This window comes from Nipponia nippon, unplaced genomic scaffold (assembly GCF_047370975.1).
Source record: "Nipponia nippon isolate SJK-2023a ecotype South Korea unplaced genomic scaffold, ASM4737097v1 scaffold_86, whole genome shotgun sequence".
In the NCBI taxonomy this organism is placed as follows: Eukaryota; Metazoa; Chordata; class Aves; order Pelecaniformes; family Threskiornithidae; genus Nipponia; species Nipponia nippon.
Window position 1 is genome coordinate 25,555 of NW_028262409.1, and position 69,813 is coordinate 95,367.

General features: G+C 52.5%; 4 protein-coding genes and 2 pseudogenes across 4 annotated transcripts; 2 read left to right on the forward strand and 4 right to left on the reverse strand.

Moving 5' to 3' along the window:
• The first annotated feature begins 7,881 nt into the window (after positions 1-7,881).
• On the forward strand, positions 7,882-8,497 carry LOC148050384 (olfactory receptor 14J1-like; annotated as a pseudogene).
• A 3,331-nt stretch (positions 8,498-11,828) lies between these two features.
• LOC148050385 (olfactory receptor 14A16-like) lies at positions 11,829-12,819 on the reverse strand (annotated as a pseudogene).
• A 13,188-nt stretch (positions 12,820-26,007) lies between these two features.
• On the forward strand, positions 26,008-26,592 carry LOC148050386 (olfactory receptor 14J1-like). Its single transcript, XM_087742855.1, has one exon. It carries the CDS (start codon positions 26,008-26,010, stop codon positions 26,590-26,592), a length of 585 nt encoding a protein of 194 aa, XP_087598981.1.
• Positions 26,593-33,188: 6,596 nt separating this feature from the next.
• Positions 33,189-34,229, reverse strand: LOC148050387 (olfactory receptor 14C36-like). Its single transcript, XM_087742851.1, has one exon. It carries the CDS (start codon positions 34,227-34,229, stop codon positions 33,189-33,191), a length of 1,041 nt encoding a protein of 346 aa, XP_087598977.1.
• Positions 34,230-37,938: 3,709 nt separating this feature from the next.
• Positions 37,939-38,895, reverse strand: LOC148050388 (olfactory receptor 14C36-like). The gene has a single exon (XM_087742852.1). The coding sequence runs from the start codon at positions 38,893-38,895 to the stop codon at positions 37,939-37,941; it is 957 nt and encodes a 318-aa protein (XP_087598978.1).
• Positions 38,896-48,957: 10,062 nt separating this feature from the next.
• LOC148050389 (olfactory receptor 14J1-like) lies at positions 48,958-49,887 on the reverse strand. Its single transcript, XM_087742856.1, has one exon. It carries the CDS (start codon positions 49,885-49,887, stop codon positions 48,958-48,960), a length of 930 nt encoding a protein of 309 aa, XP_087598982.1.
• Between the last annotated feature and the right edge of the window lie 19,926 nt (positions 49,888-69,813).

Consider the following 69,813-nt stretch of genomic DNA (forward strand, 5'->3'; position numbering starts at 1 on the left):
CTGATTTTGCTTTGGTTTTACCTATTCAGGTGTCCTCTTCTTGATCCATGAGTTCCTCACTTTGCCATTCTGATTCTCTCCCCATCCCTCAGGAGAGGAGAGTGAGCAAGCGCCTGGGTGGGGTCTTAGCAGCCATGTTATGGACTTATTTCTCTTTAAATTAAAAGCAGTAACAGTACCTTGCTCTAAAATTTCTTCTTCTTCTTGATTATATATTTAATTTCTTTAAATTTATTCCTCTCATTCCTTCTTAATTGACAAGACAGTTGTAACATAAGAGTATTTAGATTTTGGCATGAAGTTTTTAGAACTGTGCTTTTTCTCTCATTGCTAACCCTTTCTTACCATTTCACAGTACCACCTCTCAGACAATGTTGCCCCTAATTCATTTCTGCTATCTACCTTTCATTCTTATTTCAAGTGTGTGTGTGTGTCTGTGCGAGGAGTTCATTGTTTTACAAAAAATTGTCACGGGACAGATCCTAAACTGGTGAAAAGCACAAGGCGGGCCACATTTTTATGTGATGGACACTGACACAACACCATTACCTCCATTTTGCATCTCTGAAGACCTAACCCTTCCACAGAGTGCCTGGAAGGTCTGACGTCCCTCCATCTTCCCTGTACATCAGCATTGAAGGTGAAATTACTCCAGTCAGAGGTGCTGTTTGGATTCTCCTCAGAGGCTAAACCACCACATGGGTCAGGAGATATTCCAGGATTTCTCAAGGGGCATCATATTCCTCTGGACCAAAAAGTGGAATCTCAGGGGTCAGGGCATACCAATACTTGTGTTCAGGGATCTGCTCAAATGACCCCTCTCCATTTCTGTAATGGTGCTTGAGTTTGCTCAAGGAGTCCTTGAGTCAATCCCCATCCACTGCTGGTTGTTGTCCTCCACAGGAGGAGAACACCAGGGGCATCCCCTCAACACAGGGGACATCCCCTCAACACAGGGGGCATCCCCCAGACTCATCCTCTCTGCCTGTCTCTACAGTAGAGCCTGGTTTTTTCCATTGCAGAACCCCATGTGAGCAAGCTGTCCCACCACATCTCATTTCATCCCAAACCATCACAGCTGTGTGACAAGCCACGGGGGTCCAGCTCCTCCTGCCTGCGACCCACCTCCTCCTGGCTGTGCACGGTTTGGCCGCAGCTGCTCAGCTGTGGCACCAGGGTGGAGCGCAGACTTCTCCCAGGGAAACCTGAGCAGTGATCCTGACCAGAAGACCACGGTACAGCCAGCGGTGCTGCGCTGCACGTACAGCCTGGCCTTCACGCCTGTGCTGTGCTGCACAGATCCCTTGGCCGCAGGACAACCTCAGCAGCTCATGTCCCAAGGGGCCTGCAGGCAGCTCCCACTCAGTACCAGCCCTTACGCCTCCTGCGTGGCCTTGTCTGTACCTAACAGTGCAGCAAGGAGTTCTCATGAGAACATCCTTTCTCTTTGACTGTAGAGATGAGGAAAAGAGGTGGTTTCATGTAAGAAAATCTACGAGGAGCTTGGATGACCAAACCAGGAGACTGTCTTCTATGGGCGGGGTCTGCATGGCATGCTGTGTGGGGGTCAGAGGCCTCTTCAATGCTACACCACTTGGGGTTCCCACCATCTAAAGGCACCTAAGATGATCTGCATGATTCTCTCATAGAATCATAGAATCGTTGAGGTTGGAAAAGACCCTTAAGGTCATTGAATCCAACCATTAACCTATGAGTGCCAAGTCAACCACTAAACCATGTCCTCAAGCACCACGTCTACCCATCATTTAAGTACCTCCAGGGATGGAGACTGAACCACTTCCCTGGGCAGCCTGTTCCAGTGCCTGACTACTCTTTCAGTGAAGAAGTTTTTCCTAATATCCAACCTAAACTTCCCCTGCCGCAGCTTGAGGCCATTTTTTCTCATCCTATCACTTGTTACTTGGGAGAAGAGACTGACCCCCACCTCGCTACAACCTCCTTTCAGGTAGTTGTAGAGAGCAATAAGGCCTCCTCTCAGTCTCCTCTTCTCCAAACTAAACAACCCTAGCTCCCTCAGCCGCTCCTCATAAGACTTGTGCTCCAGACCCTTCACCAGCTTCGTTGCCTTTCTTTGGACACACTCCAGCAGCTCGATGTCCTTCTTGTAGTGAGGGGCCCAAAGCTGAGCACAGTACTCAAGGTGCGGCCTCACCAGTGCTGAATACAGGGGCACTGTACACTCTCCTTACAGCGTTAATGCTAATGAACAGCATTTTACAAGATCCCTCACAGCGTCCGAGTGCCTTTCTTACTGGAATTAGAATGGAATTTCACCAGTGCCTCCTGGTGAAAAACACACTCTCAGCACCCCTGGGTGCAGCCCCTCCGGTCCCATAGACTGGTAAGGGTGTAGTTTGCTCAAGTAACCCCTGCCTTGATCCTCATCCACTGCTGGTTGCTCTTCTCCAGAGTTCTGCCTCAGAGCACAAAGGTCTGGGAGACCTTGCTGGTAGCAACTGAGACAAAGAGGACGTAGAGTATCTCAGTCTACCTACACCTACTCTTACTACCTTTAGCAGTGTTCCCACAGTATTTCTGATTCTTCTGTAGCTGTTCCTGAAGTAGAAACAGCTCATCTGGGCGCCCTTGCATGCCCTTTTCAGTTTCAGTTGCGTTTTGTTAGGACCCATTGCTGTGCTTGGGGGATACTTTCTTTGAAGACAAGATGTCTCCAGGCACACGGTGAAAATGGTTCGTCTGTTCCTTGGCTGTACCATCAAGGGAGTGATTAAAGACCCCAGTGTGATGTGCTTTGTGTTCCGGCAATGCCTGCAGCCCTTGGGAAGAGAAGGGACCTTGCCTCTCTGATGGCATCTGATGACTGATGCCTCTGACTGATGGCACACAGGCACGAAATCGCACTGCTTGCAATGCCTTCTGGGGTGTCTGTCACACACCCACCCTGAGTGGGAATTGCTTTCCTGTTAGTAAATAGAACCATCATAGAATACAAGAATGGTTTGAGTTGGAAATCACTTAAAGATGATCTGGTTCCAACCCCCCTGCCATGGGCAGGGACCCCTTCCACTAGACCATGTTGCTCAAAGCCCCATCCAAGCTGTCCTTGAACACTGCCAGGGAGGGGGCATCCACAGCTTCCCTGGGCAACCTCTTCCAGTGCCTCAGCACCCTCATACAAAAGAATTTCTTCCTTGTATCTAATCCAAACCTACCCTCTTTCAGTTTAAAGCCATTACCCCTTGTCCTATCACTACATACCCTTATAAAAAGTCCCTCTCCAGCTTTCTTCCAGGCCCCCTTCAGGTACTGGAAAGTCTCCGTGCGGCCTTCTCTTCTCCAAGCTGAACAACCCCAACTCTCTCAGCCTGTCTTCATAGGAGAGCTGCTCCAGCCCTCTGATCACCTTCATGGCCCTCCTCTGGACTCACTCCAACAGGTCCATGTCCGTCTTCTATTGGGAGCTCCAGACCTGAACGCCGCACTCCGGGTGGGGTCTCATGAGAGTGAAGTAGAGGGGCAGAATCCCCTCCCTCGACCTGCTGGTCATGCTTCTTTTGATGCAGCCCAGGATACGGCTGTCCTTCTGGGCTGCAAGCGCACATTGCCAGGTCATGTTGAGTTTGTGATTAACCAACACCCGCAAGTCCTTCTCCTCAGGGCTGCTCTCAATCCATTCTCTGCACAGCCTGTATTTGTGCTTGGGATTACCCCGACCCACGTACAGGACCTTGCACTTGGCCTTGTTGAACTTCATGACGTTCGCATGGGCCCAACTCTCCAGCCTGTCAAGGTCCCTCTGGATGGCATCCCTTCGCACCAGCGTGTCGACTGCACCCCACAGCTTGCTGTCTTCGGCAAACTTGCTGAGGGTGCACCCAATCCCACTGTCCAAGTCACCGACAAAGGTGTTAAACAGCCCAGTCCCAAGACTGACCCCTGAGGAACGCCACTCGTCACTGGTCCTGGGCTGTCTCTGCAAGCCTTGGTATCTCATGGAGCTCTGTGGGCCTGGATATAAAAATTAAATTGAGTAGACACCCGGATCTCTGTAAGGCAATGTGGGGATGAACATGAGGCAACTGCCAGTAGAGTGAGTGGAGACCTAGTAAATACAGCCGATGGAGAAGAGAAAGAGAGAGCCTGAGCTCTCCCTGTGGCACACGGCTCCAGTGGTTCAGATGAATAACTCTCAAGGCTGTCCTGAACATAATGAGTGGGGGCAGGTTCAGGTGCCCTCATTGGAGCATCAGCTGTCATTTCAGTTGGCCAAAGAAAATGCCCAGCAGCCTCTAAGAGGATTCCCCCAGATGTTGGCCTGTCTCTACGAATGGCTCCATTAGAGCTTGCAGTTGCCTTCACAGATCTTTCACCACTCCTGACACCTTCAATATCACCAGGCTTTGTGTCTGAACTGCCCAGTCCTGCCCTCCATCCCCATTAACAGGCATGGGAACTGTGACAAGGAGCTCCCATGCAAGTGCCTATTCTGTGCCCACCTGCACACCTGGTGCAAGAGGAATCCCACGTCCTGTTGGTTTGTGTTGTGCATGGGAGGGAGCTAAGTCCCCTTCTAGCCCCAGGACTGCAAAACCACAAATGAGAAGCATCTATTGACTCATCTGCATCCCTTCCCTCAGCAGGGGTAACGCAGATCCCTCCTTGTCACTGTCTGCTTGTCCTGTCTCATGATGGGACAAGGAAAGGTGATTCTCATGCCCAAATGTTTTCCTGATAGGAGAAATGACACTGCTGGGAATAATTGTGTCTCCCCAGCTGAGGGATGGAAAAGAAGTGTTTTCTTCAGCCTGTTTCCCAGCAGGTTCCCCTGGAGCCCCAGGGACACCTGGAGGGAGCCCAGAGGGGCAGAGAAAGTGGTGCCGTGGGCTGGGTCTCTGCTGCTGAGCTGGGCTGGGCTCCTGGCATGGAGGGAGCTGCTGGCAAGTGGGCAGTGCTGCAGAAAGACAGCTCTGCCCAGGAGCAGCTCCTCTGCAAAGGGCAGCAGGGCTGAGGGCACTGTCTACAGGCACAGAGGGGAGAGTAGCAAGGCAGAGAGAGGTTGAAGGCAGTCTGTGGTGCGAGGACACTGAGAGCCCATTGTGGGAAAATCTAAAAAGCCCTTGACACGGTAAGCCCCTGGAAGCAGGGCAGTGAAGCTGCAGCTGCGGGAGGGATCTCCAAAAGCTGCTACATCCCATAGCCTGTGGGATCTTTAAGGATGAATCTTATGGCTTCTCAAATGTAGAGTAGGAAGACATGTTCCAGAGCAGGTTTTCCCTGCTGCACTATCAGAGGGACAGGGCATGATGGCTGCCTTCCTCTGCGGATGACTGCAAGGCTGTTAAGCCGGGTGCACAGCCAGGGATGCCCAGGGCTGTCCTTCAGAGCAGGGTCCCTGTGCCCCAGCGGTCTGTGTGCCATGGTCAGTGCTCAGCCTGCCCGGGGAGCTCCCAGCAGCGCTGTGGGGAGAATCTGTGGGTGGAAGAAGGGACCCCTGGTAGGGCAGGGTCCTTCTGCTCTCGAGAGGGTGCTGCATGGGTCAGGGCTGCTCACAGCTCCAGTTCCCCCCCAGAATATTTCCTCAGGGAGGTTTCAAGGAGAAGGTCCTGGCAGGGATTGCCATAAAGACAACGAAGATTTCCTCAATTTGTTTTCAATTTCCTACATGGAGTGAGGAGGATAGTGGAAAAGGGATAAATGGAAAAGGACCTGTCAACTTTAAAAAAGTCACAGAGACTCCTGACTGAGTGATCAGTAACTCCTGATAGGAGCCTCCTAAATTACCCTCAGCCACTGCTCTGCCAAAGGACAGCACCAGCATCACCTCTGCTGGACCCATCAGGGTTCTTCTGACCTGCCCTTTTCCACCTGCAAACAGGAACATGCACCCAGCCGCTGCCCTGCAAACAGGCAGGTTTCTGGAGGGCCAAGGTGAGTGCACAGAGGTTGGGATGGGGTCTGTGATGGCTGAACAGGGAAAAGCCATGGGACAGGGAAACACCTCCCATGGTGAGAATCACCAGGCAGCAGGGAGATGATGAGGGAATGAGAGGAAAGTAAACCCAGAAATGTTGTGGGAGAGAGAATTCAGAAATCTCCGTATGATCCCCTCCAATGCAGATGCCTTCCTCTGAGCAAGCCCCCTTGCCTCCTCTCCCACCCACCAAAGCCTCTGCCCTCAGGGCTGGGGGCTCCAAGGCGTGAACCACCTCCTCTGCAGCCAGAGCTCCAGCAGAGCCGTGGTGCAGCTCTGCAGCCACGGGCCCAGTTCCCTCTGCAGAGCACAGGGGCTGAGAGCAGCTGCCCGGCAATGGTGGTGTCTGGGAGGTGGCGTGCACAGCTGGGGAAGGGGAACGCTGTCTGAGTGCCCCAATGCCTCTGCCCTGGCCTCTCTCAGCCACACCCTCACTGTGTTTTGCCTTGTTTCTCCACTGGTCTGTGTTATTGCTATTGTTATCTTCTTGCTGCCAGACTCTCCGGGGATGGGAATTTTTAGCTGCAGAGTCACACACTGATCTTGTGGGTCTTCTCATGAAGATGTGTCCATGGGAACAAGAGTTCCAGCTTTCATCTCACCTGTGGGGCTGTGGGCAATGAGGTCTATGGGGCTGGAGAATAATCTGGTTTTCCCTTAATCAGATGGTATCGTTAGGACACTTGGCTGTGTCCTTGAGAAGCTGTGCTTGAGAAGTTTTGTCCTTTCAAGCTGAGATGTCCATTGAGAATGCAAACCTGTCCCCTAGCACCCTTTTGTTATCTGAAAGCCCCATGCAGAAGTGTAGAGATGCTACAATGGAGGAAATGCTGTTGGGGTGGTGAAATGAGCCCTGTGTGTCCTGGGCTAGAAGTGGGGTGCTGAGACCCTGAGAAAGGGTGAGACATTTAGTGGTCTGTGGGGGATATTTCTGTTCTCAGCAAAGTCTGGTTGTTTTTCAGGGTAGCAAAACAGTGGGATCACCCTCCCTCTCATGGAGAACAAGCCCACGGCAACTGAGAACAAGACAGAGAGACAGATCAGCTCCCCTCCTTCTACACTAAGCCCCAGGCAATCCTTTTGATATCAGGACTCGCTCTGTTCTCCCTGAGTGCAGAAGAAATGCTGAAGTTTTCTGAAATCCAAGAAAACTGCCCAGGTGAGATGGGGGTGGAGCATTAAAATCCCCAAACCTCCCGAAGTGCCTTCTGTTATCCCCTTTCCTTAGCACTGGGAGTGCAGATGCTGACAGGCCCTTCTGCATTAGGACCAGTTTCATCTGACAAAGTCGAACACCAGGACTGGCCCCTGCCCCACCGTTCCCATGAACCCACTGCTGCAGAGCAGGGCTGACTCCTCAGCAGCCAGCGGGCAGAGGCCCTGCTCCTCACAGCACACTCAGCCAGAGCTGCAGCCACAGAGCTGAAGGAAGGTCTCCTGGAAAAGGAGTAAGTGGGGGGGTGGGGGATGGGGCAGAGTGTGTCAGAGTGAGGGTCTAAAAGCAAGCTTTGATTTTGCTCAGAGACATTTCCTCATCATTAACACTTCCCGTAGGAACAGGACCCCATGCCCAGAGGCAGCAACCATCCAACACAAGCTCCATCACCCAGTTCTTCCTCCTGCAATTCACAGACACACGAGAGCTGCAGGTCTTGCACTTCTGGCTCTTCCTGGCCATCTACCTGGCTGCCCTCCTGGGCAACGGCCTCATCATCACTGCCGTAGCCTGCGACCACCACCTCCACACCCCCATGTACTTCTTCCTCCTAAACCTCTCCCTCATCGACCTGGTTTCTGTCTCCACCACTGTCCCCAAAGCCATGGCCAATTCCCTCTGGAACACCAGGGACATCTCCTACACAGGATGTGCTGTCCAGCTTTTTCTCTTTGCCTTCTTGGTAGGAGCAGAGTACTGTCTTCTCACCATCATGGCCTATGACCGCTATGTTGCCATCTGCAAACCCCTGCACTATGGGACCCTCCTGGGCAGCAGAGCTTGTGTCCACATGGCAGCAGCTGCCTGGGGCAGTGCTTTTTTCAATTCTCTCCTGCACACTGCCAATACATTTTCACTACCTCTCTGCCAAGGCAATGTTGTGGACCAGTTCTTCTGTGAAATCCCCCAGATCCTCAAGCTCTCCTGCTCACACTCCTACCTCAGGGAGGCTGGTCTTCTTGTTGTTAGCGTCTTTGTGGGCTTTGTGTGCTTTGTTTTCATTGTGCTGTCCTATGTGCAGATCTTCAGGGCCGTGCTAAGGATGCATTCACAGCAGGGACGCCACAAAGCCTTTTCCACGTGCCTCCCTCACCTGGCCGTGGTCTCCCTGTTTGTCAGCACTGGCATGTTTGCTTACCTGAAGCCCCCCTCCATCTCCTCCCCATCCCTCGATCTGGTGGTGGCAGTTCTGTATTCGGTGATGCCTCCAGCAGTGAACCCCCTCATCTACAGCATGAGGAACCAGGAGCTCAAGGAGGCACTGAAGAAGCTCATTCAATCCGTAGCCTTTCAGCAGCAATAAGCTGCCCATGTCTCTTCACCAGTGATTTCCAATGTATCTGGGGAACCTCCTGTGCTTTGGGCATTTTATCTGTGATAATTCTCTTTCTCCAGGAATGTCTGCATGCAGTCCACTTCTCCAGATGCATGAACCCAGTCTGTCTGACCCAAAGGTCTTTGCACATGTGCCTGGCTCAATGGTACAGTGTCCTCCCATGTCACATCTCTGTAATAAATGGGGGTTTCATCAGTGCCAGTGTCTGGAGGTTGGGCTCTTTTTCCAAAGCTGAGGTCAGGAACAGGCTGAAGGGATTTCCCCAAAAAGCCGTGCTGCTGTGCTGGTGTTCTCCATGGGCTGAAGGCAGTAGGGCTCAGGGTAATGTGTTTGGGAATGGGACTGGAGGGAGCTTTCACTGGTGGCCTCCCTATTTGGCCACTCTCCACAGGTTTATGGCTGAGTTTTTCTGCATGGCCATTTTTGCCTCCTCCTGATGGACTCCGGGCCTGCCCTGGGGGAATGGCCATCCCTGCTCGACCTCTCTCCTTGTCCAGACCCTGGCAGACCCCGGGTCAGGGGTGTCTATGAAACCCTACATGGGGTGCGGATAGGGCTGGTTAGGTTCCAGGACCTGGGGGAGGCTGTGTCAAGTAGGAGGAACAGAAGGGGGACAGGGCACAAGTGATGTTGTCCTGGTTTCAGCTGGGATAGAGTTAATTTTCTTCTTAATAGCTGGTATAGTGCTGTGTTTTGGGTTTAGGGTGGGAACAATGTTGAGAAACACTGATGTTTTGGTTCCTGCTAAGTAGTGCTAAGTCGTTGCTAAGTAGTGCTCACACTGGTCAAGGGCTTTTCAGCTTCCCATGCTCTGCCGGATGCGTAAGAAATTGGGAGGGGGCACAGCCAGGACAGCTGACTCAGACTGGCCAAAGGGCTGTTCCATACCCCATGACGTCATGCTCAGTATATAAGCTGGGGGAAGAAGAAGGAAGGGGGGGATGTTCTGTGTGATGGCATTTGTCTTCCCAAGTATCCATTACACGTGACGGAGCCCTGCTTTCCTGGGAATGGCTGAACACCTGCTTGCCGATGGGAAGGAGTCAATGAATTCCTTGCTTTGCTCTGCTTCTGCATGCGGCTTTTGCTTTACCTATTAAACTGTTCTGTTTTATTGTACTTCAATTATTAAACTGTATCTTATCTCCCTGCACGGGCTCAGGGGAGGGCCCGTGGTGATACCCAACACCCAGCGCAGAGGGACTGAGGTGGTGCCTGTGGGCTGACAGTGGGGCAGAGTGTGACAGATGCGCTCAACCCCTTGACTGGACTGTTTTGGTTTCCCAAGTAACCGTTACGCATGATGGAGCCCTGGTTTCCTGGGAATGGCTGAACACCTGCCTGACAATGGGAGGTAGTGAATGAATTCATTGCTTTGCTCTGCTTGTGCGCGCGGCTTTGGCTTCACCTATTAAAATGTCTTTTTCTCAAGCCACAAGTTTTCTCACTTTTACTCTTCTGATTCTCTCCCCCATCCCACCAGGGCGGAGTGAGTGAGCAGCTGCGTGGTGCTTAGTTGCTGGCTGGGGTTAAACCACGACACCGCCACAGGCTGCTGCAGAGCTCTGGGCACTCACCCCACAGCCCCAGTCCCTCTGAAGGGCACAGCAGCTCCTGTCTCAGCCTCCCCATCAGCCCCAGGGCTGCAGGCTCACCATGGCATGAGCAAATGGAGGTTAGGGAAACTGCAGGAAGCATGGTCTCTGGTCCAGGAGACGCCCACCACAGACTGACTCTGTTCCATCATTGTCAGCCCCTCTCCCCACACCAGCACAGGAGTCCTGGCCAGGGGACAGAGCAGCCTGCCTCGAGTGGGTGCTTGCAGAAAGAGGTTTCTCTTTCTCATGGATTCCTCCCTGCAGCCACAGAAATGCTCCCTTGCTCTTCTCCACAGTCATCCCTGCTCTCCAGAGAGGCTTTCCCCAGGTCAGCATGTCTGTGCTGGCCTCGCCAGACATTCCTGGTTCCTGCAAGGCCCCACGCTGGCATTGCTGTTCTGCAGAGGGAGGGAGCTGTGGTGCCCTGGGGCCATGGGGTGACCCTGCACTGGCCATGCTGGTCAGGGTCAGAAGCAGACCCAGCTGGAGCAGGATCACAGCTGCTGAGCCCTTTTCCATCATCCCTGATTGCTCAGGAGCCAAGGACAGGGCTGGGCAGGACCACGGGGTGTCTCTAATGGCACACAGGGCAGGGGATGGCTGCACTGGATCCAGCCCATGGGGTTTCCAAGAGGTTGCCCTGAAACACTCTCCAGTCTTATGGCCCTTTGCCTGCTGTCTCCTCACAGCCTCTCCTGGCATTGCAGGGCCCTTGTTAGCCTGTGGGCTCTTCACATTCACCTTTTCCTCTGGGACACTCCTCCTTGGATGGTCACTCATTTTATGAGGTGCCACTCACTGCCCACCCAGACTCACACACTGTCCCTGGAGATCCCCTGAGCTCTCCTGGCAGCTCTCAGTTCCTCTTCAGGATGGCATCTGCCATCAGCCCCACTGCAGGTGGGACAGCACCAGGCAGATATGTCAAAGACCGGTTGCTCTTTCAGGGGACATATGCAACCAAGAAGGGAGGTCTTCATCCATGCCTTGGTCCCTAACACATCACCGTGGCACTCTCAGATTGTCACCCTGAATCCATCAGAAGCCCAGAAGAGCAAAAGTCCTTTTGAAGGGAGATCCCTATTGGGTGTATTCCTGACAGCAGCTTTGGAAGAGGCGCCCAGCCTTCTGGCCCTGTCCTGAGGAGCCCCTTTGGTTATGAGGGTGCTTGCATGGAGACCAGCTCTGATAGAGTGGTTCACGTGGCCTGCTCCTGCCCTCAGCCACAGGGATGCCACCATACAGATAACAGGACTGTCACAAGTTGCACGAGACCTTAGGGGCAGCAGAAATAAAAGGGCACAGCAGAACAGTGTGGAATTGAGGAGAGACCGGCACTGAAAAAGCCACGCCCTGCTGCTGTCCTTGGCCATGGCTCCAGGAAAGCAGCAGCCCCAATGCGCAGGCGGCAGAGGGATAGTGCCCACCAGGGCTGCTCCTCCGTGAGGTAGCTGGGCATTTGCCTCCTGAAGCCCTCCTGCCGGTTGGGGCTGTTCCCCCAGCTCCAGAGGAGATGTGAAGAGATGGGAGCTGAGACAAATGATTTTCTACTTGTTTCTTTATTGACTTCATCTAAATGGGGAGCTTGGATCCATATGTACATGAGGACTTTGGGTCAAGAAAAGGCAGGTAGGAGGCCAAGAATAATATTATCACAGGTATGAATAAAAAAACAACACCCCAAATATCCCACAAAGGAAAAATAAAGACACGTATGAAGAAAAGTTAGTCCAGGCTATTCCTGTGATACTGTGGGAGCCCGAGTGGGACAATGGGCACCTTCTTAATATGAAGTAGCTTGTAATCAAATACTTTCCACACTGCATCCTTCATTTCCTTGTTCCTCATGCTGTAGACGAGGGGGTTCACTGCTGGAGGCACCACCGAGTACAGCACTGCCACCACCAGATCCAGGGATGGGGAGGAGATGGAGGGGGGCTTCAGGTAGGCAAACATGGCAGTGCTGATAAACAGGGAGACCACAGCCAGGTGAGGGAGGCACGCGGAAAAGGCTTTGTGGCGTCCCTGCTGTGTGGGGATCCTCAGCATGGCCCTGAAGATCTGCACATAGGACAGCACGATGAAAACAAAACATCCCAAATGCTAACAAAGAACTTAAAATAAGGAGCCCGGCTTCCCTGAGGTAGGCGTCTGAGCAGGAGAGCTTGAGGATCTGCGGAGGTTCACAGAAGAACTGGTGCACAGCATTGCCTTGGCAGAGGGGGAGTGAAAATGTATTGACAGTGTGAAGGAGAGCATTGAGAAAAGCACTGCCCCAGGCAGCTGCTGCCATGTGGACACAAGCTCTGCTGCCCAGGAGGGTCCCATAGTGCAGGGGTTTGCAGATGGCAGCAAAACGGTCATAGGCCATGATGGTGAGAAGGGCACACTCTGCTCCAAGGAAGAAGAAAAGCAGAAAGAGCTGGGCAGCACATCCCAAGCACAAGATGTCCCTGGTGTCTCAGAGGGAATTGGCCATGGCTTTGGGGACAGTGGTGGAGATGCAGCCCATGTCAAGGAGGGAGAGGCTGAGGAGGAAGAAGTACATGGGGGTGTGGAGGTGGTGGTCACAGGCTACAGCAGTGATGATGAGGCCATTGCCCAGGAGGGCAGCCAGGTAGATGGCCAGGAAGAGCCAGAAGTGCAAGAGCTGCAGCTCCCGTGTGTCTGCGAATGCCAGGAGGAGGAACTGGGTGACAGAGCTGCTGTTGGACATTTGCTGTTTCTTGACATGGGGGCACTACTCCAAAAATGAAAGGACAGGTTAAAATCAAGACAGACTCCTCTGAGCAAAACCACTCCATTTTTCATCGCAATACCCTCCAAGTGAAGTGCATTTCCTTTCTCTGGTCTGCGCTGGCTGAGTGTGGTGTACCAAGCAGGACCTCTGCTCATGTGCTGCTGAGGAGTCAGCTGTGCTCTGCTGCAGTGGCTACATGGGAGCTGGTTTGTGACAGCTCCATTGCTCTCAAGGGATGTCAGACGTAATCCGCCTTTAACGGAAAAGTTCAATATCTGCACTCATGTCTCCGAAGAGTGTGGGCTGCAGAAAAGAGGCTTAGCAAGTCTTTATAATAATTTTGTTTGTGGTTTTTATTTTCCACCATCACAACCGGTGGGTATCCTATTTAGGGATAGAAATCCTCATTTTTATGACTGAAAATGGAAGAGTCTTGAGACAGGACATAGAAAAGGGCTCAGATATTTGTAGCTTAGTGCAGAGTCAGGAGAGCTGCAGTGTTACAGAATCATGGAATCATAGAATCATTTAAGTTGCAAAAGATCTTTAAGATCATCGAGTCCAACCGTTAATGTAGCACTGCCAAGTCCACCACTAAGCCATGTTCCTAAGCACCACGTCCACACATCGTTTAAATACTTCCAGGGATGGGGACTCAACCACTTCCCTGGGCAGCCTGTTCCACTGCTTGACAACCCTTTTTGTGAAGAAATCTTTCCTAATAGCCAATCTAAACCATTTCCTCTTGTCCTATCGCTTGTTACTTGGGAGAAGAGACCAACTCCCACCTCACTACAGCCTCCTTTCAGGTGGTTGCAGAGAGCAATAAGGTCTCCCCTCAGCCTCCTCTTCTCCAGGCTAAACAACCCCAGCTCCCTCAGCCGCTCCTCACTAGCCTTGTACTCCAGACCCTTCACCAGCTTTGTTGCCCTTCTCTGGCCACGCTCCAGCACCTCGATGTCCTTCTTGTAGTGAGGGACCCAACACTGAACACAGGATTTGAGGTGCGGCCTCACCAGTGCCCAGTACAGGGGAACCATCATTTCCCTAGTCCTGCTGGCCACACTATTCCTGATACAAGCCAAGATGCCATTGGCCCTCTTGGCCACCTGGGCACACTGCCAGCTCATATTCACCCGGCTGTCAGCCAACACCCCCAGGTCCTTTTCAGCCAGGCAGCTCTCCAGCCACTCTTCCCCCAGCCTGTAGCGTTGCATGGGGTTGTTGTGACCCAAGTGCAGGACCCAGCACTGAGCCTTGTTGAACCTCCTACAGCTGGCCTCGGCCCATCGATCCAGCCTGTCCAGATCGCTCTGCAGGGCCTTCCTGCCCTCCAGCAGATCAACACTCCTGCCCAACTTGGTGTCATTGGCAAACTTACTGAGGGTGCACTCGATCCCCTCATCCAGATTATTGATAAAGATACTAAGCAGAACTAGGCCCAATACTGAGCCCTGGGGAACACCGCTTGTGACCGGCCACCAACTGGATTGAACTCCCTTCACCACCGCTCTTGGACCTCATCATCCAGCCAGTTTTTTACACAGCAAAGAGTACATGGGCCCAAGCCATGAGCCGCTAGTTTCTCCAGGAGAATGCTGTGGGAAAAAGTGTCAAAGGCTTTACTCAAGTCCAAGTAGACAACATCCACAGCCTTTCCCTCATGCACTAAGCAGGTCATCTTGTCATAGAAGGAGATCAGGTTAGTCAAGCAGGACCTGCCTTTCATAAACCCATGCTGACTGGGCCCGATCCCCTGGTTGTGCTATACGTGCCGCATGATGGCACTCAGGATGATCTGGTCCATAACCTTCCCTGGCCCCGCTGTCAGACTGACAGGCCTGTAGTTCCCCAGATCCTCCTTCTGGCCCTTCTTGAAGATGGGCATCATATTTGCTAACCTCCAGTCGACTGGCACCTCCCCACTTAGCCAGGACTGCTCATAAATGATTGGAAGTGGCTTTGTGAGCACTTCTGCCAGCTCCCTCCGTACCCTCGCGTGGATCCCATCTGGCCCCATAGACTTTGTGTGTGTCTACATGGTGTAGCAGGCCGCTGACAATTTCCCCTTCCATTATGGAGGCTTCATTCTGCTCCCCATCCCTGTCTTCCAGCTCAGGGGGCTGGGTACCCCGAGAACAACTGGTCTGACTATTAAAGACTGAGGCAAAGAAGGCATTGAGTACCTCAGTCTTTTCCTCATCCTTTGTCACTATCCAATTAAGGATGGAGATTCTCCTTAGCCCCTTTTTTGTTGCTAATGTATTTATAGGAACATTTTTTTGCTGCCTTTTACGGCAGTAGCCAGATTAAGTTCTAGTTGGGCTTTGGCCCTTCTAATTTTCTCCCTGTGTAACCTCACAACATCCTTGTAGTCCTCCTGAGTTGCCTGCCCCTTCTTCCACAGATCATAACTCTCCTTTTATTCCTGAGTGCCAGCCAAATCTCTCTGAGCTCTGAGCTCTCTCTGCCCACCAGTCTTTTTTCCCATCTGTGCTGCCCTTTCGCTTGTGCTGCCTTGAAGATGACTTCACACACAAATTTCTCTTTAAAACCCCAAACAACTGAACTTGTATGGCAGCAGGGGAGCACTGGTTCAATGGGCAGATCTGCAATCTCTGTCCCAGCCCAGAGATGGAGTTGTGATGAAGAGAGCAGGACAGGACCCCTCACAGGGAGGAGCAAAGGACCCTGAGAGGAGAGCGCCAAGCCCCAAGGAAAGGCTCAGCACTCCCTAGGATCCTACAGGAGAGCTGTGCCTTTCTGGGGGCAGCTCACAAGCCCAGCAGGACAGGCAAAGCAGAGAGTCAGGGGTCCCGAAGATGACATGTGCTAAAGAGAGAGCCCGAGCACTGCCCAGCAGACAATGCCCAGAAGACATCTACAGTGAAAGACAACAAGAGAGCTGCCGGAGAGCACCTTCCCCCAGTGCTTGTTTGCAGTTCCCCCCACCCCTTGCCCCTGTCTCTGCTGCCTGGAGCTGTCCCTGCCAGGAGCTGTTTCTCTGGCCCCAAGCCTCCTCCCTGTCAGAGCTCACAGAGCCCATCCCACCCGCTGTGTGCTCAGCTCTGCCCTGCAGGCACCTCCGAGCAGCAGGGCACTGCCCAGGGGCCTCTCTGTTTGTGCAGGCTCTGATGGGAACCTCAGACCAAACCTGATGAGTCTGGAAAAGTGATACTGATGCTGTCTGTAAGCCACGGTATGTTGACTTCTGATACTGCCTGGTTTATTCACTTTGAAGAGTAAAAGAGTTGCAATTTCAGTACCTCCTCCAGAACTGAGAGATGAATTTCTGTGTCCCATTGCCCACCCAGACAACCCAGAGTAGAAGATTGAAAGAACAGGATCCTTCCCTTTTGGGTAGCCCCTGCCTTGCTCTGCTTCTTGGAAAGTCTTCTCCTGGGAATGCCCTGTAGTGATCTGCTGCTGTGAGCAGCCCTGACCTACGCAGCACCCACTCGAGAGCAGGACTCTGCCCTGCCAGGGGTCGCTCCTTCCACCCACAGCTTCTCCTTGCATCGCTGTGGGGAGCTCCCGGGGCAGGCTGAGTGCTGACCCGGCAGGCGGCAGAGTCCCTGCCCCAGCACACAGCCCCTGGGGGGCAGGGACCCTGCTCTGAAGGATGGCCCTGGGCACCCCTGGCTGAACACCCATATGCACACCTCCACAACCATCCCCGGGAGAAGGCAGCTGTCATGTTCTGTCCCTCTGATGGTGCAGCAGGTAAGCTGTGCTCTGGAGCACATCCTTCTCCTCTGCGTTAGAGAAACTAAGAGAGTAATACTGACAGATCCCATAAGCTGTGGGATGTGCCAGCTTTTGATGGTCCCTCCAGGAACTGAAGCTGCATTGCCCTACACCCAGAGACTTACCACATAGAGGGCTGTGAAGATTTCTCCTCCAGTGAGCTCTCCTCCCACTCCCACCTGCCTTTAAGCTCTCTCAGCCTCGCAGATCTCCTCTCAGTCCCTGCAGGCAGCGCCCTCAGCCCTGCTGCCCTTTGCAGAGGAGCTGCTCCTGGGCAGAGCTGTCTCTCTGCAGTGCTGCCCACTTGCCAGCAGCTCCCTCTGTGCCAGGAGCCCAGCCCAGCTCAGCAGCAGAGGCCCAGCCCAAGGCACCACTTTCTCTGCCCCTCTGGGCTCCCTCCAGGTGTCCCTGGGGCTGCAGGGGAACCTGCTGGGAAACAGGCTGAAGGCATCTCTGATGTTCCCTCCCTCAGCTGGGAACTGACACTGCTTTCCACCAGTGTCATTTCTCCCATCTGAAGAAGAGTTAGGTCCAAGAATCACCTTATCATTGTCCCATCTTTAGGCAGGACGCCCAAGCAAGGAGAGGGAATGATCTCATTTACCACTGCTGAGGGAAGGGATTCAGCCCCCATTCCATGTCTATAGTACTTAGCTATCCCCCATGCACAGCAGAAACCCACAGGAGGTGGGATTCCTCTTGCCTCAGTTCAGGTGCGCACACAATAGGCATCTGCATGTGAGCTCCTTGGCTCAGCTCCCCTGCTCATGAATGGAGATGGAGGCCAGGACTGAGGTGTTCAGATGCAAAGACCTGGTGACCCCTGAAGTTCCAGAGGTGCTCCAAGGTACGTGGAGCCAGCTGCAAGCCCTCGTGGAGCAATGCTGAGAGACAGGGCAGCATCTGGGGACATCTTCTTGGAGGCTGGTGGGGAATCTTTGGCCAAATGAAATGACATCAGATGCCCCCTTTTAGGATGATAGAACCTGTCTCTATTTGTTACCTTCTGGGCAGCCTATGAAGGGATTCTTCTGCTGAAATGGAATCATGTACCATAGGCAGAGCTAAGTTTCCCTCTGTCTTTTCATCAGCCACGTTTACTGGATCTCCATTGACTCTAATGATGGTGGCGTCAAGAACATTCTCACATTGCCTGATCAAATTCAGGGCAGTTATTCCGTGTAATGCCAATTCCAGGCCCGTAATGTCATGTGAGGTGCCAAGGCTCTGACACGCAGCCACAGGCATTTGGCAGGGACAGCGATGGTCCTGTACAGGAAAGCCATCCCCACTCAGAGTGAGCGTGTGTCAGAGACGCGGCAGCATCGCAGGCAGATTCGGTGCCTTGGAGCAAGGAACTGATTGCAAGCTCTGCAGTGGGGCAAGGCCTGTCCCGTCTCTATCCAGTGGATGTAGGGCAGTCCATGGTTAGGAGAAACATCACTTTGAGGGTCTCCGTGCATGTGCCTACCCTTTCAAACTTCTTTTACTCTCCATCAACCTTTACTCACCCCCCAGGAAAACACAGTCAAGGAACAGACAAACCATTTTCACGGTGGGCCTGTCAGTAGCACCTTGTCATTCCTGGAGACCAGCTTCACCTCCACCAAAGGTCCTAAGGGGCAGCACAGACACCACTGACAAATAACCCACTTCCTGCCAGGGCTGCCCTTCCCAGCCCTGGTTCTCTCTGTCCTTGCAGTCTGCTCACTCTCTTAGCATTCAGTTTCAGCTTTGTTTCCATCTGCCAACCCCTCTGGCATGTCTCTGCTCTGAAGCCAAGCCTTTGCCCACATGGGGTCCTGGACACTTGGTGCCAGGTTTCCCTAAGACAAGTCAGAGCTTGGCCTGGTGCTACAGCTGAGTGCTACAGCCCAAACGGGCACCGATGCCCTCAGCCAGGGGCATAGGCAGGACGCGCTGGAGCCTGTGCTTTTTGACATCGATGGAGTAACTGCCAAGGCATGGTGGGACAAGTCACGCAGCTTGGGGTGCTGCGATGGGTGGCTACAGACTTTTCAGGACAGACAGCCTGGAAGGATCAGGAGTTGGGTTTCCTCAAAGTGAAGAAGCTGCTTGGATGTCTGGAGCTCCTTACTGGGGCAAGTGAAAAGCTGGCTGAGCCCTGGTGAGTGAGGGTCAGAGGAGGCGCCAGTGAAGTTGTGACATCGTGGTGGGAGACAAGGAACCCTCAGTCAGGGTGAGAAAGTGGGCATAGTCATAGACTCATAGAATCATAGAAACATTTAGATTGGAAAAAGCCTGTAAGATCATCGAGTCTGACCATCAACTTAACGCTGCCAAGTCCACTGCTAAACCACGTCCCTAAGCACCGCACGTCTTTTAAGTATCTCCATGGATTAGGACTCAACAGCTTCCCTGGACAGCCTGTTCCAATGCCTGACGACTCTTTTGGTGTAGAAATTTTACCTAATATCCAATCTAAATCTCCCCTGGTGCAACTTGAGGCCACTTCTTCTTGTCCTATCGCTTGCTACTTGGGAGAAGAGACCAATAGGCACCGCAAGGAAGTCTCTGGATGTAGAAGCCTGGGTCTCACTGGGGTCTTTAATGACGTTGGCATTTCCTGGAAGAGGAACACAGCAGCATGCAAACAGCCCAGGAGGTCTCTGGATGGTCTTGGGAGAACTTGTTAGCACAGCTGCTAACACACTTGAAACTTGAAAGTCAATTCAAGACCATCGTAATAAGCTGTTACTACTTCAGGGACGGCTAAAGAAGGAGCAAAGCTAATACAGGACCACTGCTAAAGAGCAGGTAGAGACAGATCTGAGATATTTTGTGTGCTCTTTGTCTCCGTTATCACCAGCAAGCTCTCCCAGGCCTTTGTGCCTCAAGGCAGGACTCTAGAGGAAAACAGCCAAGAGTGGAGAGGAAGCAAATCAGGGGCTACTGGAGCAAACTCAAATGTTACCGGTGAAAAGGGACTGGACGTATAAACCTGTATTTACAGAGAGGGAGAGAAAGCGTCACTAGCTTGCTGGTCCATGTCCATGGCCCATGAAACAATAATGAGAATTTACAGACCAGCGTCCAAGTTATGAAAATGAAGACTTCTTACACACTCAGTACACCGAGGTCTTTCCTGCATATGTTTCAACTTCTGCCTAACATCTCCCTCCAGGGGTTGATGCAGTTGCCCACACAGAGACGTCCACTGCCTCCAGGATCCCCCGGGGTAGCTGAGGCCCCCACCTGGGACTGGGCAATGTGACCCAGAGCTGACAGGAGCCTTTCTGGAGCAGGAGCTGGTGGTCAGGCAGGGTGGGCCAGAGCATCTCAGTGAGACAACTGATTTCTCTCCCTTGAGTAGACAGGGAAGCCTGGAGAATTGCACGCAAGCTGTCCAGCGCTGGAGGAGAATGAGAAATGAGTGGGTCTAGATACTGCAGAGTCTACTTGAAGATGCTCCTGTAACCCAGATATGTTGGGGTTAGTGCAGATTTGACTATTCAAAAAGAGAGCATTTCATTCACTTAGTGTCTTTGCTTCCCTCTGTGAATCGATGGAGCTTGGGACTTCAGTGTGTGGCTCGCTGTGAGCAAATAAGGACAAACAAAATGCAGGGCAAGAAGTGCTTCAGGGGGTTTTTAGGATCTGTGCTTGACACAAAAATGTGTTTTCTGTTGACCTAAGGCCATCCACTCCATCTTCCCTCTGACACTGGCTGCTGTGTGACACAACTGTCCCGGCTCTCCCGGCAGAATGGGCAAAAGTTTGATGCCCGAACTCGAACATCTCCCCGTGCTGGAAACGTGAATGCAGCAGGCTCAAGCCATGAAACTGAGCTTCCCATAGGACCAAATCATGAGAACATCCCACAGGCTGTGGGACTTTCTCTTTACTGACAGAGAATTTGTGAGTTCAGGCAATACAGCTTCACCTATTTGTACCTCTCTCACAAGACACTGAAAGAGAAGGCACACTTCTCTGGACAAAATGCTGAGGTGTTCCCAGGAATCTCAGGAGGCATGGCACACTGATTCCTGGGTTCAGGGAGCTGGTCCAGTGCCTCATCTCCATTGCTGCAATGGTGGCATCGATGCCTGGCTCATGTGCAGACTGCGTACAGGGATGTTGACATTCATTGTGCAACCTGCTTGGACCTCAGAGCTGGCCCTGCTTGGAACCAAAGGAAGGACTAGAGACCTCCTGCGTACAGAACAATTCCCCCCTGAATTGTCCCAGGAGCCAGTGCTGGGGAGACCCTCACTTCCAGCTGAATCCTTTCTCCTGGGGCACACTGCAAGGCGCAAGTGCGTGGAACAGATGGTGGGAAAAGGGACTACAGGGGTGTCCGGTCCAGGCTCCCACCAAAGGGTGGGGAATCACCAAATGCGGGTCAGGTTGGCTGTGACTTTGCAGAGCTGAAAGCTGAAAACCTCCAAAGATGGAGATCACAGAGAGGCTCTGGGTGTCCTGCTGCAGTGCAGCATCACCCTCCTAGTCAGTTTTTCCCGAGGCCCAGTCTGAAGACCCCGGGAAGAAGCCTGTGGCTGTGGTCTCTGCCATACCATCTGCCATCGCAGAAGAGCTTGGCTCCACCACCTCTCCAGGCAGGTGTCACCTGCTTTTAGGCTGCCCTGTGCCTCCCCGTCAGCAGACTAAAGAGGCCCAGTTGCCTCAGCCTCTCCACACAGCTCATGTGCTTTAGGCTCCGAAGCCCATCGTAACAGACTTCCTCTGGGCCTTCTCCAGTTTCTCCATACTCTTTTCAAAATGGAAACCCATGGGCTCGTATGGCGTCCATCATAACTCCCATGCCCTTCTCCTCAGAACAATCCTCAGCCAGTCAGGTCCCAGCCTGTCCTGATGCACGAGGTTATTCTGCCCCCAGTGCCCTCTTTGCGTTGTAAAACTTCAGGAGGTTTCTGTTGGCCAAGTCCCTACGTGTGTTGAGGTCCCTCTGGACTGAAACTCCGACACATCAGCATTTGAGGTTTGTGGGCCAGTGTCTCAAACAAGATAACACTATGGGGAATTGCAGGACACTACAAGTACAGAAAGAGAATGACATACTTAATGGAGTTGCTACCCAAGGTTGAAAATGACCACAGCAACCATCTCACAAATGCCAAAAGAGGGCACAAAACAAGAAATGCATGGCCAATGGGGGAAGGTTTAATAGGGCAGGCTGTTCTTTTTATGGCGTATTAGGATAGTAAAAGAGAAGCACTTGTAATTTCAAGGAATGAAAAGAGAAGCAAAGGATGCTGTTGACCTTCTTTGCTGATGGCTCCTGTTTTGCCTAATGAAATCCAAGGACCACCAGAGCCTTCCCCACAGAGCTGCTGCCCAGCCACACAGCCCCTGGCCTCTGTCATTGCATGGGATTAGTGAGCCTCAAGGCAGGGCTTGAAATTTGTCTTTATTGGACATCATGATGTTCCTTTTTGCCCATCAGTCTGGCCTGTCTTTGTGCTTTGGGATGGGAGGTCTGCTCTCCTCAATAAGGTGTCATCTACAAATGCTATGAAAAAGCACTCTCTCACCTCCTCCAGGTCTTTAAACACATTGTAAACAGGGCAGGTGGCAGGACAGACCCCTGCAGGACCCTACTAGCTAGGTGCCTCCAGGCAGAGTACCTCGCATTGACTACATCCCTCTGAGCCCGACCACCCATCTGTTTATTTACCTGTCTATTTATCCAGCCAGGCAGACCAGAATATCCTAGCTTGGGCACAAGAATATTGGGAGGGTGAGGGGGGTGATGTTGAAAACTTGACTGACTTCCAGGTTAAAAAACAACCACTGCTCTCCCCGCATCCAGCAATCCTCTCCTTTCAGCACAGAAAGCAAAAAAGACAGTGAGAGACAAGCTGCCCTGGGTAAATCCTTCTCTTTCAGACACCCAGAAACAGGATCCGAGTGAACATGACCTGGGGCACAGCCATTTGCTCCTCTGAACATCCTTTGGGCATTTTGAAAGGCGCATGCAACGTTTGCACTTTCCCCATCGTCAGGGAGTTCCCCCAGTCTCCATGACCTTTGGAAGATGATGGAGTGGCTTCACTGTGACATTGGCCTGCTCACTCAGCTCCCTGCAATGGTGGCCCTCCTGTCCCATACACTGGGAAGGATGGAGTTTGCTCATGTCATCCCTGACTTGATCCCCGACTTGATCCCCATCCACTGGTAGCTGATCTCCAGAGTCCTGCCCTGGATGCCTGGGAGACCTTGCTGGGGAAGTCTGAGGCAAAGAGGACACCGAGAATCTCAGATCTATCTGCACCTGCTCTTCCTAAATTCAGCAGTGGCCACACAGGATCTTTGTTTCTTCTTTAACTGTTCCTGAAACACTTGTTATTCAATTGCCTTTCAGGTTTAGACTGAGTTTTGATCTGGACCCTTGCGGAGCTTGGAGGATGCTGTCCTTGAAGAGCAGCTGTCCTGAGCTCTGCCACCATGTCACAGCTCTGTCTGCTCAGGAACAGCTCCAGCTCCTCGGGCCTGTGCCCCTGGCTGAGGGCGCTGCTGCACATTTGGGCTGAAGCACTGCAGCTGTGCAACCAGGCAAGCTCATATTTGCGATAAGAAAATCTGGTACCAAGTCTCAAAGACCTCATGGCTGCAAAGGCTTTGCTTCAGAGCAGAAAGGTGGCATGGACAAGAGAGAGCTGCATGTCTTTCTAAACCCATGTCTAAAGACCCAGCATGATATGCCTCATTGATTGAATTGAAGATAAGTCCCCCTGGCTTGAAGAAATTAGATCTTTCCTTGTAGCTTTCCTGGGTGTCCTGCCTAATGATGGGACAAAAAAGGGGATTCTCATGCCGACATCTTTTTGTGATAGGGGAAATGACACTGCTGGAAGTAAGTGTCTCTCTGCAGCTGAGGGAGGGAACATGAGTGATGCCTTCAGCCTGTTTCCCAGCAGGTTCCCCTGCAGCCCCAGGGACACCTGGAGGGAGCCCAGAGGGGCAGAGAAAGTGGTGCCTTGGGCTGGGCCTCTGCTGCTGAGCTGGGCTGGGCTCCTGGCATGGAGGGAGCTGCTGGCAAGTGGGCAGCACTGCAGAGAGACAGCTCTGCCCAGGAGCAGCTCCTCTGCAAAGGGCAGCAGGGCTGAGGGCACTGCCTGCAGGCACTGAGGGGAGATCGGAGAAGTAAGAGGGATGTTACTGGCTGCATGAGGTGGGATGATGCTGAGACCTCACTGGAGGAGAAATCTTCACAGCGCTTAACACAGTAAGTGTCTGGCAGTAGGGAAATGCACATGAGTGTCTTGGAGGTGTCTTCTAGACATGGCACACCATGCTGCAGACAGCAATTGGCAGGATGGCTCTCAGGAACATGCTCCAAAAGAGGGATACCCTGCCACACTGTCAGAGGACAGGACATGATGGGTGCCTTCTCTCGGCTGCAGGGATGTGATGCTGGGGCCCAGGGCTGTCCTTCAGAGAAGGGTCCCTGCACCCCATGACACTGTGTCCTGGGGCAGGGACTCTGCTGCCTGCCAGCGTCAGCATTCAGCCAGACCACAGAGCTCCCCATGGTTCTGCAGGGAGAAGCTGTGAGTGGAAAGAGTGATCCCCAGCAAGGCAGGGTCCTTCGGCTGTTGAGACGCTGCTGTGTGGGTCAGGGCAGCTCAGACTTCTAAATGACCCTGAGGACATTTGCAGAGGGTCATTCTAAAGATGGATGTCAAGGTAGGGGATTACATGAAAGGGAAGGTGTTTGTGCGTTGAGTATTCTCCTCTTGGTTGGCTGGGAGGGCAGTGAGAGATGGGAATTTATTTCTCTGCTCTCGAAGAGGCAATGAGACCCCAGTTCTCATCAGGACTTGTCTGAGCTGCTGCTTAGCCCCTGCACACCCAGAGATGCCCCTGGGCAGTGCCCTGCTGCCAGGAGGTGCCTGCAGGGCAGAGCGGAGAACACAGCAGGTGGGATGGGCTCTGTGAGCACAGAGAGGGAGGAGACGTGGGAACAGAGAAAGAGGTTGTGGCCAAGAAGAGCTCCAGGCAGCAGAGCCATGGGCAGGAAGGAAGGGAGACAGATGTGGGGAGTGAGCATTCAAGTGCAGTTCAGACACCAACGCTGCGTGTGCTGTCATGCACATATGGCCATGGAGGAAAAGCACCCAGCTTGCACCCTGTTCACCTGTGGGGCTCTGGGTACTGCAGTGTGTGCGGCTGGCACTCATCTCACCCTCCCTTCAGGACGTAACAAATTCAGGAGAGCTGACTCTGTCCTTGGGAGGTCCTGCTGGGCTGCAGGCTGCCCTCCCGTAGGGCACAGCTCTCCCAGGGCACCTCTGTGTTTTGCAGGAGCCCCATGGAGAAGACACCTTGGTGCTAAGGCCACTGAAATGCTGCTGGGTGGCTGCATGTGGGCAGCTGTAATGAGCCCTCTGTGTCCCTGGTTGGGAGGACAGAGCTGAGATCCTCCTCAGGTGCGATGAGATGGGGTGAGGGGTTTGCAGATGTGCACTTGCAAACTGGATTCCTCTGCTCCCAGCACTGGCCTCTTTCTTTTGGGGGGAATACCTGAGTGTGATAGTCCTCCAGGTGGAAGAGCTGCCAGCACAGGGCAGCTGAGAGCAGGGCTGATGGACAGAGCGGCTGTCCTCACTCTGCACTACGGGACAGTCCCTGTGCCCAAGCTCAGCACCCACAAGGTTTCCCTTGCAGTGCAGCAGAAATGCCAGGCATTGCTGCATTCCAACCACTGCTCAGCTGTGCTGGGGCAACTAGAGCAGAAGGCACAACCCAAACTGCCCACAGCTCTGCTCTGCAGTCAGGTGAATTGGGAGTGACAATGCTGAAAAGCTCTTTGATATCACAACTGGATTTAATCTGAGATCACCCCGTGTACCTGTTTACCTACTGGTGTAGGGCAGGACTTAGTCCTGCAGAGCCCCCAGCAGAGCCTGCTGCTCCCTGGGGCACCCTCAGCCAGCACCAACCACAGCTCACCAAAGCTCTTCCCGAAAAGTGAAAGGCAGTTTGGAGGGGCTTCCATAAGAAAGTGAGTAGATTTTTCTCAAAGCATTCTGCCCTAACTTCTCCCTTCCTTTACCTCCTTGAACAGATCCTCGTGAGCAGAGGGACAGAATGTCCAACAGCAGCTCCATCACTCAGTTGCTCCTGTTGACATTTGCAGACACAAGGGAGCTGCAGCTCTTGCACTTCTGGCTCTTTCTGGGCATCTACCTGGCTGCCCTCCTGGGCAATGGCCTCATCACCACTGCCGTAGTCTGCGACCACCACCTCCACACCCTCATGTACTTCTTCCTCCTCAACCTCTCTGTTCTTGACCTGGGCTCCATATCCACCACTGTCCTCAAAGCCATGGCCAATTCCATCTGGAACACCAGGGCCATCTCCTACATGGGATGTGCTGCCCAGCTCTTTCTGTTTCTCTTTCTGATGTCAGCAGAATTGTATTTTCTCACCATCATGGCCTATGACTGCTACGTTGCCATCTGCCAGCCCCTGCACTACGGGACCCTCCTGGGCAGCAGAGCTTGTGTCCACATGGCAGCAGCTGCCTGGGCCACTGGGTTTCTCAATGCTCTCCTGCACACAGCCAATACATTTTCCATACCCCTCTGCCACGGCAATGCTGTGGACCACTTCTTCTGTGAAATCCCCCACATCCTCAAGCTCTCCTGCTCACACTCCTACCTCAGGGAAGTTGGGTTTATTGTGGTTGGTGTCTTTGCGGTCTTCGGGTGTTTTATTTTCATTGTGCTTTCCCATGTGCAGATCTTGAGGGCCGTGCTGAGGATCCCCTCACAGCTGGGACGCCACAAAGCCTTTTCCACGTGCCTCCCTCACCTGGCCGTGGTTTCCCTCTTTCTCAGCAGTTCAGTGTTTGCCTACCCGAAGCCCCCTTCCATCTCCTCCCCATCCCTGGATCTGGTGGTGGCAGTTCTGTACTCAGTCGTGCCTCCAGCAGTGAACCCCCTCATCTACAGCATGAAGAACAAGGAGATCAAGGATGCCTTGTGGAAAGTGATCCAATGGGTGCTGTTTCACTGAGAATAACCCTCTTCCCCTCCTCTGCATGTTTCCCAGAGTTTATCTTATGCCACAATTCTGCTTTTTCCTCCTGTGATAATTCTACTTAGAGATAATTCACTGGGTTTATACTCCTTCTGTGGGGGTTTGATCCTGTTGTGTCTGACCCTCGCACAACACTGTGTCACATGTGGCCCATCACATTGTAGCTCTTCAGTAAAAGGGAGCCTTCTGGCTGCAGTGCCTGAAGGCTGGGCTCTTCTTCCAAAGTTCCTTCCAGGAAAACGTCCAAGGAATTGGTCTTTTGAAGTTTCTATTCTCCTTTTGTTCTCAGTGGTTTTGGGGTTAAGCGCATGGTAACCTTGTGTTCCACTGGACCACGTGTTCTGTTTTTAAAGGCTCTCTTCTTGGTGTCTAATGGCAGTGGAGATGGTCTATCAGCTCCCCATTCTTTCCCCAGGTTGTTTCTTGTATGACAGGACACATGGCATGTACCAGACTCTCTAGAAAATACTTTGGAGAAGTCAGGAGAGGAGAGGATGGGGACTCCCCACGTGCCCTGGGGCATCCAGCACTCACAGTGCAGAGCCAGGTGTCATGGTGAAGGAAGCAAGGCATCCAAGGTGCAGAAGAGAGGGTCATGGTCTGTGCCATGTGCCCTGAACACCCCAGGGAAGCTGCCCCAGGAAATTTGTCCCAGACCAGTCCCACACACTGGCCATTTCCATCTCTGGCCATACACCCCAGCCCTGAGGAGGGACCTTTGCTGCGTGGTCACCCCCATCCTCCTATGGGGCTCAGTGATACCTAATGCCACTGTCATAATTAATAAAAAGGGAAGCATTTTCTGATTGGACAGTTAGGACTCACCAAATCTCACAGCTCTTACCACAGTTGGCCTCTCAGCCAAGCCCGTTCTCAGACAGCTCCAGCTAGGTCAGCTGCTCATGGCCTTGTCAGGACAAATATTGAACATTTCCATTGAATGAGATCCCAAGTCAGGAGATTTGTTTACCTTCTGTTTACAGCCCAGAACACCCCATGCTCTGCAGGTATCTCATTGCCTTATCTCTGGCCGGAAACTTCCTCATTTCAACATCTGACTGTTGCCTATAATTCTCCTGCCAAGCCATACTGTTACAAGACCAGTTTCATATTCCTGAAAACCTCCCCCTTGGGAATAGCAGGTCACTATGAAGTTCCAAGGCCTTCTCTTCTGCAGATTGAACAAGGCCCTTTCCTCCCCTTTCTCCTCCCAGGCAAGTGCTCCAGCCCCTCAGCAGCTTGATGACTCTCCACTCAACTCCCCGCCAGTTACCAACACCTCCCTCGCTGTGGTGGTGATCTCTGGCCAAGAGCCCAGCAGCCCCACAGGCGCTCCCTCCCTCCTCCCCTTCCCCAGTGGGGGCCCAAAAATGGACACAGTTGTGTACAGGTGGTCTAAGGAGCGATGAGCAGGGGAGACAATCACTGCCCTCACTCTTTTTCTGAGACTCCAGGACCCTGCTGGCTGCCTTTGCTACCAGGTCGCACTGCTGGGTCATGTTTGGCCTTCTGTCCCCAAGCACCACAAGGCCATGAGGAAACACAGGCTAGGCACTCTCTGGTTCTCCTGAATTCATATTGTCAGTGACACCCAACCCTGACTGAATTTGCCCCCTCCTCTACTCCCACCAGATGTTCTGGACTGGACAGTCCTTCTGACTGTCAGGTTTGCCCTCAATGGCATCCCTAGGCACAGGAATGGTCCTCCCAATTTAGTGCCATTGACAAACGTGGTGACAGTTGCCTCCTCTGGGTCATGGATACAGGTGCTAAACTACACAGGGCTCAGGAGAGGCCCCTGTGCTGCCCCACAATGCCCCAGTATGGCCCACTGCCCTCCAGGTAGGGTGTGACCCCTTCTCCACTGCGCTCTCAGCCTCATCCTCCAACTGCTGTTTCACCCATCTCTTTGTCAACCCATCCAGACTGTAATGGCCTAACGGGGGTACCAGGATCGAGGGAGACCATGCCAAAAGTCTTGCTGAAGCTGAGGTAAACGACATCCACTGTTGTCCCCTCGTGCATAAAAGCAGTTCCTTCATCAGGAAGGCCATCAGGTTGGGGAGGCATGATTTACCCTTGGCTAAGCCATGCTGACTGCATTTGGACACCTCCTGCTCTTTGAGGTGCCCAGCAATGTCCCCCAAGAGCACTCATGGGAAGGCTCACTCCTCCCCCAAGTGAGCTTGTACAGCCTGGGGTTCCCGGGGTTGCGCTTCTGGCCTCTTTCAACGATGGCTGCAACATCAGTTTGTCTGCAATCACAAAAGATCTCTATCAATCTTGCAACCTCTCATAAGGGATATTCCAAGGAAATATTGATCTTCCAGTGTAACTTCATTACCAGTGTTCTGCCTCTTATAGTGTGTATTGAATTTAAATTTAAATTAAGTTTAAATTTAAATTATTAAAAGAAATTAAAATGATTTACATTAATTTTTATCTTTCATATGTTTTCACCTCTCTTGATTGAAGAACCATTTCTAACGTCATCTTTTCAGATGCAGACTGCCTAGACAAAAGCCCTTTCCCTTATTCTCCAGGTTTCTCCTCCCCTTACTCTTTCTTCATTCAGATTCCTCGCACCCATCCAGTTGCTGCTTTGACATCAGGGACTTAAAAGTTTGCCTGTCTTGCAGCAGGCTAATTGTCTCCTTAGCCAACTCTTTAATTATGTTTATATCTCTCTTCTTTGGATCTGCCTACCTGAAATAGTTCTCCTAAGATTATCCCCTGTAGAAAGGCAACCTCATTAGAGGCAGCTTGGACTTAGCATATGCTTGCAGAGTCTGTTTTCTTTATGGAACTTGACCATGCTTGACTTTTCCTTTGCTTGCAAATAGGAAAAACCCTCCTGTGCCTGTGTGCAGCCAGGTCTCTAAGGAGAGCAGGGGGGAGATGGTGCAATGGAGCTGTACCATCCAGCTGCAGAGATGAGTGGAGAAGTCTGCTGTAAGGAAAAGTCCCAGGTGGGCAAGGAGAGCAATGGTGGGGTTGGGGAGGTGAGGTGGGAGGTTGTCAGAGCTCAAGGGACAGCTTCTCCTACCAGTCCAGACCTCCTGAGGAGACACCCTGCAGCGATATCTATTGGAGAATGCTACCGTCACCTCTTCTCTAAACTGAAAAGTAATAAACTACACCCTTGGAAATAAAACCTCATTTTTATTAGAAGCTCTTTGAAATCTTTCCCCATAACTACACTAGGAAACAGCTCCAATTATCTGTACAACTCCTGAAGACTTGATGAAAATTACAGGAAGAGACATGGCTTGTTAGGGCTTGCTTTATTTCAGTGAGCCCCATGGAGGATTTGTGCTGAGTCCTTCAGCTTCAGGCATTGAGAAGAGATTGCACAAACCTCTCCAAGAGTCAGCATCAAAAGCAAAACCCAAAGTACCCTGAAGTATTAATAAGCCCCACTGAGGGCCGTTACTGGCAAAGCCTCCCCAGGGACTCGTTAGAGCAGAGAATTGGAGGCCCTGATTGCAGGGAGGCAAAGGGAATGGGCAGGCAGCTCAGCTGCTGAGGAAACCCTGGCTTCATTTTATGAAGCAGCAAGGCCAAGCGCTGACCCCCAGCCCCAGGGAAGGCAGGTCCTGTCCCTCACGCGTTGCTCAGGGCTCTTCCTGGGGCAGTGGGATGTGGGGGGGTGATGCTGAGTGCAGGACAAGGCTATGACAGCTCCCAGCCTTACTGGGGGTGTGCAAGGAGGCAATGAGGCCCCCCAGTGCCTTAGGACAACATGTCTCCTTACAGGCCTTGGGGGCAGAGACAATTGCCATAGTTAAAGGGAACGGCCTAGGGTTCTCTTGGCGACCTCCAGCCTTGCCAGTGCTCTTTGCCATCTCCACCACAGCTTGTCCTACGCTGTCCCACAGCTGCTTCTTTTGCCCTGCAGGCTGCAGACACCCATCTCACTTCCTCACCTTGCTCTCACCCTGCCATTTCCATACATTCACTGACGTCTGTCCACCCTCACACTCTGTTCCTTCAAACACAAGGACATGGACTGACCTCATCCTCCTTCTGGAGGACTTCATGTCGCACAGCACTACTCTCTGAGTGACATTTCTTCCTCCTCATGTCCAGTCCCCACCATCCAAGCTGCACTGTGTGGCACTGTTTCTCTCTCCTGCTCTTTCCTACATCCAAGGAAAGTTCCACCATCTGGGAAACCACCCTTCTAAACAGGCATCCCAACCCATCATCCTTTTTGTAGCCCTTCATCTGACCAGACACAAGTAACCTCACCATGATCTTCCAAGGCTGCGAGCCTTTCTGCTTCTTGGATAGACACGACCAAGCTGCATACCTGCTGCTGTCCCATGCTGTACTCAGGCAGAAGAGACATGACAGCCAAAATACAAGCCCCCTTCCTGGAGTGAGCCTGGGTCCTTCAGCAGAGGGGGTCTCCCAGCCAATGTGCCAACCAGGTGCCTTCTGCTGGCCTGTCAGAGACACTGGCAGAGGGGAGTTTAGCAGCACATATCCCAGCCATGAGTCAAGGGCTGACATATCGTCTGTTTCAGGAAGAAGTGACCTCACAGCGCCTTTCCCAGACACATTCCTGCTGTTGGGCTCTCACCTCCAGAGGCAGAAGTAACCTCACAGCCCCCTTCACAGCCATTGGCTTCCCAATGGTTTATGAGTTCCCGAGACACAATGGACCGCATCATACTGTATCCAGCCATCACCCTCCTTGTCGCCCAGGACGTGAGCAGACAGAAGTAAGCTTGTTTCATCAAATTTATCTAAAAGATTTCCTATCAATGATTTGTGTGGAGAAATGTTTCTCAGAGGAACTGCTGTATTTATACTGGTGCATTTTATGCCTCTACTTCTCTTTTTTTCCTTCTTCTTCTGTTTCTTCTGTCTTCAAAAAGCTCTCCAAGGAAAACATTCATTGAATCCTAAAATAACTCAGCTTGGAAGAGACCCCTGAGCATCACCTTGTCCGCCTATCCTGCTCAAGGCAGGGGGAACAAGATAAGGCTGTAGAATGGGTCTGCCCAGTTTGGCATCATCCACAAAGGAGCTGAAAAGGCACTCTGGCACATTATCCAGGCAGTTAATGAAGACACTCAAGAGTGTTGGCCCCACTGCCTGCACTGAGGGATGCCACGAGGAAGTGGCCACCAGCAGGACTCTACCACTGCTGACATTTGGGCTGGATCCACCAGCCACCTTCCCACCCACTACATCACCCACTGCTTCAGTCCAGGTATCATCAATCTGACTATAAAGAGACTATGGGAAGCTATGTCAAAACACTTGCTAAGGCCCACGTACAAAACATCCCCCTCTTTCCCCTACCCATAGAGGTTTGGCAATCCCTTTCTTGTCCTACAAGTACCTGGAAATGGCTGCAGGACTGAGGTAACGATGACCAGCCTGTAATTCTCCCAGTCCTCCTTCTTGCACTTCTGGAAGAAAGGTTTGATGTCTGCCTTTTCCAAGGACCAAGAACCTCTCTGATGGCTCTGACACCTCTGATGGCACAATCCAGAAAGGATGACATGAGCAGCCAGGAGCATTTGCAATGAGCCTGTGCAAGGCAGGTGAGATGAATCTCGCTGGGCGGGGGGGGTTTGTTCCTGGAGTCACACACAGAAAGGGCAGGGCCCTGTGAGGTGCCCATATCTGAGCTGGCCTCATGCACTCCTCATACACACAGGGGTGTGCAGAGGCACGAGTCCTTCCCTTCCACGTGCGGAGGCAGGGCACTGCAGCAGGCACAATGGCTCTCTGGCCTCCTGCTGCCACTGCCAGAGGCTGGGAGGCACCTCAGCCCTGCGGTGTATCGCCCTGCTCCACATCTGTCTGAGATGTCCCTTGTCATGAGGAATGGATACAGGGACCTTGGTTCACAGAAGCACATCCCAGTGCTGCATTCAGGTGATTTCCCAGGGGATGTTATGCTCAAAGTGAAGTGACCTGGAGGCACTGTCTGTCCCACTGGCCTTCATTGCACCTCTAGGAAGAGCTGATGGCATTTGGGCTCAGTGAGGTTCATCTCCCCACAGGCACACAGTGTGCATGCTGAAGCCACGTCTGTACAATGCAAACATGGACGTCTGACCTAGTCATTCGGTGTCCCTCCATAAAGAACCTCTCCGAGCTGGAGTGAGAGGCCAGTGCTGGGAATGGTGGTTGCAAGGGGCTGGTCTGTGGCCATTGCCCTGGGGCACCTTGCCCAGGGTGTCAGGCAAACACGGGAACAGACCAGACCCTGCTCTGCTGGTCCTTCCAGTCTCTCACAGCAGGCCTGGCTGTGCAAGGGACACTGCTGTGTGCCCCAGCCCTGCACACTCACACACTTTGGATGTTCACTGGTGTTTTCCTCACCAGGGCACTGTCTTGAGCTTGTTCTTGAGAGAATCTTTGGAAGAAGACCTAAGCCTTCATGCACTGCCCTGAGGACATCACCTTTCTTTTTGGAAATGCTGTTATGGAGGCCAGCTCTGTGACAGAACTGCCCATTGCCTGTCTCTGCCTGCGGTCACAGGACTACCACAACAATAACAAAAAAAACAGAAGACGGGCTGCGCCTGCAGTGAGTTACATTATAACAGCTATGAAGACAATGGGCAGTTTATTGCTCCAGAAACACATCTGGTTATCAGTTTCCACACGGCATCCTTGAGCTGCTGGTTCCTCATGCTGTAGATGAGGGGGTTCACTGCTGGAGGCACCACTGAGTACAGAACTGACACCACCAGATCCAGGGGTGGGGATGAAATGGAGGGGGGCTTCAGGTAGGTAAACATGACAGTACTGAGAAAGAGGGAGATCACGGCCAGGTGAGGGAGGCACGTGGAAAAGGCTTTGTGGCGTCCCTGCTTGGAGGGGATCCTCAGCACGGCCCTGAAGATCTGCACATAAGACAGCACGATGAAAACAAAACACCCAATGCCCACAAAGACACTAACCACAAGAAGCCCAGCTTCCCTGAGGTAGGAGTGTGAGCAGGAGAGCTTGAGGATCTGGGGGATTTCACAGAAGAACTGGTCCAGGGCATTGCCTTGGCAGAGGGGGAGTGAAAATGTATTGGCTGTGTGCAGTACAGCATAGAAGAAACAACTGCCCCAGGCAGCTGCTGCCATGTGGACACAAGCTCTGCTGCCCAGGAGGGTCCCGTAGTGCAGGGGCTTGCAGATGGCAATGTAGCGGTCATAGGCCATGATGGTGAGAAGACAGTACTCTGCTGAAATGAAAAAGACAAACAGAAAGATTTGGAAAGCACAACCCAAGAAGGAGATGACCCTGGTGTCCGACAGGGAATTGGCCATGGCTTTGGGGACAGTGGTCGAGATGGAGCCCAGGTCGAGGAGAGAGAGGTTGAGGAGAAAGAAATACATGGGGGTGTGGAGGCGGTGGTCACAGGCTACAGTGGTGACGATGAGGCCGTTGCCCAGGAGGGCAGCCAGGTAGATGCCCAGGAAGAGCCAGAAGTGCAAGAGCTCCAGCTCCCGTGTGTCTGCAAATGCCAGGAGGAGGAAGTGGGTGATGGAGCTGCTGTTGGACATCTGCTGCTTCTGGGCATGGGGCACTCTCATAAGAGAAAAAGACAATGACAAGTTAGGGGAGATGTCTCTGAGCAAAATCAAAGCCATTTCCAATACACGGTGCCCCTGCACACACAGACACCCATTAGTTTTTTCTAGGAGAGCTTCCTTCAGCTCTGTGGCTGGAGCTCAGCTTGGTGCTATCGGAGTGTGCAATGAAGAGCCGAGCCTCTGCCCATGGGCTCTTGATAAGCCAGCCCTACTCTGCAGAAGTGGGGAGGGGCAGGGAGCAGTCCTGGTGTTCAACTTGGTCAGGTGAAAACAACACAGAAGGGCCTCTCAGCATTGCCCACAGCCCCACAGGTGAGACGAAAGCTGGGACACTTGTTCCCATGGACACAGCTGCATGAAAGGACCCACAAGATCAGTGTGTGACTCCACAGCTGAAACTCCACCTCCCCAGAGGGTCTGGCAGCAAGAACAAGATAACAATAGCAATAACACAGACCAGTGGAGAAACAAGGCAAAACACAGTGAGGGTGTGGCTGAGAGAGGCCAGGGCAGAGGCACTGGGGCACTCAGACAGCGTTCCCCTTCCCCAGCTGTGCACGCCACCTCCCAGACACCACCATTGCCGGGCAGCTGCTCTCAGCCCCTGTGCTCTGCAGAGGGAACTGGGCCCGTGGCTGCAGAGCTGCACCACGGCTCTGCTGGAGCTCTGGCTGCAGAGGAGGTGCAGGTGTTGCCTGAGCAGCCCTGACCCACGCAGCACCCTCTCAACAGCAGAAGGACCCTGCCTTGCTGGGGGTCACTCTTTCCACCCACAGCTTCTCCCTGCAGAACCATGAGGAGCTCCCCGAGCAGGCTGAGTGCTGACCCTGGCAGGCGGCAGAGTCCCTGCCCCAGCACACAGCCCCTGGGGTGCCGGGACCCTGCTCGGAAGGACAGCCCTGGGCACCCCTGGCTGCACACCCACCTTCACACCCTGCAGCCATCCCTGAGAGAAGGCAGCCATCATGCCCTGTCCCTCTGATGGTGCAGCAGGGAGGCCCTGCTCTGGAGCACGCCCTCCTCCTCTACACCAGAGAAACTGTGAGAAGCCTCCTGAAAGATCCCATAGGCTGTGGGACGTGCTACCTTTTGGATTTAACTCCATGAGCAAAAGCTACATTGCTCTGCAGCCGGAGACTTACCATGTAGAGGGGCTGTGAAGATTTCTCCCCCAGTGAGCTCTCAGATCAAAGCCTTCCCACTCCTGATTGCCTTTAACCTCTCTCTGCCTCGCTCCTCTCCCCTCAGTGCCTGCAGGCAGTGCCCTCAGCCCTGCTGCCCTTTGCAGAGGAGCTGCTCCTGGGCAGAGCTGTCTCTCTGCAGTGCTGCCCACTTGCCAGCAGCTCCCTCCATGCCAGGAGCCCAGCCCAGCTCAGCAGCAGAGGCCCAGCCCAAGGCACCACTTTCTCTGCCCCTCTGGGCTCCCTCCAGGTGTCCCTGGGGCTGCAGGGGAACCTGCTGGGAAACAGGCTGAAGGCATCTCTGATCTTCCCTCCCTCAACTTCTCTCCTGCATTGTCATTGCTCCTATTAGAAAAATAGTTGGGCATAAGAATTACTTTTTTTGTCCCATCCTTAGAGAGGACACCCAGGAAGGTGCCAGGGAAGGATCTAATTTCTCCAAGCTGGGAGGACGTGTTCTGTTGAGTGAATTTAGGCATTTCATCCTGGGTCCTTAGACCTGGGGATAGAAAGACATGCAGCTCTCTTTTCCCATGCCATATCTCTGCTTTTGCACACACAGGGTCTTGGACACTTGGTACAAGGTTTCTTATGGCAAATATGAGCCTCCCTGGTGCCGGAGCTGTATTGCTTCAGTCCAAATGTGTGCCAGTGCCCTCATCCAGGAGCACAGACAGGATGAGTGGGAGCTGTTAATGTCAGAGACAGAGCTGTGATACTGATGGAATAAACTGCCAAGGCATGGTGGCAGAGCTCAGGACAGCTGGTCTTCAAGGACAGCATCCTCCAAGCTCCGCAAGGGTCCAGATGGAAACTCAGTCTAAACTTGAAAGGCAACTGAAGGGCACCATAAGGAGTGTTTACTGCTTCAGGAACAGTTAAAGAAGAAACAAAGATCCTGTGTGGCCACTGCTGAATTTAATAAGAGCAGGTGGAGATAGATGAGATATTCTCTGTGTCCTCTTTGCCTCAGACTTCCCCAGCAAGGTCTCGCAGGCCTTTGTGCCTTGAGGTAGGACTCTGGAGGTGAACAGCCAGCGGTGGATGGGGACCAAGTCAGGGATCACTTGAGCAAACCATCTTTTACCAGTCTATGGGACAGGAGGGGCAGCATCCCAGGGAGCTGAGTGAGCAGGCCAATGGCACAACGAAGCCACTCTCCATCATCTTTGATAGGTCACAGGCACTCTGGGAACTCCCTGATCACTGGCAGCACCTCTACAATCCATACACCTTTCCAGAATGCCTAAATGATGAGCAGGGAAATGAAAGGCTGTGCCCCACAGCGTGTCCACTTGGATCCCGTTTCTGGGCATCTGAAAGAGAAGGCGACTAGGTTTACCCAGGGGAGCTTGTCTCTCACCATCCTCTTTGCTTTCTGTGATGAAAGGACAGGATTGCTGGATGCAGGGAGAGCAGAGACGGTCTTTTACCTGGAAGTCATCAAGGCTTTCAGCATCATCCCTCCAGAAATTTCTTGTGTCCAAGTTAGGAGAGTATCGGCTGCATGGGTGGATATGTAGTTGAGGAAAAAACAGCTGGAGAATAGTTGGTCTTGGAGGAGTGTGGTACATGCGTGGTGCTCTGTCTGGAGGTATCTAGCTAGTAGGGTCCTGCAGAGGTCTAGCTTGCAACCTGTCCTGTTTCACATCTTTTGAATGACCTGGAGGATAGGAGAGAGTACTTTTTCATAACATTTGTAGAAGACATCCCGTTCGGGAGAGCAGGACAGTAATGGAGGGCAGGGCTGCCATCCCAAAGGACATAGACATTGTAGAGGGATGGGCCAATGGGAACCTTATGATATCCAGTAAAGATTCCAGCAATGTCATGGGGGACCTTCCCCAGGGTGTCCCACGAACATGGGCACAGACCAGACCCTGCTCTGCTGGTCCTTCAGGTCTCTCATAGGAGGCCTGGCTGTGCGAGGATGCTTCTGCATGCCCCAACCCTGCGCATTCACGTTGCTTATCTGAATATTGGTGTTTCCATCTGTGGGCCACTTTCTTGGGCATGTTCTTGAGAGAAACTTTGGAAAAACTCCTAAGCCTTCAGGCACTGCCCTGAGGAGATCAGCTTTCTTCATGGAATAGCTGTTATGGTGGCCAGCTCTGTCACGGAAGTGCCCATTGCCTGTCCCTGCCTGTGGTCACAGGACAACCACACAGCACAACTGTGCCCAAGCTGCCAGAGCTCTCAGGGCTGACACCAACTCAAGGGAACAGAAAGAGAGTGTGGCAGTGGAAAGAGAACAGCTCCTGAAGACCAAGTGCTGGTGCTCCCTGGCAGTGCTGTCATGCCGGGACTCTTTTCCCCTCCACCCATGCATCAAGGAACTCTCCCTGCAGCTCCAAAAAGGCCTTTCAGGAAGGTTCTCAGGTAAAAAAATAGTCACTGAAGTGCTCTTTATTTTGTTTAAACACACAGACAGCATGGCTCCTCATTTAAACTACCACTCAATCAGAAAAGCAAAGGAGAGAATGAATTAGAAAGTGGACAACAGCTTTATCCCAAGTAAAAAACCACCACCAACAACAAAAAATACAGAAGACAGGCTGCGCCTGTAATGAGTTACGTTATAACAGCTATGAAGAAGACGATGGGCAGTTTATTGCTCCAGAAAAACATCCAGTTATCAGTTTCCACATGGCACACTTGAGCTTCTGGTTCCTCATGCTGTAGATGAGGGGGTTCACTGCTGGAGGCACCACCGAGTAGAGCACTGCCGTTACCAGGTCCAGGGATGGGGAGGAGATGGAGGGGGGTTTCAGGTAGGCAAATATGCCAGTGCTGACTAACAGGGAGACCACGGCCAGGTGAGGGAGGCACGTGGAAAAGGCTTTGTGGCGTCCCTGCTGTGAGGGGATCCTCAGCACGACCCTCAAGATCTGCACATAGGACAGCACAATGAAAACAAAACAACCAAATGCTACTAAGAGACTAACCATAAGAAGCCCCACCTCCCTGAGGTAGGCATCTGAGCAGGAGAGCTTGAGAATCTGAGGGATTTCACAGAAGAACTGGTCCACAGCATTGCCTTGGCAGAGGGGGAGTGAAAATGTATTGGCTGTGTGCAGGAGACCATAGAGGAAGCCAGTGCCCCAGGCAGCTGCTGCCATGTGGACACAAGCTCTGCTGCCCAGGAGGGTCCCGTAGTGCAGGGGTTTGCAGATGGCCACATAGCGGTCGTAGGCCATGATGGTGAGGAGACAATACTCTGCTGAAATCAAAAAGACAAACAGAAAGAGCTGGGCAGCACATCCTGCGCAGGAGATGTCCCTGGTGTCCCAGAGGGAATTGGCCATGGATTTGGGGACAGTGGTGGAGATGCAGCCCAGGTCAAGAACAGAGAGGTTGAGGAGGAAGAAGTACATGGGGGTGTGGAGGCAGTGGTCACAGGCGATGGCAGTGATGATGAGGCCATTGCCCAGGAGGGCAGCCAGGTAGATGCCCAGGAAGAGCCAGAAGTGCAAGAGCTGCAGCTCCCGTATGTCTGTGAATGCCAGGAGGAGGAACTCGTTCATGGAGCTGCCATTGGACATCTGCTGCTTCTGGGCATGGAAACTGCCAAAGGAGATAAACCAGAAAAATTCAGAGAAGCTTCTCTGAGCAAAATTTGATTCCTTCATTGTGAAATACCGAAGGGAGCTTTTCTTTCCTGGGGGACCGTTATGCAGCTCCGAGGCTTCAGCTCTGCTTTCTGCTGGCTGAGTGTGCTGTGCTGAGCCGTGCCCTCTCCCCAGGGGCTCCTTGAGGGTCAGCCCTGCTTTACAGCAATGACCCATGGAGGCAGCAACAGCCCAGGGTGTTTGGAGGGAGGGTTCCTGGGGAGGAGTTCCCTGTGCTGCACTAGAGCGCAGGGTGCAAGCTCCGAAGGACGCTTTCTTCCACAGAGGAAGGTGGGAGATGAGGTGCAGCAAATGCATCTCATTACACTGTGTTTTAGTATTCAGACACCCCCATCCCACTTGGGACATATATACTGGAAAGGGTAAAATTCCCCCATTGCCCCATTGCTCTCAGTGTAAACCTGCGTCAGTGCTCCCATCCAGGAGGGCTGCTCTGTCCATCAGCCTGGTGCCCAGCTGCTCTGGGCTTGCACCACACCCAGCTGGAGGAGGACTGCACACAGAGGTTGCTCTGAAAAAGCCACTGGTCTGTACTGGGAGCAGAGGGGTCCTGTTCCAGGTGCAGATTTCAAAACACCTTTCCTTTCCAGCACAGCTCTGCAGAGTATGATGGAGAGGACAGGACAAGGATGCTGCTTTGTTTGAGTAGATCAAGTGCTCTCAGACATCACAAGGCTCCTACAGGAGAGCTGTGCCCTTCTGGAGTGATGCTCACAGCCCCGCAGGACTCCCTGTCCAGCCTGATCAGGTGTCTGAAGGTGATGTCTGCTAAGGGAAGCAGTGTCTCATTGCCCAAGCACTCACTGCAGTGTCTCGAGCCAGGAAAATGAAGAGAGGGCTTGGGCACCTTGGTCCCATGGAAACACCTCCAGGGCAGCGCCCTCCAGGTCAGGGCCAGAGCAGGCACTCAGCACCCCCACCCCTTGCCCCACACCACCACCGTTACTGCCAGGGAGCCCAAGAGCAGGAAGAAGAGCAGCACAAGCAGGTGGAGGAACAAAGGAGAACTCTGTGACTCTCCTCCTAAGGGAAGCAAGGAGAGGAGAGGCGGCCGGGCACTCAGGAAAGCCTTCTCCTCACCCAGCAGGGCACAGCACCTCCCGGTTAGCAAAAGCCCAGGGCAGTTGCTCTCAGCACCTTTGCCCTGCAGAGGGAAGCGGCCCTGTGTCAGGGGAGATGCCCCTCTGCTGTGCCAGAGCTCTGGCTGCAGAGGAGGCACCTCCTGCCCTGGACCACGCAGCCTTGAGGGCAGAGGCTGTGCTGGGTGGGAGACGATAGCAGGGGTCTTGCTCAGAGGAAGGTGTCTGCATTGGAGGGGATGACAGGGAGCTTTCCAAAGTCTCCCTCCCATGACATTGCTGGTTGGAGTTTCCTACAACACTCTGCCCATGTGTTTGCAGCCTGGAGCTATCCCTGGTGGAAACTGTTTTCTCCCTCCAAGTTTTCCCTGTCAGGGATCGCAGACCCCGTCACCCACTCCTGTCTGCTCAGCTCTGACCTGAAGAAACCTCCCAGTTCCAGGCACTCTCTAGAGGTACTCCCCGTTTGCAGGCAGTGAGGAGCAGGTCAGACAAACCCTGCTGAGGCCAGCAAAGGTGATGCTGGTGCTCTCTGGAGGTAGAGGAGAGGATGGAAGCAGTTGACTTGCCTCCCACCAGACCTCCTGATCTCTCAGTGTAGCAGCTCAGGACTCTCAGTCTCCCTCTCCAAAGGTAGCAGCGCCTTTCCCCTTTTTCCTGAAACAGCAGGAAACTGAAAGCACAGCCTCAGGAAAGGTCTTTACCTTCAAGGGATCCCCTGCCTTGCTCTTCCTCTGGAAAAGTCCCCTCTGAAATGCCCTGGGCAGCTCTGGCTGCACACCCGGCCTTCACCCCTTCACCCTTGTCTACCGTGAGCCCCTGGGCTGGGAGGCCTCCTGACAGACCCTGTGTGCTGTAGGCTATGATAGCTTTAGGAGACCCTTCCAGGAACGGCAGCTGCATTGCCCTGCACCAAGACACTTACCGTGACAAGGGCTGGAAAGGTTTCTTCCCTTGCAGCTCTCCTCTCTCCTCCCACTCCAGGCTGCCTTTAATCTCTCTCTGCCCTACTCCTTTTCCCAGAGCCCTGCTGCGCTTGGCAGAGGAGTTGCTCCCTGGCAGAGCTGTCTCGCTGCACTGCTGCCTGCTTCCCATGAGCTCCCTCCATCCCAGGAGCCCATCTCAGCCCCGGAGGAGCGGACCTGCCCAAGACGTCACTTGCTCTGCCCCCACCCCACTCGGTGCTCCCTCCAGGTGTCCCTGGGGCTCTCCAGGAACCTCCTTGGGAAGAGACTGAAGGAATCACCAATGTTGCCTGTCTCACCTCCGCAGAGACGTTTCTTTGCAGCAGTGCCCTTTCTCCTCTCCGAGACACAGTTAGGTCTGAGAATCCCCCTTCCTTGGCCCATCATCAGACAGGACACCTGGACACTGGCAGGGAGGCATCTCCTTTACCCATGCTGAGAGAAGGCAATCAGCTGAGTCAGTGGAGGCATCTCCTCCTGGAGTTGTAGTGCTGGGGCTGGAAGGGACCTCAGCTCCCTCCCGTGCCTGCCACAAACCCACAGGACATGAGATTCCTCTTGCTTCAGTCATGGTGTCTGCTAAAAATAGGATCTGTAGTCCCATTGTCACTGATGGAGATGGAGACCAGGAGTTCACACAAAAACACCTGGTGATGTCTGAGGTGCCAGATGTCGTCCACGATAATGGAGCAGTACTGAGAGATTGGGAAACATCTGGGGGCACCATCCTGCAGCCTGGTGAGGATGCCAGCTGAAATGACGCAGATGCCCAGATTTAGGACATCACCCCCTATCCCTACTCACGCTGTTCAGGGCCACCTAGAGAGGTGTCCAGCTGACCAAATGGAGTTCTGTGCCAGAGGGAGAGGGAAGTCTTTCTCTTTCTCCCCTCCTTTAGCTGTGCTGACTAGCTGTCCATTGCCTGTAACAAGAGTTGTCTCACACATCCCCACGGAGCCTAACCTAATTCAGGGCAGCTGCTCATTAAATGGCCAAACACAGGCCTGTAGGGCTCTGTGAGACGCCAAGGCTCTCCACCAAAACTGCCTGTGGCTGGCAGGGACAGCACAGGAGCTACAGGAAAGCGATGTCCCCTCAGAGCGGGTACATGACAGACACCCCAGGCACCATCTCAGATTCCTTCGGTGCTTGTGTGCAAGTGACTGATTGCCACCCCTGCAGTGAGGCCAGCCCTGTCCCATCTCTATCCAGCAGATGCAAGGCACCACATGAATAAGAAGCACATTGCACTGGGCTCTCCACTTGTGGGCCTATGTTCTCAGTTTCTTCTACTTCTCCTTTGCCCCATCCTTTACTCACCCTCTTGACGATACAGTCTTCAAAGAGCCCAGTGAATTTCGAGTAGGCATAGACCACAGGATGTCCACACCCAAGGATGCTTTCAGCAGCACCTTGTCCTTCCAGGAGATCAGTGCCTCTCTCCACCAAAGGCCCTGCAGGGCTGCAGAGACACCGCAGACAGCAATGCCCTCTCCTGCCAGGGCTGCCCAGCCCAGCCCTGTTTCTCTCGGACCTTGGGGACAGCAGGCATTGCTCTCTTTTGGGGCACCTCAAGTCTTTCTTACAATGCCGTCTGCCATGCGCTCCAGCATGTCTGTTCCATGCAGCAAAGCTTTTGCGTACATGGGCTCTTGGGTGCTTGGTGTCCCTGTTCAGCATGACAAGGCTGAGGTTGGCCTGGAGCCACAACTCGGGGGCTGCAGCCCAGATGTGCAACACTCTCCTCTGACTGGGAACAGGCAGGAGGAGCTGGAGCCCCGAGGTCTGTCACAAGCTGTGACTTCTGAGGCACAGTGGGACACCTCCCACAGCTGGCGTGCTGCAATGGATGGATAAAGGTTCTTCATGAGGCACAGGCTGGGAGCATCAGAAGAGGAATATTTTCTGTGTGAAGGAGTTGCTTGGATGTATGGAGCTCCTTGCTGGGAAAGTCAACAGGCTGGGTGAGCCCTTGTGGGTGAGGATCGGAGCAGAGGTCAGTTAGGGCGACATTGTGGTGGGAGATAAAGAACAGGTGATCAAGGGGAGGAGGTGGACAAGCTCTTACTTAAGCAACTCCAGGAGGTCTCCAGGTCAGTGACATGGGGCTCTTTCTGGGGACTTTAATGACCCTGACATTCATTGGAGGGGGAACACAGCACTGTGAAAACAGACCAATAGGTTTCTGGAGGGTGTTGGAGCAATTTCTTTGCAAAGCCACCAGCTGGACCAACAGAGATGATGCTCACCTGGATCAGGTCCTTGCAAACCATGAAGAGTGGTCAGGGACGTGAAAACCAGGGTCATCCTTCACTGTAGTGGCCATGTAATAGGGGGGTCCCAGCTCTTGAGCAGCCTGAGGAGGGAAAGGAGCAGAGTGTAGGGGTCAGACCTCAGAGGGGAAGACTTTGGCCTGTTGAGGGGGCTTTTAGTGGGGATCCTGTGGGCAGCAGTGAAGGGCAGCACAACTCAGTACAGCTTGTCTTTAACGAGAGAATCACCCACAAAGAGCAGCAGTGAGTACCTAGCTGACAAGACCAGCTTGGGTGAAGAGGGAACTCATGAGGAAACTCAACAGGTAATGGAAGCAGAGAGGAGGAGGGTGCAGAGACTCACTTCAGAAGGAGGAATTTAGAAGCAGGAGTGGCTTTTTCTTTTTTTTTAAGAACAATTTTGGAAACCAGGGTGGGTTGAGTTACAGGAGCACAGATGCCTTGTGTCACCCTCCATCTGCAGTTTCCATTGGAGGGTCCAGGTCTCCCACGGCCCCTTGTGGTCACTCCCAGTCCCAGGTGAGTGTATCAGGCACACCAGGACCTCCTGAAGTGGCACTGGAGGCTTCTGGTCAGGAACTGAGCTCGGCCTGCAAAGATGAGGCAACTTTCTCAACATGTATGTAGTATGGGCACATTTTCATTGGCTGAAATGTTTGAATACTTTTCATAGAGAGAGAATGTTTTCCTGTGCTGCCATCATGAAACTCTCCAGGATGTGTACTGCTCTCGGGACAAGAAACCTTGATCTTCCTGGCACTTGCTTGACCACTGCTCTGTGCAGTATGGAGTGTACTGGATCTCACTAATCTTCTAGCTATTCCCACATGTCCTGATTCAACTGACCATTTCTCAAGTCATCTTCTCCAGCAGACTGTCTGCACAGATGCCTTTTTGAGTGTCCATCTGGTTTTCCTCCTCCCATTACTCTCCATTCCCTCAGACCCCTCCCAAGTACCCAGGTGCTGCTTGGAGCTTCAGGCAGTTGAAAGCTTGCTGCTCCTGTCTCCTGACTGTCTCTGTAGCCAGCTCCTTCATTGCCTTTCTCTCTGTCCTTTCCTACTAATCTCACTGCAGATTTTCCCCTCCAAAGGACAAGTGGGATTTAGTGGAGGCAACTTGGACTTCATGGACACCTGATGAATGGTTTTTGTTCTTCACTGAACCACTCTTCCTTTTTTTGTTTTTGTTCTTGTTAACTAAGAGAAATGCTGTGTCTCTGTGCAGCCACTTCTCCAAGGAAAGCAGAAGGAAATGGAGGCTGAGACATTCAGCTCCAGCCTGAGTGGGAAAAGCTTCCATTTTAACATGAGTGATGTGAGTTTCAGGTGACCGGTGAGAGAAATGGCAGGCTGGGGTGGGGTGGGTGGGATGAAGAGTGTCTCTAGAGTGTCTGACAGAAAGGGTCTGGCTTTTCCCACATGGTCATACTTCATCATGAGACCCTTTAGATCAGTTAAGACATGGAGATTGTCTATATTGTTTATTCTGTAAGAAGAAAAATAATGAAAATGCATAAATCTTTTTAAAATGTTATTTCTTTTTGACTTCTTCTCATTTAGACTCTACTCCTGAACTCTCCCTAATGAACCACACAAGAAGGGAGGCATTAAAGAAAACTGCAGAGCGCCATGGCATGTTAGGGTATCTGCATTTCCATGAGCCCTCTGCTGCCAAGTTCCTGAACTGCAGCTACCGGAAGGAGATTGAACAAGCTGCTGAAGAAGCCTTTAAAATGTGATTAAAATCTCCAGGACTCTGAGGGTGTCAGTGGGCGCCCTGAGGGCCATCACAGATGAAGCCATGAAGGGAAGCAGGGGTGGAGGTACCCCTCCGTGGGGGCTGCCTTAAACTGGCAAGAGGTCAGCACTGGTTCCAGGTGACAAAGGCAATGGGCAGGTGGCTCTGCTGCCACGTCAGCCCTTGATGGGTTTCATCCAGAAGGATGGGCAAGCTCTGATCCCTGGCACCTGGGAAGGGAGATCCTTTTCCTCATGTGTTGCTCAGGGCTCTTGATGGAGCAGTGTGATGTGGGGGTGTGCGATGACGAGTGCAGGACAACCCTAGGAGTGCCTGGACTCTATGGGGGTTGAGGAAGCACCGAGGCCATGGGGCTGTAAGGAAATGGTGTCCCCGTGTGGCTCTTGGTGGCAGTGACAATATTGATAGCTGAGGAGAGAGATCTTGCTTGTGTTGGGGAAGTCCCAGCCCCACCAAGGCCTGCAATCTTCCCACCATGGGCTCTCCCATGCTGTCCCATGCCTGCAGCAGTTCTCCTGCAGACTTTGGCCACCCCCCAGATTCCCCACCTCACTGTGTACCTAGGCTTTACAAATGTCTTTTTGTCCTCCCTGCCTTTTGCTTCTAGCACAAAGCTGTGGTTTTGCAGGGATTTACCAAAGCTGTGAATCCCCAAGCAACACATCCAGCTGCTTTCAAAGCTAATGCTTCTCAGTCACCTAAGATATCCCAGCACCGTACTTAGTTATCATAGAATCATAGAAAGAATCATAGAATGGTTTGGGTTGGAAGGGACTATTAAAGGTCATCTAGTCCAACCCTCCTGCAGTGAGCAGGGCCATCTTCAACTAGATCAGGTTGCTCAGAGCCCTGTCCAACCTGACCTTGAATGGTTCCAGGGATGGGGCATCCTCCACCTCTCTGGGCAACCTGTGCCAGTGTTTCACTGCCCTAATCATAAAAAAGTTCTTATATCTAGTCTGAATCTCCCCTCCTTTAGTTTGAAACCATTACCCCTTGTCCTATCACTACAGGCCCTACTAAAAAGTCTGTCCCCATCTTGCTTCTAAGGCCCCTTTAATTACTGAAAGGCACCAAGAAGGCCTTCCCAGAGCCTCTCTTGCCCAGGCTGAACAACCCCAACTCTCTCAGCCTTTCCTCATAGCAGAGGGGTTCCATCCCTCTGATCATTTTTGTGGCCCTCCCTAGACCAGCTCCAACAGGTCCATGTCTATCCCGTATTCAGCACTCTGGAAAAAATTAGGAAAAAAAATAATTTTTTCACTAATTTCCCAGGAGAAAAAATTGCTTGGGGGGGTATTATGAATGTGCATAAATACCTGAAGGAAGGAATGAGGACAAGGGAGCCAAATTCTTCTCAGTAGTTCCTACTGACAAGACAAAGGGTGATGAACACAGATAAAAACACATGACATTCCCTCTGAACCCAAGAAAACACTTTTTCACTGTCAGGGTGGTCAAACACTGGAACAGCTTGCCCAGAGAGGCTGAGGAGCCTCCATCCATGGAGGTATTCCAGACCCACCTAGACAAGGTCCCGAGCAACCTGCTCTAGCTGACCGTGTCGCAGCTGGGGAGTTGCACTTGATGAACTCCAGAGGTCCCTTCCAATCTCAACATCTCTGTCATTCTGTGAGTGTGAAGGAGAAAAGTGAGACGGAAAGAAATGAACAGCACATAGCCTTGATGGCAAACACAGTGGGATCCTGTGGGGAGGGCCCACGCTGGAGTAGGGAAGCAGTGTGAGGAGGAAGGAGTGGCAGGGATGTTCTGTGCTGACCGAAAGCCCCATTCACCATCCCCGCAGCTCCTCTTGGGGTTGGGGTGGGTAGGAGAATTGGGAGCAATGGAGTAATTTGAGCCTGGGAAGAAGGAGTGGGGTGGAGAAATGGTCTTGAATATGTTTGCTATGCTTTCTCTCTATCCGAATCTCTTCTAATTGGCAATAAATTCACTTGATCTTCCCCAAGTCAACTCTTCTTTGCCCATGACAGTAATGAGTAAGTGATCTCCCTGTCTTTATCTTGACGCATGAGCTAATCCACCTTATTTTCTCCCTTTGTCCTTTTGAGCTGGGGGTGCAAGTGAGCAGCCGGGTGGGTGTCTGGCTGCTGGCCAAGGCTGACCCACGACAGGACCACCACAGCAGGACTGCTGTGTCCAGCCTGGGGCTCAGCAGCACAAGGAAGATCCTGACAGACTGAAGCAAGTCCTGCAGAGGCCGGAAGGATGGCTGGGGCCTGGAGCAGATAATGGAGAAGGAGAGGCTGAGAGAGCTGGGTTTATCAGAAGTTCCTCAGAGCCAAACACCAGAGCAAGGACCCAGGCCAGCTGGGGAGATCTCAGTCAATGGAGATTTTCAAAAGTTTTCGAGACAAGCACCTGATTGAGCTGGAGCTGTCTGAGAAGAGGCTTGGCTGAGAGTCCAGCTTTTGCAAGAGCTGTGGGACTTGGTGTGTAATGGCTGCCAGTAGGAAAATGGTTCCCTTTTGATTACTAATGGCAGTGGAGTTGGGTATGACTGAGCCCCAGAGGAGGATGGGGGTGACCATGCAGCAAAGGATCCTCCTCAGGGCTGGGGTGTATGGCCAGTGGGTGGGACTGGTCTGGGACAATTTCCTGGGGCAGCTTCCCCGGGGTATCCTGGAAACATGGTGTGGACCAGGCCCCTCTCTTCTGCACCTTGGATGCCTTGCTTCCTTCACCATGACACCTGGCTCAGCACTGGGAGTGCTGGCTGCCCCTGCCCTGCACACTCACACACCTTAGCTCTGCACTGGTGGTTTTCTCTCCCGGGCTCTTTCCAGCCCAGCCCAGACCCTCCCCACCTCTCCCCACCTCCCCTGCCCTCTCCCCAGCCCAGCCCAGCCCAGCAGAGCAGCCCAGCCTGGGCTGGCTCCATGGCACTGCCCAGCGCAGGCTGCTGCAGAGGTCTGGGCACTCACCCCACAGCCCCAGCCCCTCTGAAGGCCACAGAGGCTGCTGGGGGGCAGACAGCGGGGTTCAGGCTCCCCATCAGCCCCATGGCTGGTGCTGGCCACAAGGTCCTGAGGAAACAGAGGCTAGGCACTCTCTGGCTCTCCTGAATTCATCTTGTAGGTGATCGCCAAGCCCAACTGAATTTTCCCCCTCCTCTGCTCCCACCAGCCCCACTCCCCAGGACAGCACCAGAGTCCTGGCCCTGGGGGTCCTCAGGCAGCTCCTGCAGCTCTCCAGTCTTCCTTCCCTGTGTCTGCTGAGTCCCCACTGACTCCCATAGCACTGCAGAGGCCTTCTTCATGGAGACATGAATTTAGTGCTTTACTTTTGTGGGGCTTCACCTCTGAGGGTGTTTCACCTTCTGAGTCTCCATTCATTCCAACGCCAAGGCACATGGTGAGTCCCCATCCTCTCCTCACACTTCCAAATTCATTTCCAGAGTCTGGTATATGCCATCAGTCCTGTCATACATGAAGCAACCTGAGGAGATAATGGGGAGCTGATGGACCATCTCCCCTGCCATTGGACACTAAGAAGAGAGCCTTTAAATCCAGAACACTTGGTCCAGTGGAACCCAAAGTTACCATGAGCTTAACCCCAAAACCACTCAGAACACAAGGGAACGGAAACTTTAAAAGACCAGTTCCTTGGACATTTTCTTGGAAAGAACTTTAGAGGAAGAGACCAGCGTTCACGCACCTCATCCAGGAGGATCCCATTTATTGAAGAGCTACAGTTTGATGGGACACATGTGACAGAGTGTTGTGCAAGGGTCAGACACAACAGGATGAAACCTCCACAGAAGGAGTATAAACCCAGCGAATTATCTCTAAGTAGAATTATCAAGAGATAAAAAAGCAGACTTGTGCCTTAAGAAAAAATGTGGGAAACATGCAGAGGAGGGGAGGTGGGTTATTCTCAGTGAAACAGCACGTACTGGATCAGTTTCCACAAGGTATCCTTGCTTTCCTGGTTCCTCATGCTGTAGATGAGGGGGTTCACTGCTGGAGGCACCACCGAGTACAGAACTGCCACCACCAGGTCCAGGGATGGGGAGGAGATGGAGAGGGGCTTCAGGTGGGCAAACACTGCACTGCTGAGAAAGAGGGAGACCACGGCCAAGTGAGGAAAACACGTGGAAAAGGCTTTGTGGCGTTCCTGCTCAGAGGGGATCCTCAGCACGGCCCTGAAGATCTGCACATAGGACACCACAATGAAAACAAAACACACAAAGTGTACAAAGACACTACCCACAAGAAGCCCAACCTCCCTGAGGTAGGAATGTGAGCAGGAGAGCTTGAGGATATGGGGGATTTCACAGAAGAACTGGTCCACAGCATTGCCGTGGCAGAGGGGGAGTGAAAATGTATTGGCCGTGTGCAGCAGAGTACTGAGAAACCCAGTGGCCCAGGCAGCTGCTGCCATGTGGACACAAGCTCTGCTGCCCAGGAGGGTCCCGTAGTTCAGGGGTTTGCAGATGGCAACGTAGCGGTCATAGGCCGTGATGGTGTGAACCCAATACTCTGCTGAAATAAGAAATACAAACAGAAAGAGCTGGGCAGCACATCCCATGTAGGTGATGGCCCTGGTGTCCCAGAGGAAATTGGCCATGGATTTGGGAACAGTGGTGGAGATGCAGCCCAGGTCGAGAACAGAGAGGTTAAGGAGGAAGAAGTACATGGGGGTGCGGAGGCGGTGGTCGCAGGCTATGGCGGTGGTGATGAGGCCATTGCCCAGGAGGGCAGCCAGGTAGATGCTCAGGAAGAGCCAGAAGTGCAAGAGCTGCAGCTCCCGTGTGTCTGCGAATGCCAGGAGGAGGAAGTGGGTGATGGAGCTGCTGTTGGACATTTTGGCCCTCTGCGCATGGGGATCTCCTCAACGAGGTAAAGGAAGGGAGAAGTTAGGGCTGACTGCTTTCAGGAAAATCTATTCAAATTCTTATAGGAAGCCCCCAAAGAGCCTTTCTCTTTTCAGGAAGAGCTTTGGTGAGCTCTGGTTGGTGCTGGCTGAGGGTGCCCCAGGGAGCAGCAGGCGCTACAGGACTCAGTCCTGCCCTACACCAGTAGGTAAATAGGAACTCGGGGTGATCTCAGATTAAATCCAATCCTGATATCAAAGAGCTTTTCAGCATTGTCACTCCCAATTCACCTGACTGCAGAGCAGAGCTGTGGGCTGTTCGGGTTGTGCCTTCTGCTCTAGTTGCCCCAGCACAGCTGAGGAGTGGTTGGAATGCAGCAATGCCTGGCTTTTCTGCTGCACTGCAAGGGAAACCTTGTGGGTGCTGAGCTTGGGCACAGGGACTGTCCCTTAGTGCAGAGTGAGGACAGCCGCTCTGTCCATCAGCCCTGCTCTCAGCTGCCCTCTGCTGGCAGCTCTTCCAGCTGGAGGACTATCGCACTTGGGTGTTCCCCCAAAAGAAAGAGGCCAGTGCTGGGAGCAGAGGAATTCAGTTTCCAAGTGGAGATCTCCAAACCCCTCACCCCATCTTATTGCACCTGAGGAGGATCTCAGCTCTGTCCTCCCAGCCAGGGACACAGAGGGCTCATGACAGCTGCCCACATGCAGCCACCCAGCAGCATTTCAATGGCCTTAGCACCGAGGTGTCTTCTCCATGGGGCTCCTGCAAAGCACAGAGATGCCCTGGGAGAGCTGTGCGCTACAGGAGGGCAGCCTGCAGCCCAGCAGGACCTCCCAAGGACAGAGTCAGTTCTGCTGAATTTGTTACGTCCTGAAGGGAGGGTGAGATCCCTGCCAGCCGCACGCACTGCAGTACCAAGAGCCCCACAGGTGAACAGGGTGCGAGCTGGATGCTTTTCCTCCATGGCCATATGTGCATGACAGCACACGCAGCGTTGGTGTCTGAGCTGCACTTGAATCCTCACCCCCCACACCAGTAAGTGTAACAGTGAGAAGAAGGGTGTCAGGGAGAAGAGGAGAACATGCCAAAGGAGCCCTGCCAAGGGAGGCAGGAGAGGGAGACAGAGAGAGACCCTTGTGTTTTAACTCTCTTTGGTGGTCAGGCTGATTGGGAAGGTAAATCATGAGCATGTCTCCATGCCATTAAGTTCAGAGGCTCTGCTGTGTGAGTGAGGAGACCAGGGAGTTGCTCCAGGGAAAGTATCTGCAGTGCAGGGGATGGCAGGAAGATGCCTGAATCCCCACATCTCCTACCTCTCCATGCACTGAGCCCATCCCACCTGCTGTGTGCTCAGCTCCGCCCTGCAGGCACCTCCTGGCACAGGGCACTGCCCGGGGCATCTCTGTTTGTGCAGGGGCTAAGGAGCAGCTCGGAGAGGTCCTAAAGAGAACTGGAGTCTCATTGCCTACTCCAGGGCAGAGAAATAAATTCCCATCTCCCACTGCCCACCCGGCCAACCTAGAGTGGATAAACTCAAAGCACAGATTTCTTCCCTTTCAGGCAATCCCCTACCTTGATATCCCTCTTTAAAATGACCCTCTGCAAATGTCCTCTGGATGATGCAGAAGTCTGAGCAGTCCTGACCCATGCTGCACACTCTGGGCAGCAGAAGGATCCTGCCCTGCTCCCACAAACAGCTTCTTCCTGCAGCTCTGTAGGGAGCTCCGTGGGCAGTCCGAGTGCTGGCCCAGGCAGGCAGCAGAGTCCCTGCCCTGGTGCACAGCCCCATGGGGTGCAGTGACCCTGCTCTGAAGGACAGCCCTGGGCACCCACAGCTGCACTCCGTCTTCAGAACTCCAGAAGGTGGCAGCTGTATTGCCTTTTCTTTCTGACCTTGCAGCAGGGAAGTCCTCCTCTGCAGCACGTCCTCCTCCTCTACATTACAGAAACTGTGAAAGTCCTCCTGAAAATCCCACAGCCTGTGGGATGTAGCAGCCTTTGGATATCCCTCCAGGAACACCAGTTACATTGTCCTGCACCCAGGGACTTACCATGTAGAGGGCTGTGAAGATCTCTCCCACGCAGTGAGCTCTCAGCATCTTCCCACTCCACACTGCCTTACAGTCTACCTGCCTCACTCCTCTCCTCTCAGCACTTGCAGGCAGTGCCCTCAGCCCTGCTGCCCTTTGCAGAGGAGCTGCTCCTGGGCAGAGCTGTCTCTCTGCAGTGCTGCCCACTTGCCAGCAGCTCCCTCCATGCCAGGAGCCCAGCCCAGCTCAGCAGCAGAGGCCCAGCCCAAGGCACCACTTTCTCTGCCCCTCTGGGCTCCCTCCAGGTGTCCCTGGGGCTGCAGGGGAACCTGCTGGGAAACAGGCTGAAGGCATCACTGATGTTCCCTCCCTCAGCTGCGGAGAGACCCTTACTTCCATCAGAGTCACTTTCAGCAGTGTCATTTCTCCTATCAGGAAAAGACTTGGCGTGAGAATCCCCTTCTTTTTGTCCCATCATTAGGCAGGACACCCAGGAAGGTGACAAGGAAAGATGATATTTCTTCAAGCTGGGGACTTATCCTCAGTTCAGTGAAACAGGCATTTCATGCTGGGTCTTTAGACCTGGGGCTAGGAAGACATGCAGCTCTCTTTTGCCCATGCCATGTCTCTGCTCCGAAGAAAAGCCTTTGCACACATGGGGTCTTGGACCCTTGGTACCAGGGTACTTTACAGCAAGTCAGAGCTTGCCTGGTCCCACAGCTGCAGTGTTCAGCCCAAATGAACAGCAGTGCCCTCAGCCAGGGGCACAAGCAGGAGGAGCTGGAGCTGTTCCTGAGCAGACAGAGCTGTGACATCTCTTCAAGGACAGCATCCTCCAAGCTCCGCAAGGGTCCAGATGGAAACTCAGTCTAAACTTGAAAGGCAACTGAAGGGCACCATAAGGAGGGTTTACTGCTTCAGGAACAGTTAAAGAAGAAACAAAGATCCTGTGTGGCCACTGCTGAATTTAGCAAGAGCAGGTGTAGATAGATGTGAGATTCTCTGTGTCCTCTTTGCCTCAGTCTTCCCCAGCAAGGTCTCCCAGGCCTCTGCGACTCAGGGCAGGACTCTGGAGGAGATCAACCAGCAGTGGATGGGGATCAGGTCAGGGATGACTTGAGCAAACTCCATCCTTCCCAGTCTATGGGACAGGAGGGGCAGCATGGCAGGGAGCTGAGTGAGCAGGCCAATGGCACAGCCAGGCCACTCTCCAGCATCTTTCAAAGGTCATGGAGACTGTGCCTACTCCCTGATGACTCACAACACCTAAACATTGCACGCACCTTTCAAAATGCCTAAAGGATGTGCAGAGGAGCAAAAGACTGTGCCCCAGATCGTGTTCACTCGGATCCCATTTCTGGGTGTCTGAAAGAGAAGAGGACTGGGTTTACCCAGGGGAGCTTGTCTCTTGCCATCCCCTTTCCTTTCTGTGCTGAAAGGACAGGATTGCTGGATGCGGGGAGAGCAGTGGTTGTCTTTTAACCTGGAAGTCAGTCAAGTTTTCAACATTACCCCCCAACAATATTCTCATGCCCAAATCATGATATTCTGGTCTGCCTGGCTGCATAAGTAGATGGGTAAATAACCAGATGGATGGTCGGGCTCAGAGGGACGTAGTCAATATGTCAGAGTCAACTCCTCTGCCTGGAGGCATCTAGATAGTACGGTCCTGCCGGGGTCTGTGCTGCCACCTGCCCTGTTTAACATGTTTTTAATGACCTAGAGGAGACGAGAGAGTGCTTTTTCATAACATTTATAGAAGACACCACACTGAGGAGAGCAGACACTGCACTGGAGGGCAGGGTTGCAATAGTAAAGGACAAAGACAAGCTGGAGTGATGGGCCAATAGGAACGTCAGGATAGGCAATAAGTTATGCCCTTGAGGTCGACTAAGCCCATGCAATGACATCGTCCAGGGACTGCCCAGGTGGGCAGCAGCTCTGTGGAAAGGCTTTGGTGGTCCTTGGGTTCCATTAGGCGAAAGAGGAGTAATCAGGAAAGAAGGCCAATAGCCAGTCTGCTGAGCACTTTTCAAACCATAGCCAGAATATTTTCCTATTTCCATCCCATAATTCCATGGAAACCTGGGCAAACTGGAGCCAGGTCAGTGGAGGGCCACCAAGGTCAGTGGGGTGGGAGAACTTGTACTGGGAGAAGAGGCTTAGAGAGCTGGGCTTGTTCAGACAGGAGTAGAGAGGATCTTGTGGGAAGCATGCAGCAGCATCGCACAGTTCCCAGGAAGACGGAGTCAGGCTCATGTCTGTGACACAAGGACAAGAGGCAATGCGCTGAATGAAGAGAGGGTCAGGCTAGAGAGAGAAAGAAATTATTCTAGCATAAGGAGAGTCAAGTGCTGGAAGCTGTTTCTCAGGGAGCGTGCACTGGCTCTGTCCTGGAATGGGACCAAGATGTGTTTGGATAAAGGCCTGAGTACTCTGTCTGAGCCTGCTTTGAGCAGGAGGTTGGTCCAGACACCTCCCGAGGTCCCTTCCAGCCTGAATGATGCTGTCCTTCCTTCCCCTTCATGTTTTCCAATTCGGGAGAACTCTCGGGTTCTCCCAGGCCCCAAAAGTCATTCACATCAGGTTCAGACCTGATTCACAGGTGTCCCCAAACAGCCCTGACCACATCTTTTGCTTCCCTTTTCATTTGCCCAACGCCAACTTCTTCTCTTCCACTATACTTATACCGTCCAAAAAATAACAGCCTACAGTGTTAATCCTTTCAGAGCCAGTTGCTCAAGGAATGTCAGCATCCACGTACAGAGTCTACAAATGAGCCTGGCATTGAAGCCATCATTGCGGAAAGAGACAAGAGGGATTTGACCAGCTCCTTGAATCCAGGAATCGGTATGCCATGCCTCCTGAGATTCCCAGGAACACCTGAACTGGAAGTGCAGAGAAGTGTGAGTCCTCTTTAGGTGTCCAGGAGACAGGGAGAAGAGAGCACCTTTCAGGTACCCAAATGCCATGACAGTGAGCAGACCATCCTTCCCTTGGGCTCTCGCATCCCATTTCTTGAGATGCAAACCTGGTGAGTCTTCTGCGGATGATGCATCAATTATCCATCAAGTATCCATCCAACCATGTCTGAATCCAGCAATGGAAAGCAGTGGATGTCTGATGGTGGAGGAGGAAGAAGAAGATTGTCCTGGGAAGATGGCAGGAAGGAAGGCCCCTCCTGTGCAAATCAGGGATGCTACAGACATTTCCATCGCATGTGCATGGCTCAGCCTGACCGATGGGGAACGCCCACTGCTTGGGGTGTCTGTGCTCAGTCGTGCCCCATGAGCTGACCTGGCTCTCCTCCCCTCCTTCACTGCTCACACTTGGGTGGGTGTCAGGAAACCTCCCTGAGCCTGGAGGATGCACAGCCCTCCTGGGGTGAGGTCCCACCGCTGCAGGGGAAGAGGAAGGGTGGGTGAGACACATGGGCATGCAGGGGGAGAGCAGTGCAGGTGCAGCAGTGAGGGCATTGAAGGCAGGAAGAAGACTTGACATGTCGGGGGCTGTCATGCTGAAGTGAAATAGGTTGAGTCTTGATTTGGAGGCAGCAGCAGAAGGAGGATGGGCAGTTGAGTGCTGGGATGGGGAGCTAAACAGAGGATTCTAGCATGTCTGGGCCTTGGAACTCTTGGGTAATAAAGCAGCACTAGCAAGGCTTTGGAAGAAACGGGATGGGTTGTGGGGAAGTCAGAGGCATTGGCAAATGCTCAGAAACACAGAGCTTGGTGCTGGAAGCAAGGAAGCAGGCACAGGCACAGGTCAGTGTAGCTGTGGTGGGGGTGGCCAAGGGCCTTGGTGGGGCTTTTACACCCCAACAGAACTGGGACCCTTGTCCACTCAGCTATGGCTTCTGTCTCTTCCACTGAGACCCACGAGAGGACATGAGGTCCTTACAGCTCCAGCGCTTTGTTGCCTTCTCCTCACCCACCTTGCATAGAGCCTGGCAGGTGTCCTACCACTGGCCTGCACCTGCCATCACACACTCCCACATCACAATGCTCCCAGGCAGAGCCCAGAGCATCACAAGAGGGAAAGGAGCCCCCGCTGCAGGGGATGGGCGTCAGGCCTTGGCCATCCTGCTTGGTAAAGCACATCAAGGGCTTTCACAGTGTGAAAACATCTCACATTGAAATGTCCTCCTGTCCCAAGTGCCTGCGACTCCCTGCTTCACCAGCCCCCAGGGACAGGAACCTTGTCTGCTCATTCCCTGTATGGTCTCTTCAGTGATGGCCTTCAGCAGCGACTGCTAACACCCTCCGAAACCTTCACCTGTGCTGCTTTTACTTCGCTGGAGGCTTGCTCAGTCTTTCAGGAGCTGCAGTTCAGGAACGCGGCACCAGAGAGCTCATTACCACACAAAGCACCATAAGGAGCCAAGCCTCGGCAGAATTTTCCTTTAGTCCTCAGTTCTTGCGTTGCTTACTAGAGAGATTTCGGGAGTGTCATCAAAGTGAAAAGGGGACAAAGCAAAGAGGCAAAGTGAATCAAATGCTTGATTTTGAAAAGACAGTTCCCAACGTAATTGGCTTATACTAATGTCTTCAAGTGGAGTCTTTCAGACTCCATCAAGACCCATGTGGGTTGACTGGCACAGCCACCCCCAGCAGGGGGAATCCCCATCTGCTAGGCTGAGGCATGCATTCAAGATGCAAACCTCTGCAGTGCCCACTTGTTCCAGGCCTCCAGGCAGAGTGTGACTCAATCTGCATGGCCCTCTAAGCCTCTGTCAGCTCATTTTGCTTTTGCTACCCATCCCTGCAACTCTCAAGCCTATGGGAGCTTTGGCTTTGGCATCCTCCTTACATACAAGGGTAAGGCTTCTAAATAGCAAATCTATGAAGCCAGGTGTTTTTTGTGATCTCACATGTATTGGGACATCTCCAGAAAACCACAGCTTTGTCATTCAAGAAACAGAGTCTGCCACCAACCTGTCTCCTGCCCCTGCCACAGCCCCCACCCAAGTCCACAGAATCAGCCACCAGGGAGGCCGTCCGAACTCCACACATTACCCCCAGAGCATGAGGTGTCTTTCAGCCATACCCAATGTTTCTTTTGGCTCTTTCCAGCAAGCTCTTGATTCAGAACATTGGCTTTCCTCATTGCTCTCCAATACTGTTTAATTTTCTTCATTGACAGCACCAGCCAGCCCTCCAGAAGCCTCATTTAGGTAGTCTTACTCATCCTGTGTCATGTGGATCTATGATATCCATAGCAGCATGTAGGTGCCTCACTCTCCTTATGTTGATTTGAGGGTTTGCACTCCTTAGTTAATAATCTTCATGAGTAAAATTCACCTCTTCTCCACACATATCTGTAGGACAGCTGTTTATGTTGGATGATGCCTTTCTAGACTCTCTATTCCTTAAAAAGAGAGGCACACTGTATCAGAACACTTTCAAAAAATCGTGCTTGGTAGCCAAACTAACCTGGATTAAATCTTTGACAGTAGGACAAAATTCAGCTCTGTGTGTGGACTGCAAAAGCAATGATGAACCCTCTCCTTTCTTCCTTTCTCCCCATCACTTGCTCAGGTCTTGAGAGGAGAAGAAATTAAGAAAGGTGACATTCATGGGTGCCAATGATTGAATTCTGCTCCCATGAGTGCCTGACGTCGAGACTCTCAGCTTCCGCTGAATCTCTTCTCTTTGGGAACACTGCAAGGCAGTGGCTCCGATGTCATGCTATGTCTGCAGATGCCCGACACTCTGACAAGATAACACCGCGAGCAAGTGCAGGACACTACAGGTAATATAAGGGGTGACCTGTTTCATGGATTTGCTGCCCAAGGTAGAAAGTGGCACAGCAACCATCTCAGAAACACCACCGGAGGATGTAAAAGAAGACAAGCATGGCCAATGTGGAAAGGATTAACAAGTGTGGTGGGTTGACCCCAGCCAGTAACTAATCAGCCACCCAGTCACTTGCTCACTCCCCCAACAGCAGCCTGGGGAAGAGAACTGGAAATGTAAAAGTGAGAACATCTCTTGGGCTGGAATTAAAAAAGGCCTTCATCACATGTAACGGTGACTTGGGATGGCAAATGTCATAACCACAAAGGTCCCCCTTTCCTATTACTTTTCCTGATCTTATGTTGCTGAGCGTGATATCCTATGAGATGGAATATCCCTTTGGTCATGTGAGGTCAGCTGTCCTGGCTGCATCCCCTCCCAACTTCTTGCCCAACCCCAGCCCACTCATTGGAAGGGCAGCGTGAGAAACAGCATGAGAAGGCCTTCCTGTTGTTTAAGCACTGTTCAGCAATACCTAAAGGAGTTTTGGTCAGAAATCTGAAACATGGAACCCTATGGGCTGCTATGAAGACAATGCACTCCACCCCAGCCAGCCAGGGCACGCTGGACTATTTGGAAGGTGTGAGAATGAGAACAGTGAAGAATTTGAGAGGGGGAAGAAGGGAAGCAGTAAATTAAAGATGAGGCCAGGGATGGCATCGGGACTGTTTGGGGTGGCTGTGCTGCTGTCTTCTACCTGATGTGAATTATTTCCACAGTCAGAGGGACCCTGAGGGCTTTCCCTCATGTTGAGGACACGGAGAGGTGAGGAATGAGAGTGTCATTCAGGCTGGAAGGGACCTGGCTAAATATCTGTAGAAAACATCCTGCTCAACGCAGGATCACACAAGGTTGCTCATGGTTTTATCCAGATAGGCCTGAGAAACTTCCAGGGATGGAGATTGCACAGTCTCTGGGAAATGGCTTTCCCCTGTCTGGCTGTCCTCACCTTGCAAAAGTTTCTCCCTATCTTGAGCCTGACCCCCTCGTGTTCCAGCTCATTGCCTCCTGTGCTCCTGCCTCGCACCACAGTGTCTTCTTGGGAACCTCACCGTAGGCAATGCGAGTCTCTTCCATCCTCCCCGCAAAGCCCTCCATTCTCCAGGGTGAACAAGCCCAGCTCCCTCAGCCTCTCCTAACAGGACCAGTGCTCCAACCTGGGCCATCTCTGTGGCCCTCCACTGAAATTTGCAGATCCTCCAGCTTGCCAATGTCTCTCTGGCATTGCGGAGAACCAAAACCTGGGCAAGTATTCTGGATGTGGTGTCACAAGTGCTGAGCAGAGGGAGAGAATCACTTGCCCTGGCTGTGCTCCTGCTCACACAGCCCAGGCTGTTGTTGGCCATCTTTGCTGATGGCTCCTCTTTTGCCTAATGGAACCCAAAGACCAGCAGACCCTTTCCTGTGGATCTGCTACCCGCCTAGCCAGTCCCTGTCCTAGAACATTTCAGGGCCTACATCCACTTCAGGAGCAGGACTTTGGTGGAATCTTTACTGGATATCCTGAGGTTTCTATGTCCTTTGGGATGGCAGCCCTGCCCTCCAGCCCTGCCCTGCTCTTCTCACTGGGATGTCTTTTACAAATGCTATCAAAAAGTACTCTCTCCTATCCTCCAGGTCACTCAAAAGAAGGGAAACAGGGCAGGTTGCAAGCTAGACCCCTGCAGGACGCTACTAGCTAGATGCCTCTGGACAGAGCAACATGCGTGTACCACACTCCTCCAAGCCCAACTGCTCTCCAGCTGTTTTTTTACAAAACTACATATCCACCCATGCAGCCCATACTGTCCTAACATGGACACAAGAAATTTCTGGAGGGATGATGCTGAAAGCCTTGATGACTTCCAGGTAAAAGACCATCTCTGCTCTCCCTGCATCCGGTAGGAGGATGCTGTCCTTGAAGAGCAGTTGTCCTGAACTCTGCCACCACACCTTGGCAGTTTATTCCATCAATGTCACAGCTCTGTCTCTGACATTAACGGCTCCCACTCATCCTGTCTGTGCCCCTGGCTGATGGCACTGGCACACATTTGGACTGAAGCAACACAGCTGTGGAACCAGGCAAGCTCATATTTGCCATAAAGAAACCTGGTACCAAGTGTCCAAGACCCCATGTGTGCAAAAGCAGAGATATGGCATGGGCAAAAGAGAGCTGCCTGTCTTACTAGCCCCAGGTCTAAGGACCCAGCATGAAATGCCTAAATTCACTAAACAGAATACATCCTACCACCTTGGAGAAATTAGATCCTTCCCTGGCACCTTCCTGGGTGTCCTGTCTAAGGATGAGACAAAAAAAAGTGATTCTCATGCCCAACTATTTTTCTAATAGGAGTAATGACACTGCAGGGGAGAAGTTGAAGGAGGGAACATGAGTGATGCCTTCAGCCTGTTTCCCAGCAGGTTCCCCTGCAGCCCCAGGGACACCTGGAGGGAGCCCAGAGGGGCAGAGAAAGTGCTGCCTGGGGCTGGGCCTCTGCTGCTGAGCTGGGCTGGGCTCCTGGCATGGAGGGAGCTGCTGGCAAGTGGGCAGCGCTGCAGAGAGACAGCTCTGCCCAGGAGCAGCTCCTCTGCAAAGGGCAGCAGGGCTGAGGGCACTGCCTGCAGGTAGTGAGGGGAGAGGAGCGAAGCAGAGAAAGTTTAAAGGCAGCCTGGAGTGGGAAGGCTTTGAGCTGAGAGCACACTGCGTGGGAGAGATCTTCACAGCCCTCTACATGGTAAGTCTCTGGCTGCAGAGCAATGTAGCTTTTGCTCATGGAGGAAAATCCAAAAGGTAGCACATCCCACAGCCTATGGGATCTTTCAGGAGGCTACTCACAGATTTCTAGTATAGAGGAGGAGGACATGCTTCAGAGCAGGGCCTCCCTGCTGCACTATCAGAATGACAGGGCATGATGGCTGCCTTCTCCCAGGGATGGCTGCAGGGTGTGAAGGTGGGTGTGCAGCCAGGGGTGCCCAGGGCTGTCCTTCCGAGCAGGGTCCCGGCACCCCAGGGGCTGTGTGCTGGGGCAGGGACTCTGCCTCCTGCCAGGGTCAGCACTCAGCCTGCCCGGGGAGCTCCTCATGGTTCTGCAGGGACAAGGTGTGGGTGGAAGGAGAAACCCCTGGCAGGGTAGGGCAGGGTCCTTATGATGTTGAGAGGCTGCTACATGGGACCGTGAGGCTCACACATCAAGTTCATGCCCAGGTCATTTCCAAAGGCACTTTTCATGAGTCTATTCAGGGCAGGGCTTTCCTGCTTCAGTCTCTGCTTTCCTCAATTTTTGCTTCCACTTCTCTATCTCAGCTTGGTGGGAATGGAAACACAGTTGTGTGCGTTAGAGAAAGGGCTGAGACTCCTAAGCCATCACACTGAGGTTTACTGGGAACTTCAGCAAGTGCCTTCACCCCCACCAGCCCACAGATAACATCAGCATCACCTTTCCAGGTTCATCAGGGTTTGCGTGACCTGTTCTTTAACACCTGCACACACAGAGCAGCTGCAGGGTGTGCTGTGTCCTGAGGCTGACTGCCCTGCACTGTCACCGTCCGGGAGGAGGTGTGCAGTGCTGGGTAAGCGAAAGGCTTTCCTGAGTGCCCCCTGTCTGCCTCCTTGCCTCCCTCCACTGCTCTTGGTGTTGATGTCAGGCTCTCTGGGAATGGGCTGCAGAGTCAGGCACTGATCTTGTGGGTCCTCCCATTCAGGTGTGTTTATGGCAATGAGGGGTCCCAGCTTTCCTCTAACCTGTGATGCTCTGGGCAATGCAGTCTGTGAGGCTTGGGAATGAGCTGACCCTCCCTTAACCAGATGCCATCATTAGCACATCTGGCTACCTCCTTGGGGTGTCCTTCCAAGCTGTGAGCTGCCTTCCAGGATGCAAAACTGCCCTATAGCACCTTCATGTTATCTGAAGGCCCCATGGAGAAGTGCAGAGATGCTATAACAGAGAAAATGCTGATGGGTTTGTGAAAAGAGCCACGTGTGTCCTGGGCTAAATGTGGGGTGCTGAGAAATTGAGAAAGGGTGAGACATTTAGTGGTCTGCAGTGGATCCCTCTGATCTCAGCAGTGTCTGGTGGCTTCTCAGGGTAATGTGGGAGTGTGATCACCCTCCATCTCAGAAAAATGCAAGCCCAGGGCAGCTGGGAACAAGATGGATAAAAAGATTGGCTCTCCTCCCTCTGCACTAAGCCACAGGCACTCCTCTTGACTCACAGAACTCCCTCTGCCCTGAGGGAAGTCGAAATGCTGAGGCTTTCTGACATCCAAACACACTCCCCAGGGGAGATGGAGGGAAGCTGTAAAACTAACCTCTCCAACTGCCTTCTGCCATCCCCGTTCCTTAGCACTGGGAGTGCAGATGCTGACAGGCCTGTCTGCACTAGAAGCAGTTTCATCTGACAAAGTCAAACACCAGCACTGGACCCTGTGCTCACCATTCTCATGAAATGTTTCCTGCACAGCAGGGCTGACTCCTCGGCAGCCAGTGGGAAGAGCCCCTACTCCTCATGGCACACTCAGCCAGTGCCAACCTGAGCTCCAGGCACAGAGCTGAAGGAAGGTCTCCTAGAAAAGGAAAAGGGTGGGTGCATGAAGCAAGGAGAGGGTCCGGGGGAAATGAACTTGATTTTGCTCAGAGAAGTTCATCCTAACTTGTTGCTGCCTTTCCTTCCTTGAACAGTGCCCCATGCCGAGAAGAAGAAAATGTCCAACAGCAGCTCCATCACCCACTTCCTTCTCCTGGCATTCGCAGGCACACGGGAGCTGCAGCTCTTGCACTTCTGGCTCTTCCTGGGCATCTACCTGGCTGCCCTCCTGGGCAATGGGCTCATCATCACCACCGTAGCCTGCGACCACCGCCTCCGCACCCCCATGTACTTCTTCCTCCTCAACCTCTCCATCCTTGATCTGGGTTCCATCTCCACCACTGTCCCCAAATCCATGGCCAATTCCTTGTGGGGCACCAGGGACATCTCCTATGCAGGATGTGCTGCCCAGCTCTTTCTGTTTGCATTTTTTATTTCAGCAGAATTGTATCTTCTCACAATCATGGCCTATGACCGCTACGTGGCCATCTGCAAACCCCTGCACTACGGGACCCTCCTGGGCAGCAGAGCTTGTGTCCACATGGCAGCAGCTGCCTGGGGCACTGGGTTTCTCAGTACTCTGCTGCACACGGCCAATACATTTTCACTCCCCCTCTGCCACGGCAATGCTGTGGACCAGTTCTTCTGTGAAATACCCCAGATCCTCAAGCTCTCCTGCTCAGATGCCTACCTCAGGGAAGCTGGGCTTCTTGTGGTTAGTGTCTGTGTGGGCTTTGGTTGTTTTGTTTTCATTGTGCTGTCCTATGTGCAGATCTTCAGGGCTGTGCTGAGGATCCCCTCACAGCAGGGACGCCACAAAGCCTTTTCCACGTGCCTCCCTCACCTGGCTGTGGTCTCCCTGTTTGTCAGCACTGCCATGTTTGCCTACCTGAAGCCTCCCTCCATCTCCTTCCCTGCCCTTGACTTTATGGTGGCAGTGCTGTACTCGGTGGTGCCTCCAGCAGTGAACCCTCTCATCTACAGCATGAGGAACCAGGAGCTCAAAGATGCAGTGTGGAGAATGATGACTGGATGTTTTTCTGAAGCAATAAACTGTCCATTTTCTTATGCATATCACTTATAATGTATCTTATTTCAGGCTCAGCCTTTCTTCTGGAAGTTTGGTGGTTGTGGTATTTTTTTTTTTTTTTTATTCAGTTTTACTTGTTATAATGTTGTGCACAAAGATTTGTCATTTTTCATACTAATAGCGTCTAATTCACTATCTACCTTTCTAGTGTTACCCAGAGCCTTGAAATTAGAGCCATGTTCTCTGTGCATTTAAAAATAAAGGACCTTGCAGCGACTTTTTTGTCTGAGACTTTCCTTTTTCGGAGACTTTCTCTGGAGCTGCACGGCACTGCGTTTGTGGTGACGTGGAGGGGGAAAGAGTCTCAGCACAGCAGCACGGCCAGGCAGCACCAGCCCTTGGTCTTTCCAGAGCTGCTCTCTTCTAAATTCCACACTCTCTTTCTGAGCCCCTCTCCTGGTGTAAGGAAGGATTGCTCTGGCAGCTTGGTCAGAGCCCTTTTGTGTGGCAGTCCTGTGACTGCAGGCAGGGACAGGCAATGGGCACTTCTGTGACAGAGCTGACCACCAGAACAGAGTTTCCATCATACAAGGGGATCTCCTGATGGCAATGCCTGAAAGCTTGGTCTTCTACTTTTTCTCTCAAGAACAAGCCCAAGAAAGCACCCTCAAGAGGAAAACACAGCTAAACTCTTTGAGTATTCAGTGTGGGAGCATGTGGCAGTGTCCTTGCACAGTCAGGCCTCCTGGGGGAGATAGGAAGGACCAGCAGAACAGGCTCTGGGCTCAGCCTGTGGTCGCTGGACAGCCCAGGGAAGCTGCCCCAAGGCAACCGTCACAGAGCAGCCAATAACAATCACCGTTTCCACCACTGGACTGTCATCCCAGCTCGTAGAGGCTGTTTAGCCCTCCACAGTGGCACACCAAGTGACTAGGTCAGAAGTCCATGTTTGTGTTGTACAGAGGTGAGATCACAGAGGAGATATTCCTGGAAGATATGTCAAAGCATAATGAAGAGAGGGAGGTGATTAGGGAAAGCCAAGGTGGCTTCACAAGGGGCAACTTGTGCCTGACTACTCTAGTGGCCTTCTACCATGGAGTAACTGCATTAATGGACAACGGAAGAGCTACAGACGTCACCTGTCTAGCCTTCTGTAAGTCCTCTGATATGGCCCCCCAGAACATTCTTGCTGCTGCTAAGTTGGAGAGATACAGATGTGACAAATGGACTCTTAGATGGATAAGAAACTGGCTGGATGGGTGCATCCAAAGAGTTGTAGGCAATGGCTCCATGTCTGAGTACTAGTACTAGTACTAGTACTGGTACCGAGTGGTGTCCCTCAAGGGTGCATACTGGGACCAGTACTGTTTAATATCTTCATCAGTGACATAGTCAGTGGGATTGAGTGCACCCTCAGCAAGTTTGCAGATGACACCAAGCTGAGTGGGACAGTTGATTTGCTTGAGGGGAGGGATGACATCCCGAGGCACCATGACAGGCTTGAGTAGTAGGTCCATGCAAACTTCATGAAGTTCAATAAGGCCAAGTGCAAGGTCCTACACGTGGGTCGGGGCAATCCCCCCTCTCAGTAAAGACTGGTAGATGAATGGATTGAGAGCAGCCCTGCAGAGAAATGCTTGGGGATAGTGGTGGGTAGAAACTTGGACACGGGCCGGCAATGTGTGCTTGCAGCCCAGAAAGCCAATCCGGGGCTGCCAGAACAAAGCACATCGAGCAGGTTGAGGGAAGTGATTCTCCCCTCTACTCTGCTTTTGTGAGACCCCACCTGGAGCCCTGCGTCCAACTCTGGGTCCCCAGTACAAGAAAGACACGGACCTGTTAGAGCAGGTCCAGAAGAGGGCCGCAGAAATGATGCGAGGGCTGGAACACCTCTGCTATGAGGTAAAGGTGAGAGAGTTGGCGTTGTTCAGCCTGCAGCAGAGAAGGATCCAGGGAGACCTCCTTGCAGCCTTTCAGTTTATAAAAGGGGCTTATAGGCATAACGGAGACTATTTAACACAGCCTGTAATGACAGGACAAGGGGCAACGGTTTATAAACTGAAAGAAAGTAGGTTTGGCTTCTACACAAGTAAGACATTTTTTCACAATGAGGGTGGTGAGGCACTGTGACAGGTTGCGCAGAGAAGTTGTGGATGCCCCATCATAACTCCTTGAGGTACAATGGTCTTGCGGTCAGGATCCCTGAACTGCCTGAGGAAGGCTGGGAAGAGGATGAGCTGTCCTCTAAGGCAGTTGGAGAAAGGGACACAATTTTAGGACCTGGTAGTCCCTGAGAACTTGGAAGACCATGGACTTCTGCTAGAAAGGCATGGCTGAAAGGAAGATGGAAGGTGATCCCTGACCCAACATGGTGGGAATGCTTTCCTGGGTATGCTTTTCACAAGAAGACAAGGCAGGACTGGTGGAAGGTATGGAGGGCAGCTTTGGCTGCAGTGCGAGTGAGGTGGTAGAGTAGAAAACCCTGCGGGAAGTGAGCAAGACAAATTGTAGGAGTGCTGAGGAGAGAGGAAGGATGACCTCCCCCACCTGCTGGCAGTGCTCTTCCTCATGCAGCCCAGGGTGGCGTTGTCCGCCTTTGCTGCAAAGGTGCAAAGCCAGGAGAAGAGAAGGCTATGGGGAGACCTCCTAACAGCCTTCCCGTACCTTTTGGATGTCATCAAGGAAATGGAGCCAGGTTCTTCACTGTTGTGCATGATGGGAGGATGAGGGCCCACAGGCATCAGCTGAAACAAGGGAGGAAAAACTTCCTTCCCATCAAGACACTCAAGCACTGAAGCAGGTTTCCCAGAGACCTTGTGTCATCTCCATCCTCGGAGCTTTTCAAGCCCAAAATGAATAAGCAACCAGGTGTGAGCCCAGAGCTGACCCTGCTCTGAGCAGGAGGTGGGCTTAGACACCTCACGAGATCCCTTCCAGCAGAAATGAGTCGGCATTTCCTTCCACCACAGATCATGCCTCCCTGATGGGTGGCAAAGCTCTCACGTTCCCAGTGACCACTGAAGTCAGCCAGAAAGAAGTTGGGTCAGATGATCTGTGGTGTTCTTGTCTCGCTCCAGGCATTGTTGCTCCCATGCAGGGCTGCTTGGCAGGTACCCCCAGACAGCCTGGTCGGTTCCTTTGCTTCACTTTTTCTTTCCTTTTTCCCTTTTCCCACTCACAATTTCTTCCCCTTGACCATCCTTGTACCCTCCCATGCAAACAGCCCATCTCTGTTTTCCCTTTCCTCCTTGGCCCTAGTTCGCCTCTTTCTGCCCTCATTTGCTGTTTCTGAGCTTGTCACCATGGGAATTCCTACCCTGGTCAGCAATGCCATTAAACTCGTACCTCCTTCTATTATCTGTAGTGTTTTGGAATTCTGATAGTCTTATCTTGGCAGAGGCACCACATGGCAGGGTGAGCCACCTGTGCGCACCCATTAACAGCTGGCCCAATGGAGCTTCACTCTTAGAGGACTTTGAGACACTCTGGGATTCAGTCAGTAGAAACCTCACCAAGCTTTGCACGGAGAAGCAGCAAGTCCTTTCTTGGGGGCAGAATAACCCCAAACACCAGGGCCGACTGGGACCTGGACCACTCAGGAGTGACCCTGAGGCAAAGAGCCTGGGCATTACGAGGGATGCCATCTGAGCCAGTGGGGCATGCTCACCAGGAGTAAGGCCAACTGCATACAGGGCTGCATTGGGGGGAGCATGGCCACCCAGACAAGGGAGTTATCATCCCCCTTGCATCAGCACCAGTGTGGCCACATCCAGGCTCGTGTGTCTGCATGTGGGGCTCCCGGTTGTGGAGGAAAGAGGAGGAACTGGAGAGGCTCCAGAGGAGATCTGCCAGGATGGGGTCTGGGGCCTGTGTGGAGAAGCAGAGGGACCTGGGCTTCTGCACCTTTTGAAGTGGAGGCTCAGTCACTATAGTGGCAGCCTTCAACTGCTTGAAGGGTGGTTTCAGAGATGATGGAGCTCTTTTTGGTAGTGGGAAGAGAAGGAAACCTCCACAAAGTGCTGCTTGGAAGGTTCAGACTGGAGGTGTTGAAAAAGAAAGGTCACTCAAAGGGTAGCGTTGTGGTGCAAGAGGTTCCCCAGAGGGAGACTGGATCAGCCCATGGCTTTGTGTTTCAAGGAAGAGCCAGTGAGGATGGAGAGCCATCAGTGAAGGTATAGAAATGCCAGGGTGAGGGCTGGTGGTGAAGGAAGATGGGTGTCTGCAGCCTGGATGGAAAGAGGTGCAGGCATGGGACAGTGTAGGACAGCCTGCTGTCGAGATGGGCAAGGGCTGTGGCAAGACTGAAAGGCCCAAAGGAACCAAGGTCTTTGTCCCCTTGGCTATGGCAGTGACCTCTGCCACTGAGGCCTTCAGGCAGAAACTTTATTTTGAGGCTCTGGACTTTGTTGCTTCCTTGCCCCTGCTTGGGGATGCCAGGAGGTGTTGCACAGTTTCTCTACACTTGGCACTGCTCGCCCTCACATCCCACTGCCCCCAGGAAGAGCCCTGAGCCACGCGTGAGGGACAGGATCTGCCTTGCCAGGGCCTGGGGAACAGGGCTTGGCCTTGCTGCTTGCTGATAAAACCAAGGGTTTTGTCTGCATTACAGCCGCCTGCCCAGTGCCTTTGCCTCCCTGCAATCACAGCCTCCAATTCTCTGCTCTAACGAGTCCCTGGGGAGGCTTTGTCAGTAATGGCCCTCACTGGGGCTCATTAATGCTTCAAGGTACTCTGGGTTTTGTTCTGACTTGGACTTCTTGAGAGGGTTGTTTAATCTTCTCTCAGCATCTGACGTTCATGGACTCAGCCCCAAAGACACCATGGGGCTCGTTAAAATACAAAAAGCCCTAACAAGCTCTTTCTCTTCCTGTAATTTTCTTTAAGTCTTCAAGACTTGTACAGCTAATTGGAGTTTTTTCATGGTGTAGTTAAGGAGGACGATTTCATACCGTACCTAACAAAAATGATTTTTTTTTAATTTTAAAAGCTATATTTTATTACTTTTCATTTTAAGGAAAAGGGGATAGAAGCATACTGCAACGAGTGTTGATGCAGAGTCTCTCCTCAGGAGGTCTGGAGAGAGAGGAAAAGCAGTCCCTGAGGTCTGACACTGTATGGACAACTTTGCTCCTCACCTCCCCAGCCCCAACATTTCTGTCATTGGCCACCTGGGACTGACATCACTGTTCTTGCATCAGACTTCTCCACTGATCTCTGCAGCTGGATGGTACAGCTCCATTGCGCCATCTCCCCCCTGCTCTCCTTAGAGACCTGGTTGCACACAGGCACAGGAGGGTTTTTCCTATTTGCAAGCAAAGGAAAAGTCAAGCATGGTCAAGTTCCATAAAGAAAACAGACTCTGCAAGCATATGCTAAGTCCAAGCTGCCTCTAATGAGGTTGCCTTTCTACAAGGGATAATCTTAGGAGAACTATTTCAGGTAGGGAGATCCAAAGAAGAGAGATATAAACATAATTAAAGAGTTGGCTAAGGAGACAATTAGACTGCTGCAAGACAGGCAAACTTTTAAGTCCCTGATGTCAAAGCAGCAACTGGATGGGTGCGAGGAATCTGAATGAAGAAAGAGTAAGGGGAGGAGAAACCTGAAGAATAAGGGAAAGGGCTTTTGTCTAGGCAGTCTGCATCTGAAAAGATGACGTTAGAAATGGTTCTTCAATCAAGAGAGGTGAAAACATATGAAAGATAAAAATTAATTTAATATAAATCATTTTAATTTCTTTTAATAATTTAAATTTAAACTTAATTTAAATATAAATTCAATACACGGTATAAGAGGCAGAACACTGGTAATTAAGTTACACTGGAAGATCAATATTTCTTTGGAATATCCCTTTTGAGAGGTTGCAAGATTGATAGAGATCTTTTGTGATTGCAGACAAACTGATGTTGCAGCCATCGTTGAAAGAGGCCAAAAGTGCAACCCCGGGAACCCCAGGCTGTACAAGCTCACTTGGGGGAGGAGTGAGCCTTCCCATGAGTGCTCTTGGGGGACATTGCTGGGTACCTCAAAGAGCAGAAGGTGTCCAAATGCAGTCAGCATGGATTAGCCAAGGGTAAATCATGCCTCCCCAACCGGATGGCCTTCCTGATGAAGGAACTGCTTTTATGCACGAGGGGACAACAGTGGATGTCGTTTGCCTCCGCTTCAGCAAGACTTTTGGCATGGTCTCCCTCGATATCCTGGTACCCACATTGGGCCATTACAGTCTGGATGGGTCAACAAAGAGATGGGTGAAACAGCAGTTGGAGGATGAGGCTGAGAGCGCAGTGGAGAAGGGGTCACACCCTACCTGGAGGGCAGTGGGCCATACTGGGGCATTGTGGGGCAGCACAGGGGCCTCTCCTGAGCCCTGTGTAGTTTAGCACCTGTATCCATGACCCAGAGGAGGCAACTGTCACCACGTTTGTGCGTGGCACTAAATTGGGAGGACCATTCTTGTGCCTAGGGATGCCATTCAGGGGAACACCTGACAGTCAGA

Bases quoted from the DNA above. Each gene is read 5' to 3' on its own strand.
- LOC148050388 (XM_087742852.1), bottom strand. From the start codon at position 38,895: ATGTCCAATGGCAGCTCCATGAACGAGTTCCTCCTCCTGGCATTCACA.
- LOC148050387 (XM_087742851.1), bottom strand. From the start codon at position 34,229: ATGGCTTTGATTTTGCTCAGAGACATCTCCCCTAACTTGTCATTGTCT.
- LOC148050386 (XM_087742855.1), top strand. From the start codon at position 26,008: ATGGCCTATGACTGCTACGTTGCCATCTGCCAGCCCCTGCACTACGGG.
- LOC148050389 (XM_087742856.1), bottom strand. From the start codon at position 49,887: ATGTCCAACAGCAGCTCCATCACCCACTTCCTCCTCCTGGCATTCGCA.